Here is a 60,948-nt window from a genome sequence, read left to right as displayed (position 1 = left end):
GCACTGGGCTGCTGGTGCTGTACAGTCCACCCACATTCCCACCTACAGGTGCTCCCCAGGCAAAAGTACACCTGTACAGGAGCAGGGTGGAGGGATCTCTGAGGCCAGAGCAGAAAATTAGCACCTCTAACAGCTCAGTTGGGTTGCAAAGCTTTAGTATCAAATCCAGGCTGAAGATTGCTTGTTTGTTTGCCTCTGCATGTCACATGCATAACTCTTCTTTGGAATTGTGTTTACAGTAATAGATGGCCCTGGAGAGATGTAATTCATGTGATAATGCCGACATCAGAAATCTCCAGGTGCAGCTCGGATGATTTATAACTGGCCTCTTTATAGAACCAAGCCCCATGAATTATTTACAATTTTCGGAGAAAAATAGATTTAGCGTGTTTGGGGCTGGCAGTTTTCCATCCACCTGTGCAGGAGGGGAGCAGCAGCAGTGGGGGATGCAGCACCCCTGCCTGGAGGAGCAGCAGCTGCCCCCGCTCAGCAGCAGGGGCTGGATGGGCATGGGGACATGGGGACAGTGTGGAGCGATGGCTCCACATCTCCAGGGACTGCTTCATTGCTTCCCTAGAAACTCCAGGCACTCCTGAGACAAAAGTGCTACCTGAACACTGCTGTGTGTTTCACGAGGAGCCTTCAGGAGCTGCCAGCGGAACCCCTGGTGAAACCCTGAAAGCTCAGCCATGCCCTCTCCTCGCAGCCACTCTGCGCTGCCAAAGCTCAGCCATTTCCAGCAACCGTGGCTGCTCTTTGTTTCCCTGCTGGACTTAACTGTACCAGCTGTTACCCAAATATTGGGAGATGCTACTTAGAAGGTCACTGTAACAGGCCAGTAGAGAGACTTTACACTCTAAATCCCTCGTACTTTTAATCATCTCCTGACAGCAGACACAAAGAGAATCCAAATAAACCACGATCTTCCCAAATACAGATGGTTTGGATTGTAGAGAATTGGCTTGAACAGATTAATAGAGCCCCGACCTAAGCAGAAAATGCTCTTTAGGAAATGAGCTGGATGCTTCCAGCTCACCAAACAGCATTAAGAGAGCAAACTGCTGCCAGAGGCTGCCCAGAATGACTTGCTTTTTGCTGTTCAATTTATTATTTATTTATTCTCAACAGCTCTGGTGAAATGCAAAATGGGAGTGCAGAGGTGAAAATCACCCAGACAGTGCTCCCTTTGGTTTGATGTGGCACCAGCTGCACATGGAGTTTGGTGATTCCTGTATCTTTTAAATTATTACTGTACTTCAGTGACTGCCAAGGGGTATTTAAAATGTTCTATTCACACTGTATTACTCATTCCAGTGAACTTAACAAATCATAAAAGTATAGTGGAAAGGTACAAATCTTATCTGATTGGCTCTTCCATCATGGTTTAAAACAGGATTTCATGATTTCTGCAGAGGAGGAAATAAAATCTGCATCACACTGGGCTGAAATGAGGCTGTGTACAGACACACCTCAGCATCGTTCAATATTTAATGGTGTTACTTAACAATTTTTTGCTGAAAAAAGGCTTTTCCCACTGCAAAGCTTCTCGCTAGTGATGATTTTTTTCCTTCCTTCTGGAAAAATTTCATAAGAAATGTTAATATTTTATCAGGTTGCTGTTGGACTAACATAATTGCCTCTGTGTTCTCAGTATATACCTTCCTTGAAGCATTATTGAAATGGCTGGGGGCTGAGCATGGTTCAGAACACAGAAAACTAGTAAAAGATTAACTATTTAAAAATATATCAGTATTTTATAATGTATTGTTGAGAATGTCATGGAAAAAAAGCTATAAGCCAAGTTGAATCAAGCTCCCACAAAACATAAATTGTTAATTGTTGCTCAGTTCCCAGTGACAATATAACACTGCAGGCATGAGCAAGGAAAGAAAGATTAACCCTGGAGAAGTCGAGAGAAGCCCAGTGTTTCTGTCAGTAATTGGCAGTTTACAGGAAAGGAAAAACCAACATTTTGGGGCTATTTAAAGAGTAATAATAGATTGCACGAGGTGTGGTGCCACAAGGCTTTGGACAGGGGCTGCCAATTGTTCTGGAAGGCCTTTGATATAGGCAGGGGCCTGTTTTCCAGACAATTCCTTCCAGCTCAGTGTCCCACAGCATGGAAGTGTTCTGGATAGTGTGGGAGTGGAGGGCCAGGTCCCCAGGGAGCAGTGCCACGGCAGAGGCCAGCTGGGCAGTGCTGTCACAGGGCAGGGGCTTTTCTTCCAGCTCAGTACTTAACCTGAGGATGTCTTACCTTGTTTAGCCCATGAGCAATCCAAATACCGTGAGATTTGTTCTGTGGACTCTTCCTTTCACTTGGATTTCACATTCTGTCTGTGTTAATACACCTTGGGTTGGTGGGGGTGTGTGTGGTACTGAGGATCACAGGCAGGCATCCCTGGGGAGGACAGCAAAAGAGAGAAAGAGGAAACACAAAATGAAACCTGAAGCGCGTATGGAAGTAAAGTTGCTGAGATTCACGCTGTGTCGGGGTCTCTGAGCAGTGTGTGAGTCCCAGCTGCGTGTGACACTCACTGTCTGGGTGGGTGGCAGGGAGGGAGAGCATCCTGCAGAGCCAGGGTTGATTGCTGGCGCTAGAGTCGGCCTCAGGAGCTCTCCACAGCTTCCATGGCAATCTGGGTGTTCAGGTGAGTCACGGGGGCCTGAGTCAGGCCAGAGCCTCTAATCTTTGGGGCATCTCTCAAGCAATGCTGTCCCTCCTGTTCCACCACACCACAAACCACGGCGGAGCTCTCCCTAGTGCTGCTCTCGGGGCTGCTCACCCCCGAGGGAGGAAAAACCCCAGACCTAAAAGACTGGTGCAATTAACAGTCAGGCTCACCATGCCTGCTCTCTTGTCTCTGGAACTGGCCAGAGTGGAAAATTACCTCCTTCTGTTGACCTCTCTAGAATTCTGTCATTTGGTTTCTCCTGGTTCTTATGGTACATAAGGAGTAAGTATCAGCTGTCCATGTTTTCCAGGGATTTGTGCTTTTACAGGCCCAAAACCCTCTCCCTCAGTCCCTTTCCTGCTGCAAATCTGTAGCACATCCAGTCCCTCCGAGATCCCCAGCTTTCCTTAACCTGTGAGAGCTTTCAAGCAATCCCTTTCAGTTCCAAGCAGTGCCTTTGGAATGCTCATCCTCTTTTCCTCCCCTCCCAGCCCGTTACAGGGTGGCTCTTTGGGAGTAAGAGCCATGACAAACACCACCTGGAGACAACAGACCTGCACCTTCCTGTAGAGCACTTTTTGGCTGTGGATTTGGTACTTGCAGCACTGGGCTACCCCCCCAAACATGGCATTTCTTAGCTCACATCCTGCTGAAGCTGCTGTGCCACCTGAAGAGCTGTCACCACCCCAGCACAGGTCACGGTTGCCTGTATTGCTCATTCTATGCAGGATTATCAATGGGAATTGGCACTGAAACCCCTCTCTGCAGACAAACTGGAGAGCTCTGGGAAGGAGCCCAGCTTTTGTAAATCCTCTATCATTCCTGCCCCAAACTGTAATCAGCACAGCCACCCCACCCATCCCACTGGAATTCCAAATCAGCATGCATATCTCCTTTCAGGGTGGAGATTTCTCCTGCACTTTGGGTTTCGTAACCCCAGTGTTTGGGTTGCAGCTGACAATCATTTCTCCTGTGTCTGCAGGGCACGGAATGGCTTCTCCCATTCCAAATGCCAGGTGCATCACAGTACCTTGGTGGAGGTTTACCCAAGTTAGGACAAGTCCTCCTCCTCGGGGAGGTTTTGGAAGCATGAGGATAGGAGGATGGATTTTCTTTCAATGGGCTATTCCTACTTTTAATGTCATCTTTTTAAAGGAGAATTTGCTCCCTTACCTCAAATCCAGACAGCCTCAAGATTTTTGCTTCTTGTAGAATTGAAGGCAGATCAAACTCACAGTCCCACCTGACCATGCCTGAAGGAGAAATAGGATTATCCCCAAGATATGACCTTTAGACCCTTTAAAGTGTGACAGGCATACAATTAGCTAACAGCCAAACTGCTTCAGTGGGGTTTGGCAAGAGATCTCAGCCCCCATCTTTGTTCCTGTCCAAAAGAGAGAGGTTTGATATCCCTCTCTCAAAAGCAGCCACGAGCTTTACCATTTCTGTGCCTTCATCTCAGTTATGTGAATTCAGACAAAACTGACACCTGGAAACTGGTGTAAAAAGCTTTCAACCATTTCCATACAGGGCTATAACGATTTGGGAGAAAAGTGTCTTTTTGTGGTTTCCTTCACGTGATGTCCTCAAATCCAATAAAATCTTTTAGGAAATACCTGCTCTTTAATTAAACATGCTCATCAGAAGAAGGATAATAATAGCCTGGAGACCCTGGAAGATCTTAGGGCACAGAAAGCAACAGCATCCCTGTTAATAGGGTGGAAGATTTGGCTCCAAGCCCACAAAGTGCTTGCCAGGCTGTGGCACCCATCCCATCAACTCACACTGAGGCATTTGGATATTCCTGTTCAATGAGCTGCTTGGTTCCATTTGGGTTTGTGTTGGCCTTTAAACAGAGCAGGGAAGAAGAGGAGGGAACAAACAAAACCGAGCAGAGGGAAACAAGAGGGATTAGTTAGAGGAGAACTGGGAGGAGAGTAGTGAGCAAAAGGGTGAGTAGGAGGAAAATCAATCTGAGCTGTAGGCGGGCAAGAGGTACATAAAGCCATGAAGATGACACCAGATTAGAGTCGTGAGTCAAGCACTAAAGCATGAAACAAGTCTACAAAGGGTATCCCAGGCTCTTCTAATTCACACAAAAACTCGGGGAAATAACCCCTCTGCCAGAGGCCTGTTACACAAACCCATTATTCATCATGTGCAGTAAGTAATGCTCAAAGGTGAGTCATGGAGCTGATGCACACATGTGGGGTCAGGTGGTGGCACAGGTTCCAAATAGGCTCAAAATACAAGGAAAGAATAGAATGGGATTAAGAACTGTGCAAAAATGTAAAAACTGAGATTACTTTGAAAGTAATTACTCACCCTGAAAAAGGAGGAATAGGTATGGTTTATACTTACAGAGCCAGCTTAGGCTCTGAAGAGGAATCAGTTCAATCCACCCAGCCTCTGACTTACACTCCTGGACATTTCTCCTCAATCAACCACACACACAGCAGAGACACCCTGGCAAACTAAAAATGGCCGGTGCCAGATGACACAAAACTGTGATGTTTCCTCTTGCTGTAAAACCTCATCTGCCTTACTATTTATTTCTGTAAGGTTACACTGCATAGCACCCTCTAAACTTCTGGCAGCCGTGGATGCAACTCAGTGCTGAACTGGCTGAACATCATGTGGAGACTGTTCTCCTGGTGCTGCCATGTTCATCTCCATCTGGTACGCTGGGAAGAGGAGCCAGAAGGATGCAGTAAGTGATGCCTCCTCTTGCCAGAAAAACCTCCAGGTAGCAGAACACGCTCTCCAGGGATGGGATCACATACTTCATGTACTCAAACCACCCTCAAAAGAGCAAACTCCTTCTCTGGCACAGAAAGATCCAGAGATGAATCTTCATCAGCAAGGAAGACATACAGATCTGTCAAAAACACCATCTGGGGCTACCTGAGGTTCAGAAGATTGGCATTTCTGTGCCAGACAAACATGTTTTGCATTTCTCTTCATAAATTCTGAGCACAGTCATTTCTGCTGATGCTCACGGGGATGGCAACACATGGCAGAGGGAAGCTGGGGACAGCACAGCTCCTTCCACCCGAGTGAGGCTCCTTGGAGCTTCTCTGGCAAGACAACAATTTGCAGGAGTTCTGAGAGCAAGAACTGGAAACAGTAATCAACCAGAACCTAAATGTGTTCTTTATCCGAGGGTAGAGGCTGAGCACTGCAGGGAACCCGATGCCCAGCCTCCTAAACAAGAGTCAGGAACAGTTCTCCAGGGATGTGTTAAATTATTCCAGAGTAAGGCTGATGGCTGGCATCTGTGTGAGCCTGTGCAGCTACTTTCCTTGCCGAGTGGGAGGAGGATTAGTGGAGAGAGAAGAAAGGCATCGGGGAAGGTAGTGTGTTGTCAGAAGCTGCAGCACGTGTGGCTGCGGGGGTGGCTGCACATCCTCGCGGAGTCCCCACGGACTGCGGCGCGCTCTGCCTGCCCTCAGCAGCCAGCGCTGCAGGCGCCTCCTGTGGGCACCTACAGCACAAACACACCGTGCATTTCCTTCGGTCAAACAGCAGCACTTCTGAAGAAGCTGCATCAGCTTAACACAGATGTGCCTGCATCAAGATTGCTGGCATTTTTATAGACCGACACACACAAAGCATATATCACATTTACCAGCAACCTAGTGCCGGGCATTTCCACTCTGCTTACTTTGGGACTTTAATCAAATGAGTGCTATCACCATCTAACATCATTAATCAGCCATTTAAAGCAGTAATGGGGGCTTAAAGTAGGATGAGTGAGTGAATTTCTAGTTAGTACATGCTTCTCTGCATATTAATTTTAAGTCTTGAATAGAATCATAAAATATCCTGAGTTGGAAGGGATCCACAGGGATCAGCAAAGTCCAACTCCCAAAGTCCAAGGAGAGGGCAACCTCTCCTTGCCCTCGTTCTGTTTCAAATCAATCTTTGCCACAGCTTCACGTGAGCTCTGCCCAGTGATTCCTTTTCTGGAATACTTTCCCCTTAATTTCAGACCTCAAGCCACGTCTCTAGGGAACAGCATTTCAACTTCCATAAGGCACCTTCCTTGGAGCGAAGACCAAAGGGATTTCTTTTTCCTGTGTATATGGAGCCTGCAAAAGAACCATGGGAGCTCTAAGCCAGGAAAAGAAGAAAAGGATAAAAGGATGCTGTGGCAAGCTAGAAATATGTACATATATATATATATATATACATATATGTGTGTGTACATACAGTGTGGCCACTTTATTGTAATGCCTCTATTATATATATACATATACACACATACATGTATATATAAATATATACATACATACACATCCATAGCTATTGGTACAGGCCCAGTCATGAACACATTCCATAAAATGACATTGTGAGGTGGCTAAAAGCAGCAACTTCCCTCAAAAACAAACAAACTGACTCACTTTCACATGTCCCTGGTAAAACAGAGGGATGCTGCTACATGATGGATAAACCCTGTGGGTGCTGGGGACAGCTGCCTTGCCAGCCCCAGCAGAGCTGTGGGGTCCCTGGCTGCTCTCAAGAGGCTCCTCACCTGTTCCTGTGTGCAGGGAGCCATTGCTGGAAATGTGTGCACAGAGCTGGGTGTCCTCCTTGCACACTGCTCCTGCCATGGAGTCAAAATAACAGTCCACATAACCTGGTGTTCCTTTTGTGTCTCAGGCCGCTGCTTCCCTGCCCAGACACGCTGCCCATGTGCTGAGAGAGCAATTGTAGGGCAGAATAATCCATTAGGAGCATCTGGATGCATACCCTGCAGCCACAATTTGTCTTTGGTGTTCTTATTTTCTTCTCCTTAATTGTATTCCTTGCCTGCTGCTGTGTGAGCAGCATTTCAGCGGAATCACTTCACTAGGACATATCATTGGAGTTGCTTCAGAGATGATTTAATCTTTGCACAATGCTTTGAATTCATAAGTAATATTATTGCCATGTACCTTGCTGTCTCCTGGAGGATTCCCCTACTGCTGGGAATGTTCATGGAATTACAGCTAGAATTGCCTGGCAGACTGGTTTCTCCCCTCTCTTTTTGCATGCCAGCCAGTCAGGAGAACAGCAATGTGCACTATCTGGGATAACATCCCAAAGTAAACGCCCTCACAAAGGGCTCTGAGTAATGTTGTAGTAATTCCTGATCACAGAAGTGCCTCCAGGGAAACATGAGATGGATTCCCTCTTCCAACCACATAAAATAATAGCAGGGTTTTGTTGCTGCTCTAGTCAAGCCAACACACATTCCCTTCCCTCAGAAAGTATGAAAGCAGCAAATTGCCCCAAATGGGTCTGGTTTTGTGCAGACAACAATGCAAGTCATAAAATCAATAATATCCCAAAACAATTGCCCAGAGCTGAACAATGGGATACACTGGGTGAAAGCTAAGCAGAAATAATGCTCCCTTAAGGAAAGACCTCTCACAAATCACAGAAGACAGGATGCAGCAAGGAAGAGTGACAGCCAGAAAAGCCAGAATTTTGATTTGTGGCAACACAGACTCATAGGAAGAGAAAAAAGAAAAAGAAAATAAACATTCTACTGTAAAAAACAAACAAACAAACCCCTAAAAACAAAACAAAACCAAAACCAAACTAAAACAAAAACAAGACCCACTACCACAACAAAAAAAAAAACCCAAACAAAAAAAGCCCCCAAACAAACAAAAAATCAACCAAGGAAGAAAAAGAGAACTTCCTAAGTGTACTCTGGTGGGAACATTTCCATGTTCAAAAGGGTCCAGAGACAAATCTGTGAGCAAAACTCACCTTCCCAGTGAAATTCCAAGTGAGAACCTGAGAAGGAATGAAGTGTTTGAGTGCTGCAAGGCTTCAGGACTAAATCAGTCCCTCAGCTCTTCTGGGGAAAGGAAATTCAGAAAGGAAATACAATGGAAAGAGGCCCAGAACTCGGGTCAGTTCCTCAGTCTTATCCTTCATTTCCAAATACCCTACAAGACCACGTGTATATTCTACTACTCTGATGATTCTACCATGCCGACAGCATTTGTCGTTTCCCAGATCCCAGGAACTGCATTCCCTGCTGTTTCCAGCCTAATCCTGAGTGACAGCATGTAGATCTAACGCTTTCCGAGCGTTGTTTCAGAGCCAAGCGTGCTCCGTCAGGAAGGCGGAGGCTGGAAGCAGCAGCTGGGTCCGTGCTGTCCCGCAGAGCTCACGGCCGCAATTCAGCGGTGTGGTTCCCCATCTGTTGGCAGAGGCAAGGAGTAACACTGCGGCTCCTCAGGAAAACAGATTTGGATCCAGATGGAGCCAAGGGCCCCGTCCTGTGTCAGCCCCTGATTTCACAGCTTGGGAAAAGAGCTATTCTGCACATGGGAAACATCCCTGCCGCGCTTGGAGCAGAGGTTTTACAGAAACATAGGCTTGTATAAAACCCATGGACTTGGCGGATCACAGCAGAAAGGGGAATGCACAGGAAACATTTTTTGAATAGCTGGAGTAGGAAAAATCTCCACACCTGCATGTCCTTGCCATGAAATTTGCGTTAGGATTTCTGTATGTCTGTAAGCACGAGAGGATCCCTCACCCAGGGAATAACGAGGCACCCTCCAAGTGCAGCCGCTGCTCTGTCTTTGTGGAATTCTCTGCTGGGCTGCACTAGCCCCAACTGCGGTAATTAACAATTCACTTGGAATGGAGCCTGATTTAAAGCTCAGCTCTCTCCAGCAAGTGCCAAACGTGAGGCAGGAAAGTACCTGGGCAGAGAAAAGCTCCCTGGAGAAAACTGCACCCAAACATGTGAGTGTCCTGCTAATGTTCCTGTCCTTAGAAAAGCTTTAAAGGTTCTGGCACAACATGCACCCCCTTTAACTGATCCAGGGACCATATTCCATCTGAAATATTCTCACACTGCTGTGTGAGGAGGCACTAGGGCACAGGGATCCCTCTGCCAAGGGTTATCTCTGGAGCTGTGGCTGCTATTGATCTGTTGGTTCTCTCTCTCTTAGATATTGATGTTAGGAAACTGAAACTTCCAAAAGATCTGGGCTCAGCCTTCTTGACACTGAAACAGGGTTTTAGCCTAGGAAGAGATCCCTAATCTATCAACTTTGTCTGAAAGTTTTTAATTTGAATGGGGAGGAAAAAAGGAAAAAGAAGAAACCCTCCACATTTTAATAAAGAAAGGCACAATTCTTTCAGCATGCAGAATTGCCACCATTTATTTTCTGCCTACAAACTATACAAGCTGGAGCATCTGCCCTTTCCTCAAATTAATACTTTTCAAAATTACCATCTAAATTACTTTTGATTCCAGATTAGCTGAAAGGTATAGAGATTTAAACTCTTTCCCCCCATTGGATTAATTGATAGAGAAAAAAATGGAAAGATGAACAGGGAGAGGATTGCTTAGAAAGACAATCTGCGTTATCCCCTGGTTTCTGCATATTAGGAAATTACTCAAATAAGAATGTGAATAAATAGGTGTGTTCAGAGCTGATTAAATACAGAATTACTGATATGTGTAACCCTTTCTACACAGTTGTGTCCCAAACCCTGACAAAACAAGACAAACAGGAACAGAGGCTGGGAAGGAGAGAAGCAGCAGTGGGACAGAAAGGAAGGTATTTTTTACTAGGGCATGTTGCTATTTTGGGGTGAAGGGGCACGAGTGAAAGATGAGAGTGAGGACTAAAGGAGAGGATGGAGGAGAAAAGTGCTGAGGCAGAACTGGAAATACCTGCTGGAAGTGACCAAGAGCAAGATCTGAGCAGGGTCTGAGCAATGGATGCTCCTCCTCATGGCCCCGGTGTGGGGAACAGCTGCTGTTTCCCTCAGACACGGATCTGTACTGAGTGTAAAACTAATATTTGGGCTGGGCCATTAGTCACTGTTAAGGGGCCCTTTTATCTGCAGTAATCTCCTTCCTGACAGTGTGTCCCACAGACCTGGCTTTGCATGCAGCAGCCTTGTGAATGCTGAAGTGGAAGCCAAATGTTCAGCCCTGGACAGGAATTAATGTCCTGCCCAGAGCAGGAACTGTCAAAAGCACAAGTAACCTCTGCTGCTTTGTTCAGCCAAAATGTTCCTGATTTTAACTTTGGTTTTGTTTGGTGTGAGGAATTTGAGGCAGGCAGAAAAACAGAAAAGTGTTGAAAGACACAGCTCTGGAACTCAGCATCACATTTTTGGTCTAGGAAAACCAAATCTGTTTGAACAAGACTTTTCTGGCACAGGAAAATTGAGTATTGTTGCTGCTGAAAAAGAAACCAAGTGATCTCTGCAATACCGGCCAGTCCAAAACAAAGATCACCTTTAGTACGGAGCAGCAGCCCATCATCACTTTAAGGGACAGAATTTTCCAGATTTTTATACTTAATCACATCTGTAACCATATCTGCATTCCACTTGCCCTAAATTGCATTATTTGTGAACAAATGTGCATATGGCAGAACAGCACTACTGCAATCCTTAAATATGACCGCTTTATCTGTAATTAATTTATCTACTTATTAATGAGCAAAACCATCGGTTAAGAATATCACTCCTGAGCATCGCCCAACTCCCCCAGTCCTTCCTCAGAAGGATTTGGGAACTAGGAGTCCATTCGGAGCTTTTAAAAGGCCAAAAGGTTAAAATCCTGTAGCCCTTCCAAAGCTCTCTAGTGCTGTACACCCGGTGAATAAGGAGGGATAAAGCAGCCCTGTCATTTAGAACGACGCCAGGAGGGAGGTCCCGGCTATCACCAGGGCAGGGCTGGAGCAGCACCTCGGCACCTCCGGCGGCTGCCAGCCCCGGCGGGAAGGCGGCGGTGGGAGTGGCCCCGCAGCGCCGGGCCGGGCAGGGGGCCGGGCCCGCGGCCCCTCCCTGCTCCCCTACACCCCGCCCGCAGAACCGGCCCAACCCGTCGGGCCGGTCTGGCGGCGGCTCCCGGGGAGCCGGGGCGGGCGCGGGGCTCGGGAGGCGCTCGGAGCGAGCGGGAACCCGCGGGGCAGGTGAGGCCGGGGCTCCTGCCCAGCTGCCGGAGCGGGGCCGCGGGGCTCGGGGCTGCGGGGCCGGTGCCCGGTGCCGGTCGCAGCCGCGGAGCGGTGGCCCCGTGCTGCGGTGCATCCATCACCCCAGGGCCGTCCAGCGCCACCTCCGCAGGTGCCGCGCTCGCTGCGGGCCGGGGGTCGGGGCGGGCTCTGTCCCGGCCCGCCCCGCCCCGCCGCACAGGTGGGGCCGGAGCTGAGCCCGGGCGCACCCGGAACGGCTTCCCTTCTTTTCTCTTTCCTTCCCAGAACATCCCCTGCTCGGAGCGAGGACCCCGACGCGTTGTTTTGGAGGGTTCAACCCCGCGGGAATCAGCGTCCCCCTCGCTCCCACCCGCGGGATGTGCGGCCGGTGATGGTCGAACTTAGCGCAGTCTCTCCGGTGTGAAGTGTAGAGAAAGCGCAGGAGTTTGCTGGAAGGTGAGCTAAGGCAGCTCGGCTGTCTCCGATCTCCCCGAGCCCCCCGGGCACTCACTCCAGCTCTTGGCGCTGGGCTGGTTGCCCTAGTCCCGGCTTTCCCCCCCATACCTGCAGACAATGAGAACAGCCTTCAGGGCTGCGGGGTGATTACTCATTAGTCAGTGTTTATACAGTCATCAGAGCAGCAATAGGTTTCTGCATTAAGGAGCAGTAGTTCTGCAATAGAAAATACCGGGCAAGTGACTTGTGAGGTCAGTGACTTGCTTGGAAAACAAAACAAAACAAATCCGGTGCCTTGATCCTGTTAGCTGGTGCTTGGTGCCTCTAGCTCAAAGAGCATCCCCTGCTCGGAGCCGGGATGGAGCAGGTTATGGAGCATTTCCCCGCTGGCTCGGGTGTCAGCAGGAGCGCTTTGAAACCCAAGAGGCCGAACAGCACGGGAGCTCTGGCAGGGAGCGTGCTGGTGATGAGTCGCAGCCGGGCTGGGTGTTTGGTCTCCGGGCTGAGGGGGTTTGGCTCTGGAGAGCGGCGCCGCTGGGGTTTGGGGTGGCAGTCCGGCCCTTGAGCAATCCCCACCTGGGTGCCTGCTGCTGGAGTGAGTGAGTCCCTGGATTAACTCCCTGTACGTGTCTGTACTGGATCAGGTTGCTCAGGTTTCTGTTTGGTCGTGGGTTTTGATTTGTCTTTGCCCTCAAAGCCTGGTTTAGAAGACAAGTAGTTTCTGGCCATTTTTGAAATTTTCCTTGTCAGCTTCTGCACTGGTGGTCGCCTTAGAGTCTGGTTGCTTTTGTACCTGTCCCAGGCCTCTGTTTGTCTCTGTGTCAACTTGTAGCTATCATAGAGATTATTTTCAGTAATTTCTAAACTATTCTCACTTAGTTCTGACATAAAGACAGCATGTGAATGTTCTGGACCTTTGCTTTGAAGTTTGGGATGGTGAATTCCAAAAGGCACTTGCACTGAAGTTATTTTAAAATGAGCTGGAATTTATTTCTCTGATCTCTTGTTGGTGTGGCTGTTGTTTGAGGGCCGAGAGCTTGAAGTGCTGCCTGCTCTCAAATGTGGAAAGGGGGCTGGTTGTTGTTGTTTCAGATCCGAGGGGTTTTGATGTTCTTCCTGGCCGTGTGCTTTGTCGGGCCTCTTTTAAATGAGCTGCTTTGTGCAGCTGTAATTGAATGCAGGACGCTGGCCAGGAGCTTCTGAAACCCAACCCTGGCTCTGCCAGTGACTTACCCAATGGCCTTGGGCAAATCACTTAACCTCTCTGTTTCTGTGCTTGTCGCGGTGAAGGTGAAGGGCACACTCTCATTCCGGATTCTCCGAGCCCTCCTCGGCAGGTGCCCAGCTCTGTAACAGCGCTGCTGCTTTTTGGCAAGCTTACACAATCCCCCTGCAACGTCTGCTGGGTTTTCCCCATGTGTTCCGATAGAAACTTGAAATGTGATTTTCATTTGACAATTTGACAATCGCTGGTGATAGGAAAGATGTACTAATGACTTTACAAACAGGGTGTTGGTGTTAATATCTTTGAACGGTCTCTACCAACCTCAAGCCTCAGGTTTATCACAGAGCCCAGACACCTTAGGGTCATAGGACAAACGGTTCCACACAAAGCCTAAGAAATTTTGCAAGGCAAATAAATGTCACGATTTTTCTACAGAATAGTTTTTTGTTATTGTGTGCACACAAGGTGGAATCGGCCAATAAACCATTTTCTATGTTGTTTCATTGCAGATGGAGCCTGATTTGAAGATGAACACAGGGGATCCTCTGTGAGTGGCCGGTGCCAGCATCTGTGATGCAGTCTGGGCTTCAGTCACACACTCCATTGGATAAAGGTCAGTTTAGGGAAATGGCTTCAGTGTCTATTGCAGATGCTGCCAGAAGAGGTGTGTTAATGGCATCTCCAATCTTGGTAGCAGGAAGTAACCTTTATTTAGTCCCGTTAGAAATACCTGCTGGTTTTGATGGTGACGGAATTTTTGATTGCTAGGAAAAATCTCTCTATGAAGTTCCAAAAATCTTTGACTCCAAACAGTGCAGTTTAGGTGTGCAGAACAATAATTATTTTTTCCTCTATTAACCTCAGTATGTGCTGTTGTATAACATGAACCTCGAGACCAAGGTAACACCCTCTAAAAGGCAGGCTGAAACCCCTTCAGAGAGGGCAGCTTGAGCAAAGGTTACCCAAGCCTCTTATCTTCTGCACAGATAGCTTGCCTTGCCTTGGACTTTAAATGACAGAACTCTGCAGATCTGTTAATGAGAAATCCTAGGGCAGATAATGGGGAAATGATTTGGTTTCTGCAATGGCCCATCTTCAGCCCTTTTTGTGTAACCTCAGGCAGCTGTGGGTCTCTTTCTTGGAGCGATTTTCTGTTAAATTCTTGGTGTCTAGTTAATCTCTTCCCTGTGTCCAATCCTGTTGGCTCATCAGGATAAATGAGTTATATTGGAAAGGTCTTCATACTTATTTTCATACAAGTTTTAATAAGTAGCTACACCAGGGAGTACACAATAGCCTCTGCTTTCTATTTTGATTTTTTCCCCAAGATGGGACTTGAACATTTGTCAGCAGCACAGAACTGAACCCTCTCTCCTCCCTCTAGGGGGTTTCAGGGTCTTGGTGTCTCAGCTTGCTTGAACAGGGCTGCAGTGTGTTCAGGAGAGGAACTGTCACCTCCCTGCATGCAGCCTGGTTGGCACCAGCAGCTTTTTGAAGTTAGATTTTCAGAGCTTGGTGGTGCCAGTGTTACAGTTTCACTGTGGTGTTTGCCTCCTGATGGTGCAGGTAATCAGGGTTATTAGGGCATTGCAGGAGGGACAGGCTTGGTTCCTTGCAAAGCGTTGCAAGGTTGGCTGCATACAATAGCAATTTAAAAGTCTCTTGGAACTGGAATTAGTCCTTAATCCTCAGAGTTTGTCCAGCCTCCAGAGCAGTAGCAGGTGCCTGTGTTAAGGTACTATTGTGAATCAAATAGGTACACTTTGTATTTAAAAATGGTGTGTGTAAAATGAGGGGCTGGGTGCACCGGTGCAGCCAGGCTGCCTCCTCTGGGGCCTGTCACTGGCAGAACAGGATCCCCAAGGACCTCTCACCTTGCAGGAAGAGCCGAGTCCTTGGTGCTTCTGTTGTGTGGGCTATGACACGTTGTGCTCTCCTGAGTTGTGAGCGTGCATCACTTCCCACGAGCACTTTCTCTGCAGCCATACTGGAATCCCTCAGGCTTTAACCTTTTGGGGTGATTCTGAGTCACCTTGTGTTGGCAGGTTCCAGTGGGAGCTGTTCCCAGGGTCACGGAGCAGGGGAGGTGTGTAGGGTCAGCGGTTGGGTTTCATTGCCTTACACTCTTCAGCCTCAGCTGGATCAAAGTACCTCCCTGAACTCCTGAGCTCACCTTTCTCTGGGGCATCCCAGCAGCTGGGCTTTCCTTTCTTAGGGTGCATAGGACAGCCAGTGTGTTTGAGAACAGATGACTAAGGGAAATCATTCCCTTCGAGATATAATTTTTGTGTGTTCAATTACTGTAAAGCAGTCATTCAAGGAAGTAACTGGAGCTGTTGTGTGTGAAATAGATCTATAAATTTATCAGCTTTAAGCATGTAATTTGCATGGCAATCTACCTGAAGCTTAGTACTGCTTGGAGTGAAGGTTATTTCCTTGGCCCATTTGTGCTGATTCATGCTATTCTAGCTGCTGTTTTCTTTTCCTCTCAAAATGTCATAAAGATTACCTGGAAGGTTTTAGCTGTTCAGAAGACCTGTCTATCAGCCCGTCCAAGCACTTGTTACCAGTCACATTTCACATCTGCTGTGAGTAATCAGTGATCCATCTCATCTATTGGAAGCAATTCCAGTTTATGATTTGCTGGTTTCCCTGTAGCAGCTCTGGTTCCAGGGAGATGAGTTGCTGAACACATTTTTAACGAAGGCCCATACTCTGCCAAAGCCTTAGGCTGGGATTCCTGAGGGGAGAGCAGAAATGCAATATCCTGCTGTTTGAAGCCTTGGCTTCTGGCCATGCTTTGGGGGTGTTAAAAATAACTCCAGGAGCATTAACGGTACCAGTTGGGCCGTTATTGGGCTGAGGGTGGATCATGGCCTGAGAGTGGATGCTGAGCTGTCTTTGCAATTCCAGATTTCAGGTCTCAAGTGCTGTTACAGCCATCCTTAGTCCTGTGCCCATGGATGAAAGATGAGTCTGAAACCTCTCAGGGTATGAGCTGGGGTATGGCCTCGAGCCCCTTGAGTACAGGTGTCTGCTCTGGTGGAGCCATGCAGGTACTCTGTGGGCTCTGATTTCTCCTTTGGTGCTCTCCAGGGTGGCCGCCCTGAGTGCCCTCTCAGGTGCTGTTCCCTACCAGGCTCTCTTTGTCCATGTTCCCATTTTGGCTCCAATTCTCTGTTACTGGCGAGCTGAGCAGTGTGGGACAGCTGAGGATGGCAGAGTAATTACTGCTGTCTCTTAGGGAAAATGTAATTGGAGTGATCATACACTGCCTGCAGATCCTCGTGGGAGCCCCACCCCAGAGGCTGATGTCAGACATGGCTTTCTGCTGCAGTCTGGGAGTTTGTGTTCAGCCCTCCAGTAAGCAGGTTTTGTTTTGCAATGCTGGATGCTCCAGTAACAGCTAGTAAAGAAATAAATCTTACCTGTCTGAGGATCAGGCTTTGCATTTAAATGCTTTTTTAAATGCCAAGTTAAATCAGTGAAACATCTTGCTGTAGCTTTGTCCTATTTAAACTCCAGAGAGCTGAAGCAGTTCATTTGAGTTACTTTTTGTACTATTTGAGTTTGCTTTATGATTCTTGCTCAAAATACTGCTCTTGTTGTGTTCTGGAGGAACAGTGCGTGGCCAGGTTTGAGCAGCTGTTGAGCTTGGCACTGCCCCAGTGTGTGAGGTAGTGCAGAATGTGGTGCCAAGGACAGGAACATGCAGGGTGTGGGCTGTGCACAGGCTGCGGTGGTCAGCAGGTGTGTCATGGTGGGCCTTGTAGGTCTTTATATCCATAATAAACACAAAATAACAGCTCTAGTGGCATTTTAATCCTTTTACTATCCATGTCCCTTGTCCTAGATGGATTCCTGAACTTTCAGGGCACTTTGAGTGATGACCCAATTTGCAAGAAGTCACCCCAGGTTCTTGCAGCAGTGTCATGTGCAGTGACTCTCCAGAGAAGAATTTAGAGTAAGATTGCTTTGGGTGGTTGTTTACTGCCTTGAAACAAATACAGTAAGTGGAGTTTTTACAAGGTTTAATTTATTCCCAATTATCTGGTTCCTGCCCTGAGGCAGAAGTAGACACAAAACCTGAGTTACTGAAGCACTGTGGAATTTACCCTTTTAGTAAATAAAGTGGATCAGGTATACTTAAAGCTGTGCTTAATACTGTTTTGATCTCCTTTATCTCCCCATGTATCTATCCATCCTGCTGTTGGATCAGCAGGATTTTCCAGGCTGGAAGGCAGAACTGGGAGCTGGGCGTTGCTCCCCACCCACCCAGGCAGCGTGAGCTGATGCTTCCTCTGGACTGAAGTGGTTAATGTAAGGTTTTCTGATCTGAAACCGGTCTGAAACAGTGTGAAAGCCCCTGCTGTCAAGTCAGGAACTAAAAAATGAGGGCTGTGCAGCCAAGAACCTGCTTTTTAAAGTGTTCTCTGAGTATTTGATCAAACTGTATTTAACAACCTTGTTGTTCCACCTCAGGCCCTCCATGAACTGTTTCCACAGTCCTCAGAATAGTGACCAGAAGCAGTAGTGGCCCCTCTCTTCTTGCCATGTTTGTTCCCCTTGAGTTTCTGCTGGGTGCTTCCTGCCTCCAGGCTCTGCTGGGTGTGTGCTCCCCTCTCTGACCTGCTCTCTCGGGGTTAGTTGGCATCTCTGCTGCTCCATGCTTCCTCCCATCTCCCCTTTCACATCGTGATCCCTCGCCACCTTCCTCTGAACTTCTGACACGGCTCTGCCCTCCCAGCCAGCCCTTTTCTTCCTGACCAGGTGTCGAGAAACTTAACTCTAAAGCAATTTGTTGGCCTGTCAGGGGAGAGCTGCTTTGCCCCGGGTCCCACAGCAGCTCTCATCTCTCCCCCAGCTGTGGGAGCTTTTCCGCAGGCTCCCGGCCAGCCCCGGGCACAATTCCATTGCCTCCTGCAGCATGCTAATGGTGTGCCCGCAGCACAGAGGCTTGTGCTGCCTGCAGGGTAACACTTAATGAGATCTCCTCTCCTAACGAGGTTTTCCAGGGCAGTTTAGTTCTCTGAGGAGGGAAAGTGACTACAATTAATTTAACCTTACCCCAGGTCACTTGGCGGGCTCTGTTCGGTGAGCATCGCAGGCTGCTGCTGGTGGCATTGAAGGAATTGCCATGCAGGCACACATCTGCAATGGAGAACAAAAGCAGCAGTTTTTGACATCTCATCTACCCCTTCGCATGACTAATTACTTCATTAATCATTAAGCAGTTAATCAGTAAAATTTAATAGACTAACAGCTGTGTGCCAGTGATATGAGCTTGTTTCAGTTGTTGTAGAGTGAGAGCCAGTCAAAGATCTGGTGGCATTTTGTGTTCTAGGGACTGTGTGTGGGAGGAACTTGTTCCCCCCAGCAGTTCCCACAAGAGGTGTTAGCAGGACGGAAAGAATTAAAGCACAGAAAAGAGGAGAATATCACAGTGAAGTATTCAGGGGCCTGAATTGGAGCTTGAAGTGTATTTCCTAACTCCAAGGCTATTTAGGAAAACGGGATCTGTCACAGGGGTCTCAGGTTCTACACCTGTGTTAGTGACCGGCTGGATAATTCCATCAGGGAGAAGCCTCCAGCAGCTTGAGTGGGTCTTGGGAGAAGTTGTGTGGGTTCCTGTGCACTCAGCCTGGTGGATTTGTTGTATTTTGTGGGCTGTCAGTCTGTGCTGGGGGGCCCTGCAGCGCTGTGGCTCGGGAGCATGGCCTGCCTTGGGCTCCCTGCCAGCAGCCTGCCACTCGAGTAGCACAGTCTGTGCTCATGGAATATTTATCTCACTCTTATAGCACATACTGGGGAGGGAGACGATTCAGCTGTGCAAAACCAGAAGCTGAAGGGATGTCAGCAGGTTCGGTGCCAGCCCTGCTGGTTGCTGAGTTTGTTAGCAAAGGCAGTGCCATGGTGGTGAGGCAGGTCAGGGGGCAAGCTGGGAACTGATGTGTGGCTCAGGATTAGGATCACAGCTAGCGATGGCTGGAGATGTCCACTCGAGGCACAGCTTAAGGGCACATGGGCACGGCCACAGCTCAGCTCATCCTCCTCTGATACAGCTCAGGGCTGAGCCAAAATGCCTCCCCTGGTGTCCTTGAGTGTCTGGACAGCGAGATGTGGGATCTTGCAGTGGCAAACTCTTATGTTCAGCCGTGGGAAGAGAGAGGAAGTGAGGCTGGCTTGGGTGAGGCTGGGCAGGCAGGCATGGAGGATCAGCTGTGTGACTGAACTCTGTGCCCTGTTCTGTGTCCCACTGTGGCCAAGCAGGGCTCCAGCTCCTGTGGCTCCTCAGGGAATGATGTAATGGCCCCTGGGAGATGTGTTTGTGTGCTCCCCAGTTCCTACACCCTCTGTTGGGAGCACACAGTGTTCCTGGGCTGCAGAGTGTAATTACACATAGCAGAACAGTAATCAAGGGCTGCCTGCGACAAGAGCTGCCCCCTCATCCTGCTCAGAGCTGGAAAACCCAGCCTGTGCCCTGCACTGTTCTGGGGTTTCACATGCGGGGTTTGGTGAGCAGCACCAGCAGAGTAAAACTGGAGATGTGTTTTCCAGCACTTGCTAGGTGAACTCTTGTCCCTAACTTGTCCCCCATGCTGGCAGGGTGCTAGCAGCATGATCTCAGAAAGGGATTCAGAGACCACCTTCGAGGAGGATTCCCAGCCCAACGATGAGGTGGTGCCGTACAGCGACGACGAAACGGAGGACGAGCTGGACAGTCGGCAGCCTGGGGCTGAACTGGGACCCAACCAAACCAGCAGGGACCCGGAGGAGAGCAGAGAGCCTGGCAAAAAAGGTAACAGCACCATGGCCTGAGAGTCTGGCACAAAAGGTAACAGCACCACGGCCCGAGAGCCTGGCAAAAAAGGTAACAGCACCACGGCCCGAGAGCCTGGCACAAAAGGTAACAGCACCACGGCCCGAGAGCCTGGCAAAAAAGGTAACAGCACCATGGCCTGAGAGCCTGGTAAAAAAGGTACCAGCACCATGGCCTGAGAGCCTGGCACAAAAGGTAACAGCACCATGGCCCTGCTTTGGACAGTGCTCGATGCTGGATGCAGAGGCTGAGCCTCAGGGGCCGATTGGACTTCTGTGTTTATGTGTCAGGCAAGGTTTCGAATGGCTTATCTGACTCTGGAGGAGTAAATTGGTGGCAGTTCAGTTTAACAAATGTCAGAATGAGACTCAGCTTCATTCCAAGCTGCAGCCCAGTTCTCTGCCACTGCTCCTTGCGCAAAGATAATGAGCTGCATGGTGACCTCCTGTCAATTAAGGCTGGATGTACATGGCCTGTGCTCTGGGACCCTTTCAGACAGACCTTCAGGTACTTGGTTTCCCAGCCCTCTGGAAATGGGCTCCAGCATAAACATTTAGCTGTGCTCAGTGTTTTCCCTGAATTTCTGCTTGTGCAGAGCAGATTTCCCCCTCACTGCTCATTTTATAGCCTCATGAGTTTCCTAAAAGGTAAAAGGTGAGTAGGAGGAGTTCCAAGGAACCGGCAGGTACAGCCTGTGGCTGCTGCCAGCATAAGAACCTCAGTGGGAGGAGCCTTTCTGGCATCCCTGCTCTGAACTTCTACCCAGGAAACATCTGTAGCTCCCCTAAATTCCCTTTTCTCATGCTGCAATGAGAGTATTTTCAATTAACCAAAGCCTCTGTAATTTATACAGATTTTCTCCTGTTTGTGTGGGAACAGTTGATCAGCTCTCATTTCATAACCACCTGTTGTGTACTGTCATTTTACAAGCATCCGTCACATGTTTAGTTTAAGATTTTTTTATGATGACATCCTTTAAAGTTGATGAATTACCAAAGCAGCTTGCCAAATATTAGGTGTTAGTATCACACTTCAAAGTAATTTTTAGGAGCTTCCTTCCTGCAGGTTTTACCTCTGACCTAATTTGTCAGTTTTCTATCAGTTTTATCAACACTGCAATGTTTTTGGAATGTGTTAAAGAAATGTTTGTGTAGACTTTGTTTTTCTTTATGCCCTGTCATTTTGACAAACTTAGTAACTTTCTAAATTAATGCATGTAATATTAACTCAAAACATGCTTCCTCGAGATAAATATTTCTCTATTATCTTCTGGGCTTGTAACCAGAAGGTGCTGGAAATGAAAGTTGTGTAGTCCCAGGAAAAGTCCAGATATGTCAGTGTGGAATTTGCTCTGTGGTGGGTGGGAAAAACAAAACCACCTTTGCAGTTGGATTGGGTTTGAAGTGTTAGTCACAGCCGTGCCCACGCCTCTGCCGCCGGCAGTTTCACCCGGTCCGTGGTGCAGAGGATCTCATGGAACCAGGAAGAGCAGCACTAGGGACCATCCCTGTGGGCTGCAGGAGAAGGGAGATGCTTGGCCCGTGAGTCAGGAGAGCTGCATTTCCAAACCCGGCCCGCGTCATCCTTCCCAGGCAGGCAGAGCTGCGGGAGCCGGCTTCCAAACCTGGGGAAGGAGCTCCCGGGATGGGCAGGGCCCGGCTGTCCGTGCTGCAAACGGGAGCTGAAGGGCCTGGGAAGGAAAGCCCGTGAAAGAGCGGGCACAGAAAATTGTGATGGATGCAATTCCCGTTCCTGAGTTTTCTCACAATCGAACGAAATCTGGTGGCTGAAGAAATAAAATGAGCGCTTCGGATGTGTATTTTCTAATGAGTGTGAATGAAGAGCATGGCACAGTGTGGTTAAATCAATGAATTGCCTTCAAAAGGTGAACTGAGCTCTTCATTTCCAGCAAGACACATACCTGGGTTGGAGTGCTTAGCGCTTCACGGGCCTCACAGAGGCAAACCAGAAGAGGGGAGAGAAGGGAATTTAGCATGAATAAAAGTTACTGTGCAGGTGTCCCACGGAACTCTCAAATGTTAAGCAAGCTTCTCCCTTCCTCTGAATGTACTGGAATTGCTAATAAAGACAAACAGCCTGGAAATGCCTTGAAAAGGTTTCTTTAAGGAGATGTATTATAAAGCAGGTGTTTGACTTTGCTTCAGTCGAAAGTACCTTTAAAACATGGATTTGAGAGAAAACCTGAAAGTGGCAGATTTGTTCCCTCGTGTTTGTAACACTTTTCAACTCTTTTTGTCCCTTCCAGACTGCAGCTGGCAAGTTAAAGCGAACGACCAGCGTTTCTATGATCAGCCGGGCTTCAAGAGAACAATCTTCCTGTGCTTCAAGAAAAGCAAATATGCGGTAAATTGTCTTATCCCAATGAGGTGCTAATTGTCGGATGAATTCTTCCTTAATCCCAGTAAGGTCTTTGGAATGGCTGGCGAGTGGGGTAAATGCCACCGTTCACAATTCCTCAGTGTTTCCAGCAGAGGGGGGGAAGAATAACTGGGTTGGGGTTTTAGAATGGAAAGTCAAGCGTCTATCAAGAGACGTATTTAAGGTGAGATAGAGAATTAGGAACTTAAACCTGTGCGCTGTACATTTGTGTTGGAAAGAGAAGCTCCGCTGTGTGACTGGTGATATTTGGGTTTCTCCCACAGGGAAATGCAATTAAGACGTACAAGTACAACCCCATCACTTTTCTACCTCTGAATCTGTTTGAGCAGTTCAAGAGAGCAGCCAACTTCTATTTTCTTGTTCTTCTCATATTGCAGGTAAGCAAGATGGAGAGTACTCACTGTGAAGGGAATCTGAGCTCAATAATATTTATGACACAGTTCACTGCTGTCCTGTCAGGGAATTGAGGGGCACTGCTGCAGAGACCAAACCCATCGTAACAGAAACCTGCAGCAAATCTGGATGAGCTATGGCGGGCTTCTGGGATGAGCTAGCTGCACAGGACTTGAATGAACTCATTGCAGAGCTCATGAATTTCATGAGAAAAGATGTTTTTTGAGTTCATCCCATAAATCAGAAGCACCACCAGACTATACGAGCCAGTACAATTATTAAAGGGAAGCTGATTCCCAAGTAATGTAACAGGCAAACTCTTCTTTTGTTCATTTTCACAACCTGACTTGAAATTCTCTCTGATGTGTGGTTTTTTTCTCTAGCCAGGTCACTGTGACATATCTCTGATTTCAATTTGATTGATGATCCCGTACTGACCTGATTTTATTGGTCTTTTGCAGTCGATTCCTCAAATAAGTACCCTGTCATGGTACACAACTCTGGTGCCCTTGCTCTTGGTGCTGGGAATAACTGCAGTCAAAGACCTGGTGGATGACATTGTAAGAACCATGTTCTGTAAATAGAAAAAGCAAAACCCTCTTGGTGCAGCTCATGTCTCCTGTTGTGACACAGGGCATTGTTTGCTCTGGTTTCAGGCTCGTCACAGGATGGACAACGAGGTCAATAACAGGACATGTGATGTCATCAAGGATGGAAGGTTTGTGCCCTCCGAGCTCTGTAAGAGATGATCGTGTCCCTGTTGCTAAGCTTTGCCACAGATCTGAAGCTGTAGATGATGAGAAAGGCTCAGCTCTGTTCTCTGTCTGAAAACCTAACTGAAACTGGAAAAGAATTGCTTAAAGGAGTCATTTAAAGTTAATTCTCCAGGACTAAATCTGTGCTAAGAGCAACTTCTTTGGAGAGCAGGACAGGAATTCATAACTAGGTGAAGTGGGAAGAGAAGAGGTAGGTTGGCTTCTGAGCTGTAAAATTGCAGTTTCTGAGAGGCAAACCCACAGCACACCAAAAGGTCATTTTTTTCCTAAGGAAAGTTTAGTACTGTAAGCTTTATAGAGTGCATCGTGTTCTAGATTAAAAGGAATAATTATTAAACTATCTTTGGTATTAGGTTCAAAGCCACTAAATGGAAAGATGTTAAAGTTGGTGATGTCGTTCGTCTGAAGAAAAATACTTTTGTTCCTGTAAGTTCCTTTTGTTCCTGCTTCAGATACGTTTGTTTGATGTTTCAAGAGAGCTCTGTAGGAATTTTTACCTGGCTTTGTTTGATGTGTATTTATTTGTTTCCTAGGCTGATATTTTGCTGCTGTCCAGCTCAGAACCAAACAGTCTGTGCTATGTGGAGACAGCTGAACTGGATGGGTAAGGTTCTACTTAAGGATGTCTTGGAGTTAATTTGGGCTGAGTAGGAAAAGAGCAAGGATTGTGTATGTTAGAGTCTACTTGTTTAGCCACACCTGGGGAACTGTATCCAGCTGCAGAATCATTAAAACTTGTCCACTGGAGTGCTACAGGCACATCAAAAGTGTTGAAGAATGTGACATAGGAAGAAAGGGGGAAGGACATGAATTTATTTTTTACTTTAGTAAAGGTTGCCCAGAGAAGTGGTGGTACCTTAATTTAATTGTGTTTAAACTTCTCTCCTCTATCCACGGTTTTAATACAATCACCTTTTTATTTTTTCTTCTTAGTGAGACTAACTTAAAATTCAAAATGGCCCTAGAGGTGACACACAGACACCTTCAGGAAGAAAGTGCCCTGGCAGACTTTGATGGTTGGTACAGTTCTACACCTAATGCTGTTAGAACCTAGCCCAAATCGTTTGCAAATTAATAAAAGTAAAGCAAAGCTACTTTGATATTGATGGTGGGTACAAGTCAATGCATTTGGATTTAACTTGTACATTAAACACATTCTCTCCACATTTCCTAGGTCTGGTTGAATGTGAAGAACCCAATAACCGACTGGATAAGTTTACAGGAACATTATCCTGGAGAAACTCAATTTATCCTCTGGATGCTGATAAGATTTTGTTGCGTGGCTGTAAGATCAGGAACACGGACTTCTGCCATGGAATGGTCATATTTGCAGGTGTGTAATATTTCCCCACTAAAAGCACACCTGCAGAGTGAAAAAGAATCTTCATCCTATAGATACCAACTGTATTTCATGTCCCAGTTTGGTAAAACTGTAATACTGACATGTGTTTGCTTCTCCTATCTTTCCCTTTTTTTAATTTTTCACTCTTTATTTTTAGGTGCTGACACAAAAATAATGAAAAATAGTGGAAAGACAAGATTTAAAAGGACAAAAATTGACTCCCTTATGAACTACATGGTTTATACTGTAAGCCTTTTTTTTTTTTAATTAGGATTTTAAGTGAATAGTGAATGTGAAGTTAGGCAGCTTCTTCCTGTGTGTATGTAATAAATATATTTTGACTTTTTTCTGGCCTGCTGAGCTGGGATGGACCAGGAGGAAATCTGAAATGTGCCTTTGTGGGAAATGTTTCCTCCATTTCTCCTCACAAAAAGCTGTCACATTTTGTTAGGAACATGGGGATTTGGGATTTAAGTGGAGCAGATGTTCCTGACGTGTGAGAGGCCTCTCTGTGCCCTGCAGATCATCGTGGTCCTTATCCTGCTGTCAGCTGGGCTGGCCATCGGTCACACCTACTGGGAGCAGCAGATTGGCAACTCCTCCTGGTACCTGTACGATGCTCAGGACTCCAGCCCTGCCTACCGGGGCTTCCTCACCTTCTGGGGATACATCATTGTCCTCAACACCATGGTGCCCATCTCCCTCTACGTGAGGTAGGGCGGTACCTGAGGAGCTGTCTTTGGGTGGAAACGGGAGCTGCAGCTGGGGGTGAGAACCTTCCTTCTCTTTGATTCAGTGTGGAAGTGATTCGCTTTGGCCAAAGCTATTTCATCAACTGGGACCTGCAGATGTACTACCCCGAGAAGGACACGCCTGCCAAGGCCAGGACCACCACGCTGAATGAGCAGCTGGGCCAGATCCAGTACATCTTCTCTGACAAGACTGGAACCCTCACTCAGAACATCATGACCTTTAAAAAGTGTTGCATAAATGGGCAAAGATACGGTAAGCTGTGCAAAGGAGGAGGAGGAATGTTAATACCTGCTAGAGGTCAGGTACATACAAGTTCTCTTAGTTCCAGCTGAAGTTCCACAATTTAGACCTGGCACTGGGTAAAGCATGGGGTGGAGCTGTTGGGGTTTTCCCACTTACAAAGTGGAAATTAAGTAACTTTAGTGGGAACATCTCAGCTTTCAGAAAAACTGAAAATCGGTAATTTGCACAATTTTTTGTACAAATTTGCTTTCACAAGAAATGCTCTGGGGACAAAGTCAAGAAACAGACAAGGAACGTGTAGTGTGAGCAGCAGTTTGTCCTTTTCCTTTCCCTCCGGTGGCAGTACATGTGGTGGATATGTTTTGCTTTGTGGTGGGCTGTAAAAGCTCTGCTGTGCCTGGTGCCCTGAGTGCGGGTGCTTGCCTTGCAGGGGACTGCCGGGACGCAGCAGGGCAGCTCCAGAGCCACGCAGAGGTAGGTCCAGCCGGGTCCATCCTGTTGGTCCCATCCACGGCATGGAGAGATGCGGGTGGGCACAAAGCAACAGCGCCTTGGTGACTCAGCCTCTCTTCCCCTCTTGTCTAAGCAGCAAGTTGATTTCAGCTGGAATGTGTACGCAGATGGAAAGTTCTTATTCTATGATCACTATCTGATAGAGCAAATAAAGGCTGGAAAGGAGCCAGAAATCCAGAAGTTCTTTTTTCTGCTTGCTATTTGTCACACAGTCATGGCTGACACTTCTGATGGTGAGTGTGGCTTTTGCTTAGTTTGTTTTCCTTGTGTAGCAGAAAACAATAATTCAAATTCAGTTCCATGAGGGAGACATCTGCAACTAATGCTGATACCATAAGGAACGAGTGTTAGGCTGCCCTTTTAAATTAAACAAAACTAAATGTAGAGGTGATCAGCTATTGAATTCATGAATTCATGGGTTGGAAGATTCAATTACAACATGGAATATGAATATTGCTTTACTCCCATCTTTGTAAAATCTCCATGAAACCAACAGTGTCCTGTCCTTTCTTGTTCTTAATGTTTTTGGGGTTGTTTCCACTCACTGTATTGGTGTCTCTGGCCAAGGGTTTGTGTTTTGGAGCTTCTTTTGAAAATGTTTAAATGACTGGACTGAGAAATTAGGATGTTGAGGTGTAAAACGTGGAGTTTTGCTTTAGTGAAGGGAAGCAGGCTGAGGACAGCTCCTGTTTGGGCAGTACTGTAACAGACTGGGGCACTGTGGTCGCTGCTCTCGGTGTGCCCTGCTGGTGGGTGCTGCAGCAGTGTCCAGCTGCACCCTCAGCTGTGTGCTGGCTGCAATCCTGCAGGTCAGCTCCACTACCAGGCAGCCTCCCCGGATGAGGGGGCGCTGGTGACGGCCGCGCGCAACTTCGGGTACGTGTTCCTGTCCCGAACGCAGAACACCATCACCATCAGTGAGATGGGCGTCCAGAGGACCTACGATGTCCTGGCCATCCTGGATTTCAACAGCGACAGGAAGAGGATGTCTGTCATTGGTAAGCTGGCTGCCACCAGCCTGCGTGGGGAAGGTCACTTGTTTAGGGGTGAAAAGGGATGTGCAGAGGAAGCTGGGGTCAAGAATTACCACTTCTGGGGCACGTTTGAGCTCACTGGAGAAGAAACACCATCTTGCACTTTGGTACTTGGCAGTAGGCTGAAAAATCCAATCTGAAATGATTCCTCCATGTAAGGGTGCCACCTCTGCTGTTTCCCTCCGCAGTAAGAGAGTCCGGTGGCAATATCAGGCTGTATTGCAAAGGGGCTGATACGGTGATCTACGAGCGGCTGCACCCCAGGAACGTCAAGAGAGAAGCCACAGAAGAGGCCCTTGATGTATGTTTGTATTTTGTATGCTCTTTTTAAAACAAAAATAGTTTCTTTCCGACAGTAGTGTTACTAATTTCCTTTTCCTAAGCTATTAAGACAAATGGAAACCTGCAATTGGTTCTGAAAGTTGGACTTGGTCTCTCAAACTTGTGAAATGCCCATGTTCTTGCCCTCGTGTTTGGATTGCAAATGAAGAGTTTTCTTTTGTGATATATGTGGTTTTAATTATTTTTCAGGTCTTTGCAAATGAAACTCTCAGGACGCTCTGCCTGTGCTACAGAGACATAAGCCAGGATGAATTTGAAGTGTGGAATAAAAAGTTTCTGGAGGCCAGTTTAGCTACAAGTCACCGGGATGAAGCTCTGGACAAAGTGTATGAGGAAATAGAAAAAAACTTGATTGTAAGGAGCTGTACATTTTTAGTACATTTCAATTCTTATATTAAGAGAAACATGTTTCAATGCTACTAACCACCTGTGTTTCAAATGCCTTCCAGCTGCTTGGTGCAACAGCTATTGAAGACAAACTACAGGATGGAGTTCCAGAAACTATCTCCAGGCTCTCCAAGGCAGACATTAAAATCTGGGTGCTTACTGGTGACAAAAAAGGTGGGGGTCACTTACAGCCAAACAGCTAAAAATAGGAGGATGTTTGCCTGTTCATCTACACTGTGGCATTGCAAGGGAATTCTCATACTGAAATGTAAATCAGAAATTACCTAAGATCACTTGAGGTGCTTCTGGCTGCTCCTAACAATTGCTTGTGGCAGAACTTTCAGTAAATACTTCCCTCTCTTAATTTTTTTTTGTAGAAACTGCTGAAAATATTGGATTTTCTTGTGAACTCCTAACAGAGGAAACAGCCATCTGCTATGGAGAAGATACCAGGCAAGTAAAAACACAGAGGAGTTAGTAAGTTTTCAGGATTTTCAGTCTGGGACTGACCTAGTTTAAAGTTTATCCTTGACTTTTCAGTACAGTTTCCCCCTCTCTTTCCAGTGCTCTCCTTCAAACGAGGCTGGAAAACCAGAGGAACAGGGCTGGATCCAGTCCACATTCCTCTCTCAGAATGAACGAGCCGTTCTTCCAGGGCAGCAGAGACCGGGCTCTGATCATCACTGGTTCCTGGCTGGTATGTACAAAGGCTGTTCTCCCAAGTGTTTGGGGTTTTGGGGCACCACCAGCCTGCAGTGTCTCTCACTGAGGACTCTGTTCCTTTGTCTGCACAAGCAGTTCATTAAAATGCCAGAAATGGATGCTGGGAGCATCATGACCTCAGGTGTGTTGTTAGGCAGTGCCTGGGGTAGGACTGGGAATGGTGCAGAAGAGAATACAGTATGTTTTATTTTTTTCACAGAATGAAATCCTGCTGGAGAAGAAGAAGAAGAAAAAGAAACTTAAACTGAAATTCCCCAGAACGGCAGAAGAGAAGAAAAAACAAGCTGAGAAAAGGAGAAGGGCAGAGGCCTACAAGGAGCAGCAGCAGAAGAACTTTGTTGATCTGGCCTGCGAGTGCCGGGCTGTGATCTGCTGCCGTGTGACACCCAAGCAGAAGGCCATGGTGGTGGAGCTGGTGAAGAAGTACAAGAAGGCCATCACCCTGGCCATCGGGGACGGGGCCAATGATGTGAACATGATCAAAAGTAAGGCAGCTGTCAAGCTCTCCCGCTAGGACAGATCTCCTCTGGCCTGCTCCTGCGGTCTCTCCACTGTCCCTCTCTGTCAGAAGACTCTTCCATCTGCTTTGCTGCCGTGGGCCTTTTAGCTTCTGTGCCTGTTTCCCTTTCTGAGGAAGCACTTTAGGAAATGGTTAGTGATTTTTCCTGATCTATTTTTTTTTCTGTAGACATTCCCTGAGCAGGAATCTGTTCTCATGCTGTGTGTTACAGAACTGTAACGTAAAGACCAAAGCAGTAGCTTGGTTACCCCCTGCCTGGTGGCATTAGCCATCCCAGATTGTACCTGCTCTGCTTCCCAAGAGATGCAAGTGAGGAAAAAATGTCTAGGATAGGGTTTCTGTCCCAAGGGTGTTTGTAAACTGCCTGCCCAGTTTGTTCAGCACTTTACTCACTGTCTCATCGCTTGGTTCTCCTTTGGTCAAATTTCCCAGGTGCATTCTGACAGAACAAGCACCGACAGACAGTCCAGGTGACAGTAGAAATGGCCCTGGTGGTGTTCCTGTCCCTCTGTCCAACCTAGTGTGTGGTGTTTGTGTCCCTCACCCAGCTGCCCACATTGGAGTTGGGATCAGTGGCCAGGAGGGCATGCAGGCTGTCATGTCGAGTGACTACTCCTTCGGACAGTTCCGCTACCTCCAGCGGCTGCTGCTGGTCCACGGGCGCTGGTCCTACATCAGGATGTGCAAGTTCCTGAGATACTTCTTCTACAAAAACTTCGCTTTCACGCTGGTCCACATCTGGTACTCGTTCTTCAATGGCTTCTCTGCCCAGGTAGGAAGGTGTGCTCATGTGGGATAACAACAGGTTAACAAGCAGGTGCTTCTGTCAGTGTGGAACAGCAAAGGCTTAACCTGGCAAGTGTCAGGAAGGTGAAGTTGTCACCAGTGATTTCTGCAAGAGGACATGATGAGTACTGAGCGAGTAAGTTACAAGCAGTTAGGTATGATTCCAGAGCACTGATGTCAGGATCATTGTTGTACAGGGAGGAACATTTGGAAGGAATGGGGCAGCTTAACACAGACTAAAGAGCTTCAGCAGAGCCTGAGCCAAGGTGCTGCTGCCTTTGGGTGAACACCAAGAAAGGGAACTTAGAGCTGTAGTAAAGCACATGTGAGTTTTCTCAGGAGCTGGAGGGGAAGGATGTAATCAAATGAAATCACCAAGACCTGCAATTGCCCCTGTGTTGCAGACAGCTTACGAGGACTGGTTCATCACACTGTACAACGTGCTGTATTCCAGCCTCCCGGTCCTGCTCGTCGGCTTGCTCGACCAGGTATCCCCATGTTGCTACAACAATGAATCCAAAGGCACCTGTCACCAGATCTAAATTCCACTGGTTGTCCATGAAACGAGGTTTGGTTTTGTGGCTTTTAAGAACGCCTTCCTTTTGCATTACTCTGTGCAAATCCCTGCTATTGGAAAGAGAAAGGATCTGCCATTCCCTTTGGGACACTGTATAGTTCAGCTTCTCACTCTCCAAACCTCAGGTTGAGAACAACCCCAATTCACAACATTCTTTTTTCTTTTTCCTCTTTATTAAGGATGTGAGCGACAAACTGAGCCTTCGGTTCCCCAGGCTTTATATTTTGGGTCAGAGAGATTTACTTTTCAACTACAAGAAGTTCTTTATAAGTTTGCTCCATGGAGCTGTAACTTCACTGATCATCTTCTTCATCCCGTACGGAGCCTACCTTATATCTATGGGACAAGACGGAGAAGCCCCTGCAGATTATCAGTCCTTTGCTGTCACAGCAGCATCCTCTCTGATATTTGTGGTCAATTTTCAGGCAAGTAAGCTTAGTTTTCCCTGAGTTCTGGTGTTCTGAGAACGCTTTCTACTCACTGTTCTAAATTTCTCTACTAGAAAGGTAACAACATGTAAGAAGTAATTGACATTATTTGGAATTAAGAAACTCATTTGGCACTTTTGTTTGCCTTTAGATTGGCCTGGATACATCATACTGGACTTTTGTTAATGCTTTTTCAGTATTTGGGAGTATTGCAATTTACTTTGGGATCACGTTTGACTTTCACAGTGCCGGAATCCATGTTCTCTTCCCTTCTGGCTTTCAGTTCACAGGTCAGTCCTGGTGCTTTGTGGTTCTCAGTCCTGTCTGATGTAGCGTTGTCATAAGTTAACTTTTGCTCCTTTTATTCCCAGGAACTGCTCCGAATGCTCTGCGGCAGCCATACCTTTGGCTTACCATGATTTTAACCATTGCCATTTGCTTACTGCCCGTAGTGGCACAGCGCTTTCTATCCATGACAATCTGGCCTTCGGAGAGCGATAAAGTGAGTGGAATCTGGTATTTGGGTGAATGTGGCAGGTGTTTATTTACGGGGGCTGGTGTCAGTGCTAAGGTGTGGGCTCGTGGAAGAGCCCATGGCAAGGGGTAGGACGAGATGGGCATTAAGGTCCCTTCCATCCCAAGCCATTTTGGGATTTTGTGATAATGTTAGAGACAAGTGAGTGATGGTGCCCTTCAGAGAGTGACACAAGCCTGGCTTGGGTCCTGTGAGCAGAGTGGCTGCAGGGCTGGCCAGAGGCAGCAGCTCAGTGGGGGCTGTTTCCTCGTGTGCCTGGCTGAGATCTGGTGGTGCCCCCGAGACCCCATGAGGCTGCTGAGTGCCCTAGTTTGGGTTTAATTTAGGCTGGGCTGAGTGCCAGGGTTACACGTCAAGAGTGTAGGGGATGGATTTGGCTAACTGCTCTGCCTTGAGCCAGCACACAGCTATGAGAACACATCAGCTGTGGTGATGCTGCCTAACGCACGCCCCGCGGTGTGTTTGCGTGCGCGCAGATCCAGAGGAACCGTCGGAAGTACCTGCTGGAGGAGCAGCAGTGGAAGCGGCGGCAGAGCGCGTTCCGCCGCGGCGTGTCCGCCCGCCGCTCCGCCTACGCCTTCTCGCACCAGCGCGGCTACGCCGACCTGATCGCCTCGGGGCGCAGCATCCGCAAGCGGCGCGCCCCGCTGGACGCCGTGCTGGCCGGGCCGGGCTCCGGGGACACGCGCGACACCAGCTGAGGCGCTGCCCGCCTGCTGGCCGGGGCTGCTTGTCACAGCGACTGCACAGAACTGTTCCGGGCAAACTCAGCGTCTCGTTCAACCACCTGGCATAAGGATGTGAAGATTTTTATGTCTTATCGCAGAAGTTTCTGGGTTTGGACTCCTGGGAGCACAGAGAGGCCAAGAGTTCTCCGTGGAACTACCGATCCTTGTGTGAGTGCTCTGTATGACAGTGAAGGATACACGTGCTGGGAATGGAAACCCAGCAGTGTCTGTTTTTAGTGATGCCTGGAATTGCAGACTTTTCACTTTTGAATACTCTGCTGGTATAAAACTGTATCTACATTTCATCCTTGTCATTGGAAGCGATTTCGTTGTGTGCTCCATTTCATTAACTGCTCAGACATGATGGCACGTGGGGTGCTCGGCCCTGGAGAGGGCCCTGGATGCTCCCATCGGAACTGTCACAGCTGAGCTGGGATGTCTTTGGTGATAAACTCCTGCCCGCGTCACATTGGATTAGGAATCAGGATAGGTCTCAGCTCTGGAAGCTGCCCCTGGAGCTGGCACAAGCGATTCATTTCAGTTCTGGACAGTCAGTGATGGATAACTAGAAATCAGTCACTTTCATTGGAACGTATTTCAGTTGCTGGTGCCTCAGTTCTTACAGTGTAAAAAGCGGTTTTATCAGTCTCTTTACATTTGCACATTCTTTACTGGAGTTGAGGTGTTTGAATGTTTCACTTTTATCTACTTCCCCCTCCCGAACTAAAAGCTAATTATTGAAATGGTTTTATAGTAACAATTATGACCTACAGCTCTCATTCAATGGAATGTACATTTCAAAAGTGTAATGCAAATAAATACGCGATAGTGCACTTCCTTGCAATGGCTCCGGGGGTTAGACCGGACCGTGCCGACGTGTCAGCACCTGGCGGGGAGGAGGCGCAGCGGCTTTGCCCGCCCGTGTGCGGAAGGAAGGAGCGGAAGGGCAGGGCCGGCTGACGCAAGGCGGCGGCGCGTTGGCTCAGCCCGCCCGTGATGCAGTTCCTGCGCCGCGGCCATGGCGGGGGACGTGCTGGGCAGGACGGCGGCGCTGGCCCTCGGTGAGAGCCCGGGGCCCGGCCCCGCACCCGGCCCCCATCCCCATCCCTCGCAGCCCCGCCCGGGCCGTGTCCCGGCGGGCCGGGCCCGCGGCGCTGCGCTGGGAGGGCACCGGGAGCGGCCGCGGCGCCGCGCTGGGCCGGGCCGTCCCCGGGCACGGGAGGGGTCGCTGCGCTTCTCGTTCGGGTCCCGGCTGGTCCCCAGGCCCCGTCTCCTGCTTACCTGCTCAAAGCTGTGCCCGGGAAGGAAGGGCTGCTCCTTCCGGGTCCCCATGTGCAGCTGGTGGCTCCCGAGGGTTCGGTACCTCGGGAACCCTTGAGATTTTAGCGAACGCACTGCATGGATTGGTTTTTTTAATGAAATATAGGATATAATTCTTATCTTGACTGACCAGGTGGTGCATTTGAAGGTTTATCACTGCTGATAACCAGCAAGATTTGGTATAATAGAAAGGGTTGGGTTGGAAGAGGCCTTTAACGATCACTTCTTCCAGCCCCATGCAGTGAGTAGGGACACATCTGTGTGTGTCCATTTTCTTTCTCATAATCTTTTGAGTAATTGCCCGTATTTGTCACGTATCTCAGAAGAGCTGTATGTGTCTGAACGAGAGGGCAACGACTCCACTGGTGATGGAACGCAAAAGAAACCATTCAAGACCGTGTTGAAGGTGAGTCTGGAGAACACAGGCTTTGTGTGGAGTGTGTTCTGGGGCAAGTGATGGCCCTTGTGTTTTTAAATCTGAGTTTCATACCTGGTTTTGCAACCTGAGCAGGAGCAAGGTGCCTGCTCAGGCTCTGTGAGGATGATTTTGGTTCATTTTGGTTATTTTTTCCCCTTTTTTAGGCATTGATGACAGCAGGAAAAGAGCCATTTCCTACAATTTATGTGGATTCCCAAAAAGAAAATGAGGTGCTGTGGCATTGAAGGGTTTCCTAGTGGGAATTATTTTCTGCATCTTGGTGTGAAGGGACACATTATAATCTGCTGTCTTTTGCTCTCTCCTTGAATTCTTTAGAGATGGGCCATCATTTCCAAATCACAGATGAAGAATGTCAAAAAGCTATGGCACAGGGAGCAGATGAAAAATGAAGCTAAGGAGAAGAAGGAGGTAGGTTTCAAAAAGAGCAGAGCACCATTGCTTTCCAAAAACATTACAGTGTCATCATCATTCCTGCCCCTCTGAAAAAGCTGCAGGTGGTTCCTCACTGGTGTCAGTGTTGCACGTGTTATTTACAACTGGCCTGGTTACAGCTATTTAATAAGTAATTTTATTCCAACCAGGCAGAAGATCTCTTGAGAAGAGAGAAGAACCTGGAGGAAGCCAAGAAGGTTGTTATCAAGAATGATCCCAGTCTTCCAGAGCCCAAGTGTGTGAGTATGGTCCCGTGCCTTGGCATCTGGTCAGCACAGAGATTGTGCTGCTCTGGGCTGGGGTCTGGATGAACCATTCCCCTATTTAATGGCTTTTATTCTCTGCCTCACAGGTGAAGATCAATGCTCTGGAGGCTTACAGAGGGCAGAGAGTGAAGATTTTTGGCTGGATCCACAGGTTACGGAGGCAAGGTAAAGCACAAGCATGGTTGAGCTCGTGCAGGGAGATAGAACAAGGATGGTCGCCTTCAAAATTTGGAAACAGAATGAGTGTGACAGCACCTGGTCTCAAATTTTAAACCAGTCAGGTGCCTTCTTTGGTTGATCTCAATGATCACTGCAACACTGACAGTTCCCCCTAATGTGTGGACATACACACATTTCTTAGTTCAAATCCTATGGGATTTTCAGTTTGGAGGCTAGTCCTGCAGAATTTCCTTAACTTCTGTGTTTTAAACTAGTCCTGCCAAATGAGGAACTAACCAGCAACTGCTCATAGTGAAACCAAATTCCTTCTCTTTTTAACTAGGAAAAAATCTGATGTTTATTGTCTTGAGAGATGGCACAGGGTTTCTTCAGTGTGTCCTTTCTGATGAACTGGTAAGTTGTGATGATTGTGTTCTGTTGTGAATTTAAGAGTTCATACCTCATCTGGTATTCTCTTATGTAATGTTGTTAATTTCTCCTCAACCTACTGACTCACTTGTGTTACTGCTAAATTGTATGTCCTGCCACTGCAGTTTGTCAGTGTGAGAGCTGTTTGGAAGCGACTGTGTGCTAATGTGTGACTCCAGTGGACGCTGTAGGAAAGTGAGGAATAAAAGCTTGCTCACCTGTGCCTCTGTCTGTCTCGCTGCAGTGCCAGTGCTACAATGGGCTGGTGCTGTCCACGGAGAGCAGCGTGGTGGTGTACGGCATGCTGAACCTCCTGCCCCAGGGCAAGCAGGTACACGAGCTCCTCGGCCTTCTCCTCCTCCCTCACGGGTCCCTGGTGTCCTGAGGGAGGCACAGGCAGAGGTGGGAGGACTCATTGCGTTATTTCAGAGGGAATTAGGGCTAGAGAAAGAACAAAGCTCCCAAAGCTGTGCTGTCTAGTGTGAGACAGATGAACTGTGGGACTGTTCTGCTTCTGCCTGAAATGATCTTCCACTGATAGACAACTCCTAGACTATAACATGGAGAGCTATGTTAAATAAGTGGCATGATTTCACTTTCCTTAACAGGTTTATTCAGTTTTTATTTTGTGAGGCTAGGAATTTTTTCACATCTCTTTTACTGGGGTGTGTTTGTAGGCTCAACCCAAGGTTAGGTAATGTGAGCCCCCACTATCACATTTTGGTAAAAATCTGTGGGTTAGCCTTTGAAAATCTGCATTTCTACCCTGAAAATTGCAGTGAATAAACTGGTTTCAGTTGAACTTGGAGGTGGAACTGCAAATGCCGCTTGTCGGGGTGGAAGGCGGCTGTGAGCACACGGGGGCGCCACTGAGAGCAGAGCTCAGTCTTACTGTTTGGGTGCCGGGACCTTATGGCCCGTGCAGTGCCACCCCTGCCATGGCAGGGACACCTCCCACCATCCCAGGTTGTTCCAAGCCACATCCAGCCTGGCCTTGGACACTGCTGGGGGCCAGGCAGCCACAGCTGCTCGGGGCACCCTGTGCCAGGACCTCACCACCCTCACAGAGAAGAATTCCTGATACCCCATCTACCCTGCCCTCAGTCCATCGGAAACCATTCCCCCTTGTCCCATCGCTCCAAGCCCTTGTGAGAAGACGTCCAAGGGGTGAGCAGAGGACTTTTTCCCCAGTGTTGGTTTCTGTCCCATTCGCAGGCTCCAGGAGGCCACGAGCTGAGCTGTGATTACTGGGAGCTCATCGGCCTGGCCCCGGCAGGAGGGGCTGACAACCTGCTCAACGAGGACTCAGAGGTGGACGTGCAGCTCAACAACAGGCACATGATGATTCGAGGTGAGAACATGTCCAAAATCTTCAAGGTGCGCTCCATTGTCGTGCAGGCCTTCAGGGATCACTTCTTTGCCAACGGATACTATGAAGTAAGTGTGTGTTCCCTGGTCAGCAAGTGACTGCTCTGGTGCCCTGACTCACCATGTGCTCAGTTCTTCACTCAAGCAGTGACAGCCCTGTTCTCCTGCAGGTCACACCGCCTACCTTAGTGCAGACGCAGGTGGAGGGAGGCTCCACCCTGTTCAAGCTGGATTACTTTGGTGAAGAGGCATACCTGACCCAGTCATCCCAGCTCTACCTGGAGACCTGCCTGCCAGCTCTGGGAGATGTCTTCTGTATTGCTCAGTCCTACAGAGCTGAGCAGTCCAGGACCCGCAGGCACTTGGCAGAGTATGGACAGTTGTCCTTGGTTCTTTTTAAACAGCTTGATTTCCTTTATGGTGTGGGAGTAAAAGAGGTTTGGGTTGTGGGTTTTTTAGATGAGTTTGTTTCATAGCCGAAGATGTGTTGTTTGTACGTGACTTTGCAGTGGTGTGGCTTTGTTCCAGGTACACTCACATCGAAGCTGAATGTCCTTTTATAAGTTTTGAGGATTTGTTGGACCGTCTGGAGAACTTGGTGTGTGATGTCGTAGACAGAGTCTTGAAATCACCTGCAGCGAGCTTACTGTACGACCTCAACCCGGTAGGCAGCAGCAATGGGATCAGCCAAGAAAATAGGATTTTAAGCCTTTCCTACTCAGCACATTCCTTTGGGAGATGCAGGGCATGGCAGTGAGCTTACTTACTATTTGTAATGGCAAGAAGAATATTAAACATAATAAGAATGAAAAAACTGCAAGGCTGGTAAAGACCCAAGCAGGGAACTATGGGGGAAGATGTTCCTTGCTAGCACGCTCCAGAAGCCAGCAGTGTGCCAGGATTTGTGGAAAGCGTGTGCTGTGCCAGTGGAATAAAACCCTCCATCCCAGAGACTGGATATCAACCAGCTGGTGCTTGCTGATGGAGCATGAGGGAGTGATGAAACAAGTAGCATTTCAGTTCCTCCCCAGGAATATGAGCCTAAAGCTCTGGAAATACTTCCTTATCTTTTCTCCCAGGTGATCTATGAGATTTACTGGGCTTGAGATGGTTGTGTTTGGTTCTAGCTTTGTAGTACTGAGCTTAATTTGTTAATTTAAGTGGTAATTTAATGGCATGTGAGCTGGGAAAGGTTATGGACGTGCTGATCAGCTAGAAAAGTATCCCTTTTAAAATGGTGCTCCTGCAGCTGTGTTTGCTCTTATCCCCAGGGTTTCCAGCCCCCCAAGCGTCCCTTCCGACGCATGAACTATGCTGAAGCCATTGAGTGGCTGAAGGAGCACGATGTGAAGAAGGAAGATGGCACTTACTATGAGTTTGGGGAGGTATGTCCTGCTGGGAGCTGGAGTAATGTCCTGTAGGAATGCAGCTGTGGGTTGGGATTTGATCTGATGTCCTTCAACATTAGGATAGAAACCTGTGTTGTCACCTGTCATCAATTCCCTGGCCACACTTCTCCAGCATGTGAGACAGTTGTTTGAAGGAGCTCAGGAGAACTTGACAGCATAGCCAGGATTTTCTTTCCCCTTGGTTTTCTGTCCCATATATTGGAGAGACTTAGATTTTAATGGAACAGATTTTTTTTCCCAGACATGTGGGTTTTTATTTCTTCTAAAATAAGTTTTAAGAGTTTAGGTATATTAGGATGAAAGCGTGGACATGTGCAGTGTGAAACTGTCTCGTTTCATGCCTGCTTCATGTGGGACTTGTGTGTGGGCATAGTTTTGGTGCTGAATAAGGACAAAGCCTGCTCTGACCCTAGGACATTCCCGAAGCTCCCGAGAGGCTGATGACAGACACCATTAACGAGCCCATCCTGCTGTGCCGCTTCCCTGCAGAGATCAAGTCCTTCTACATGCAGCGCTGCAGCGACGACTCGCGCCTCACCGAGTCTGTGAGTGCTTTTACCTGCTGGGGTAGTTGGAGCATGCTTGCTGTGAGGACACGAGCGCTGCAGGAATCCCTGCCGCGTTTCGATGCGGGTGCCTTGGCACGGCTGCCTGGGCCCAGTGCCCTCTGCGGTGGCTCAGCTCTAAGTGGGCTGTGCTGTGGTGCCCTGCAGGTGGATGTGCTGATGCCCAACGTGGGCGAGATCGTGGGCGGCTCCATGCGCATCTGGGACAGCGAGGAGCTGCTCGAGGGCTACAAGAGAGAGGGCATCGATCCCACACCCTACTACTGGTACACGGATCAGGTCAGTACAGCACCCCTGTGCTGGGCTCACACGGCACCTGGGGCTTCTCCCCTCCGACAGGGCTTGGCTGCTTTGTTTCTGGTGGTGTTACTGCAACTGCAAATTACTAGAAAATGTGTAATATCCCTCCCTGGATTTCACAGAGGAAATACGGTACGTGCCCTCATGGAGGATACGGTCTGGGATTGGAGCGGTTCCTGACCTGGATTCTGAACAGACACCACATCCGAGATGTCTGTCTCTATCCACGCTTTGTCCAGCGCTGCAAACCTTAGCCATCCTTGGGAAAAACTCCTGGAAAACTGAGCAGCCGATGCTTGGGAAAGAATGATACACGCTGCTGTACTACAGCCTGTCTGACAACAAGACTTCCTGCAACCTGTTGCTAATTCAAATACCAGTTTAGGATGTGAAAAGGAAAAAAAAAACAAAACCTCTTTTTTAAAACAAAATACTAGTAATTAACTGGAAAAAGCCGTAGAAAAATTGTTTAGGTGCATTTATGCTCTTGAGTCATCACAAAACAAAGATCCTGATAAGTTGTCATTTAGAAAACAAGATACAGTTCTGCTTTTAATTTCTGTGACTTAAAATATGCTGGGCATTTGATCATTTTATTTTTAAATTTGCTTTCATTTTAATCTCCTTCCTCTTGGGGTTTCTTGTTGGGGAAGTCAGGAGTTCAAGCTCCTGAAATTCCCTAAGAGTGCCCTGCGAGAATGGTATGGAGAGGCACAAACAAATGATAAAAATAGGAATAAGTACCTTGAGCACTGCACGTTTATAGTTCCTGCTGATTTTAATGGGGTTCTCTGAGCTGATTCAGTAGCAGGGTGTGTAGTACAGCGCACAGGACTCCGCTGTGAGAGGGGCGGGTTGGGGCTGGGGCTTTGGGGTTTTTCCAGATTATTTATTGTGGCTCAGCGGTGCTGAGGCTGGCGAGGCAGGCTTTGCTCCCTTTCCCCAGGCTGTGGGTGCAGCTGCCGTGGGTCCATGCATGCCCAGCTGCACGTGTCTGTTGGCTCCTGGGCACGGGGGCTTGTGGTGCCTTTTGCTCCCTGTGTGCAGCCAGAAGTGACTGAGACCCGGAGGAATAGCAACTGAAACACGCTGGGTTTCCAGACTGTAGTCCCAGCAGGGCTTTCCCATGTCATGCTGAGGTGTGTTCATAGAGCAGCTCCCTGTTCCCTTGTGCTACTGCAGCTGAGCAGCTCCCCTGGCTGTAATGAACTTATCAAATAGGGATAATGAAATACTTCATGTGTTCAGTCATTGGTATCGTTTCTAGTCATAAAGCAATTCCTTTACCAGAGAGAAGAAAAAGGTAGGTGCATCGCTTGCCACCTGCACTGAGACTTGGGCTGCGTTTGCCATTCACTCCTGGAATTGTTGAGCTGTGGATACCCACATTTTTGTAATAAGTGATTGGTTTTCTTCATCTTGCATGTTATATAAACTGGTCTAAATCAGCAACCAATAAATTATGGCAACAGAAGCTGGTGTGCAAGACAGTACTTGAATGCTTATTCCTTTTACTGAGTCTGTGGAGCTTGCTGCTTGATACAGTGTGGACAAAAACCCACTTACCCAAGAGCAGTAAATGTATCCCAAGAACTGGCATGAGCTTTTTTCCCTTTGTAAACAAAATCCCCACTAATCAACTTAAAAGCATGAATTTTTCTAGTTTGGAGGGACCACCTCAGCTGCCCAGTGAAATGTGCTGGAGAAAATCAATGTGGTGCTGACTAAGGCAGCAGTGCTGGGGGGAGCAGCCTGGACTTCTGGCACCAGGTAAAGACTTTATAAAATACTCTCCTTTTAGTGCCTGAAGTGATGGGAAGGCAGGAGTGTCAGGAAAAGATGCTTCTAGAAAAACATCCCTTGTTTGGGATGAGTTCTCAGTCCTTGAACCTGACAGGGCTGAGCTGCTTTGTAAAGGTTAAAGGCCTCCTTATCAGGGGAGCTGCTAGAGGAAGGGCTGAGGACTTAAGAAGTGCTCATGGAAGAGGCAGATCAGATAAGGAGCTTATAAGGTGACCAGATGAAAGATGCTGTGGAACTTACCAGAGACTGCTGTGCAATTCCCTCGGCAACTGCTGGAGAGAGGTGGGCTGGGATCTGGGACAGATGCTGCAGCTGCTTGGAACACAAGAACCTGCATTTATTTTTATTAGACAGGGAAAACAAGCCTGTAGAAGAGAAAAAAATGCATAGTCAGAACTTGGATCTCATCCTCACTTTCATTTTCCTTCACAGTATCTCCAGAAAATGAGATTGGTAATTGGGTTAGGAACTGGTAAACAGGACTGGCAGCACTGGTTTCAGGACCTTTCAGCTATGACCCTGGCAACTTTGGGATGACTATCCTTTAGCTTTGATTAGATTACCACTCCTGACATGCACTATTTTATATTTATCTGTGTTAAAGTTTACCTGGCCCCGCTTTGTAGGGCACTTTTGAGGAGAACATGGTGCTGCCAGCCTTTGGCACCGAGAGCTGGCTCTGCCCTCGGACTGCTGAGACGTGGGATGCAAGCCACCCACATGTGCAGGATAAGTGCTGTGGTGTTTGTTCCTTTGTGTTTAAATTGCAGTATCCTTATCATAGAATCATCAAGTCCAACCACCAACTTAGCACTACCTCTGGAATTCCTAAGCCACTAAACCGCATCACCCAGTGCCAGATCCAGATGCTTTTTAAGCACCTCCAGGGATGGTGACTCCTCTAGCTCCCTGGGCAGCTTTTTCCAGTGCCTGAATTCCAGTGCCTCGGTTTCTACTGGGAATGGAGGTTACCAGCTGAGCTCCGTGCTCCTGTGCCCTTGTGTCTGACGGGGCGCAGAGCTGAACCCTCATCTCTCATGAGGCGCCCGCTGAGAAAGCCCCCAGCATTTTCTACAATAACATTTTAAATCTCTTTTTAGATTTGGCAGTTTTGCAGTTTAGAGCGTCACTTCAAGCCGGGGATCACTCGCCTTTGTTCCGTAGGACTCCACAGGGGCTACTGAGGGGAGCCGGGGCAGCGCCCCCTGCGGGACACCCACCCCGGGCCCGCCGCCTGCTGTCCCCGGCCCGCCCCCTGGGCCGTGCGGGTGCCGAGGCGGTGCCGGGGCGGCACCGGGGCGGTGCCGGGGGCGGTGTGAGGCGAGGGGCGGCGGCGGGGCTGTCTGAGGGAATGCGGGCGGCCAAGATGGCTGCCGCTGCCGCCGCTGCCGGGCGTCACCGTGAGTGTGAGGGCGCCGCCGCAAAGGCGGGAACGGGGGCCGGGGGCGGCGGGCGGCCTGAGGGCCGGCCGGACACCGCGGGCGCTGCGCGGGCGGGAGCTCCGCGGCACCGGCGGCACCGCGTTACACAACGCCCGAGAGGCGCCTTTCATAACGCTGACCGCGCTGGGGCCGGCGGGGCCGCGTGGCCGGGGGGCTTACCGGGGCTGCGGGAGGGCTTCGCGGGGCTGCGCGCGGTGATGGCGGCTTCCTCCCACTGCGCTGAGGGGGCCGCGGCCGCGGGGTCTCCGCGGGCACCCCGCAGGGCTCTGTCCGGCCGAGGCCAGCGCGCCCCGGCCCCGGCCCCGCCGCTCTCCTGTGCGGCTTTTCTGTGCGCTTTTCTGTGCGGTTCATTCTGCTGCCCGCCGCGGAACTGCGCTCTGAGCCAGCCGCTTTTCTGTGCTGTTGATTCTGCTGCCCGCCGCGGAACTGCGCTCTGAACCAGCCGCTTTTCTGTGCGGTTGATTCTGCTGCCCGCCGCAGAACTGCGCTCTGAGCCAGCCGCTTTTCTGTGCGCTTTTCTGTGCGGTTCATTCTGCTGCCCGCCGCGGAACCGCGCTCTGAGCCAGCCGCTTTTCTGTACGCTTTTCTGTGCGGTTCATTCTGCTGCCCGCCGCGGAACCGCGCTCTGAGCCCGCCGCTCTCCCGTCTGTCTGAAGGGGCTCGTGCGGAGATGCTGCCGGTGCCGGTCGCTGCCGGCCGGTGCGCGCTGTGAGCCCGGGCTCAGCGCTGCCCTCCCGCCGCTCAGCCCCGGCCGCGCAGCGCTCGCTGTGTCCCTGCCCGGAGGCACTTTGGGCTTACCCACCCCGCTACTCGCTTTAGACTTTGATACCGTAGTGCCGTTTCTAAAACATGTGAAAGAACGCTTTTATCAATGCTCCATCAAGCTGGGATCGTACTCGTTGCACGTCTCGCTCTGCGCTGTGTCCTTCATGATGCAGGTGGAAACGTGCCTAAACCTCAGCCTAAGTCAGACACTTGTAGGATGTCCTGAGTTGGAAGGGGCTCCTGGTCATTGATTCAGCTCCTGGCCCTGAGCAGGACACCCCAGCAATGCCACCCTGTGCCTGAGAGCGTTATCCGAGTGCTCCTGGAGCTCTGGCAGCCGCGGGGCTGTGACCATTCCCTGGGGAGCCTGGTCCGTGCCCAGCCACCCTCTGGGCCAAGAACAAAAGTTCTTACAGTGCAGAAGTATCAATGCAGCCATTCAAACTTCCCTTTTTATTGTTCTCTATAATTGGCATATAGTGCCAGCACCTCAGAAAGTAATAACCCCAGAACTGGAAGTAAAAAAAATGATTATTTGCAAAGGACCTTTCAGGCATCAGCAATGCTTGAAGTTCTTTAGTTTGCAGCCTTTTGTATCAGTGCAGACGCAGGCATCCACAGCTAGGCACTTGTAATCCCGGGTAAGAGGCTGGATTTGCAGGATGCGTTTTGTTGCCATTGATTTCAGCAGGTTTTGAGGCTGTTCAGCATCTGTTCAGGAGGTTATTAGAGAGCTGTGAGCTGTAAGATGCTCTTCCCAGCGGGTGGGTCGGCTGCTGAGGAGCTCTGTGCTGTTGGGGCTCAATTGCTGCTGAGCTCCTGTGGTCTGACAGGGGAAATGTCGCACTGAACAATTGCCAGAGGGACGGGGATGCAGAACTTAACCTTATTTTTCTTTTCACTGTGAGCAATTCACACTATTTCTGCACTAAAAGAATACCGTGTAATGACGATGAACTCCCGAGGAGAATGAAGTGTGCCCTTGAAAAGGCAGGCTGTAACCAGCATGGAATTGTATGGAACTGTATGGAATGGGTTGGAAGGAGCTTTAAGGATAATCTAGTTGTGTTCAGCTGCAGGGCTGAATAAGGAGATGCTGGAGTGAGTCCAGAGAAGGCCATGGAGATGCTCCAGGGCTGGAGCCCCTCTGCTCTGGAGCCAGCCTGGGAGAGCTGGGGTGTTTAGGCTGGACACAAGAAGGATCCAGGGAGACCTCAGAGCCCTTTCCAGTGGCTAAAGGGGCTCCAGGGGAGCTGGAGAGGGAGGGGGATGTGCGCAGACTTGTGCATGGATTCTGGAGTTGCTGCTCGGCGTTCAAACAGGAGCAGATGTCTAACCTACATTGCAGACACGGTGTGGAAATCCCATCCTGTCTGGGATTAGCCCAGGTGTGTCTCACCCACGAGGAGTGACACAGTCTGACGCTTATTCCTCAGGGTCAGCCCCGTGTTTCTACCGGTTATTTTGGAGTTATGATTGGAACTCACAGATTAGCAAGGCTTTGCTTTGGGTTTTGGTGTGCCTGGGGGAGCTGCCCGTGCTGGGGGTTTGTGTGCTGTGCCTGGGGGATCAGCACTGCCTGTCCCCGGGTGAGCAGGGCTGTGTCTCTCTGCAGTGCTGAGGAGCTGCAGCCAGCTGCGGGTGCCGCTGCGATGGAGAGGCCAGGCCACGGCGGCGGCGGTGACGGAGAGCGCCCGGCCGCGGGAGCAGCCCCAGGAGCGGTGGGTGTGTGTGTGTGTGCCCTGTGTGTGTGTGTGTGTGTTTGTGTGCACCCTGTGTGTGTGTGTGTGCACCCTCTGTGTGTGTGCATGGGCCCTGCCCATCCCGATAGCCGCGGGGCAGCCCGGGCCGGGCTGCTGTGAGTGTGTGATTGTGTATCTGCCTGCCTGCACTCACCCTGCTGGGCAGGGACAGCCCTGTGTCCTGCACAGCCCCTGAGCCAGGCCCTTGTCAGGCCTGAGGTGCTGCAGGGACATTCATTATCATCACAGTTCATTGTCATCCTGCTTCCTGGGTTTCATTCAGCAGCCTGCTGATACACACTCCAGCAGAAAGGGAATGGAAGCTGAGGTCCTGAAACATTGGGGCAGGCCTGGGCTCCTCTCAGTGGCCTGTTGTGAGACTTTGGCCTTAACAAAAGGGCAAAGCTCCCTGTGCAACCTGAACCATCTGCTGGGGAAGTGAGGGACTGGTCTGTGGGCTCCCTTGGGCAGGGGAAACAATTCCATGGGGAAATTGGCTGCTGATCACAACTCTCACCCATTCTGTACGTGCTGATACCACCATCTGTGCTGCTGTGCCCTGTGGGACGTTATCCTTACAGCAGTGTGCCAGACCTGCACCCAGATAGAAAATCTATTCTGAAAAACCCAACCCAAACACAACTGGCCCTGCAATGAATTTGTGTGTAGAAAGGCCTCATGCTGCTGTCACTGCTGCAGGAAATGAGACGTGTCCCCACAGTAATGAAGACAAAGACTTGTGTGAGTGGCTCATCTGCTTTCCGGGGAAGCTGCTGCTTGGTTTGGTTGGAATGCACAGCTGAGACCCTGTTTTATAACCTCCCTTAGAGCCAGCAGCTGTGAGACAGCTTTCTTAGTGTGTTTCCAGCTAAAGTTTGTGTTACAAAGCGGCTTCCTTTTAAAAAAGCAAAGATCATGTAGATACTTGTGTCTGGCCATTCCTGTTCGTAGTGCAAGTGTTTACATAAGCAGGAGGAGCCTTGGGATAGGAGCTGCCTTTGCAAAAGGCAAATGTGGGAGGGTGAGCTGGTTGTTTTGTCACTGTAATAAAAATACAAGCAGTAGGTCACTAGGATTTGAAATGTCTCTTGCTTCTCTAGGAAACCTAAAACAGGAATCTTGATGTTGAACATGGGAGGCCCGGAGCGGCTGGACGACGTCCACGATTTCCTGCTGCGTCTCTTCCTGGACAGGGATCTGATGACCCTTCCTGTTCAAAAGTGAGGAGCACTGGGATCTCCTGCGGTACCGGCGGTGTTGGGTGTTGCTGTAAATATTTACTTCTGTGGAGGGCAGCACTCCCCGAGAGTGCTTCCTCGTGGGAGCAGCCAGTGCAGGGGACAGTGCTGGAGCCCTCTGGATTGGGTGTGCCGTGGCTGTTCTCTTTGAACGGCAGGCCGAGGGGTGGGAAGGGTGGTGGAATAGGGCCTCAGACAAGCCATGCTGCTGGGCTGCAGCTGGCAGAGGCTGCAGAGCAGGGCTCGGGGAGGGAGGGAGTGTGGCTGTGCTGGTAACATGCCCCTCTGCCCCGCTGCAGCAAGCTGGCCCCGCTGATCGCCCGGCGCCGCACGCCCAAGATCCAGGAGCAGTACAGCAGGATCGGCGGCGGCTCCCCCATCAAGAAGTGGACGGCGCTGCAGGGAGAGGGCATGGTGAAGCTGCTGGACAGCATGTCTCCTCGCACTGGTACTGCTCTGCTCAGCCCCCACGGCTGCTTCTGCTCTCTGCCCTGGGGCTGTTTGCTGCAAAGCAGCTTTGGCTGCCTGGTTTCCCTTGTGGGGGGTGTGCATTCCCTCCCTGCTGGGAAATCTCATGGCAAAGGCAGTGCAGAAGGGATTCCGTTCATTGTAAGGTTGCTATGGAAGGCTGGGCTCAGGGAGCCACCTCTGTCTCTCCTGTGATCATGGGAAGATGGCTGTGGCAGACTAAGTGTGTTATTTTCAGGTGCCAGGAGTGTCCCTTGGTGTGTGGCACTGCCAGGCATCGTGCCTTGCCCCGTGAGCCCTGCTTGGGCCTGAGGGAGCCTGCACTGTGGACAAGTGGCTGAGGCCTAGAGGGGAGGAAAGGGGAATGTTTTCCATGTGAGCACTAAGGTGGGTGTGGGAGGGGGCTCTCAGCAGCTGCTGCAGGGCTGAGAGGAGCACAGCTGGAGAAAAGACAAGGCTTTGTAGATGAGCAGTGCAGGGCAGGCTGAGCGATAGCAGCGAGCCCCACCCGGGGACACAGCAGGAGATAAGGCTGGGCAGCTTGGCTGGCAGGGAAGGAGATGCTCTCTTTGCCAGTGCTTTGTGATGGAAAGCCTTCAAACGTGAGCACAGCCTCCTGCCCCTGTGTCTGTGTCACAGAATCCCTCCCAGCAGGGAGTGCTGGCTGGTATGGGATAGCCTGTGCCACTCTGCCTGGTACCATCAGTTTGCTGTGGGCCCTGCAGGTACAGTCAGAGGCCTGCTGTGTCACCCAAGGCAGGAGTGCTCGTGGAGCAGGAGCCCTGAAGGGTCAGCCTTGCAGCAGGTTCTGCAGATAAGGCTTGGAAGGTTTATCTGCTTTTCCCAGTGTCCCGCTCCCACTTGCTTTTGTTTGGTGACCACTCTCTGTGCAGTCACACCCTTCTCTGGGCACCTCTCCCACCTGATAAGTCCTCTGGAGGCTGCTTTTTGACTTGAAAGCAGCTGCAGTTTAACAGTAGAATGTGCTGAGCACTATTATTTAAACAGCCTGTGTCCAGACACCAACACCTCTCTTCGCTGCCCATGGCCCTGGACAAAACCTGGCACTGGGAGGATGTTGCTTCCAGGCTGGCTGTGTTCTTCCCAAAACGTCCTTTCCCAGGTTAAACGCCTCCAGTCCCTGCTGAGGTCAGTCAGACTTCTGTCTTTGGTGCCATTCAGAGATGTTAATGAGGTTACTGGCTCAAGGGCTGCTGAAGTTGGGTCTTTATTTGCTGCTGCTCCCAGCTGGGAGCTCCCCTGCCTCCTGCAGAGAACTGGGGCTGACTAAACCTGTTTTCTGAATCCTGCACAAATGTACAGAGTGGAGCCCAAGCACGGGACATCTGCTTCCTTCAGAAACCTGCTAAATGTTAGTTCAGAGCCACTGACCTGGAAACCCTGACAAAGAAACTTTGCTTTTGTTCTCCTAAGAACCTCTGTCCTCCACTTAAAAAACAAAACAGCAAACCTTCCCTGCCTGCTTCCCACCCCCTAACCAAGCCATGCTCCCAAAGCTGGCACCCAAAAGATTGGAGATAAAAAAGGAGGAACCTGGGATGTCCTCAGGGAGAATCACATTGCTGCCAGAATTAGGTGTTAAAGCCATGAAGCTTTTTATAAAAGCCCTCCAAAATCAGGATGGGAGAGCACGTGTCCCTGATTCACTGCTCTGCTGCCCCAGACAGCAGTGCTGGCCCTGGGGCTTGGGTGCCATCAGAGCAGGCGTGCAGGGCAGGGAGGGCAGCTGGAGCTGTGAGGGCATCCGGGTGTTCATTTAGCTTCTGCTAGTGACACTTTTTTACCTTTATGTCCTTAAAATCAGGACTTGCTCAGTGAGACACTGGGGCTCTGTCCAGGCTGGGAGCTGTGCCTCTGCTAAGTGCAGGAGAAGCAGGCAAGTGATGTTCCTGCAGAAGCAAGCCATAATATAAATCACTTTTAAATTCTAATCACAGCCCAGTGAGGTACCAGGAACGTGTTTCCATGACAGAGCTTTACCAAAGCAGCCAGAAAATACCAGCAAGTTAAGTTATTTTCAGCAGTTCAGCCTGGCTGTTCTGTGTGTTTGACACGCATGGTGTGTTGCTGTGTTTCTCCCTGTGCCTGCCCTGCTGCGTGTGGCAGCCCCTCACAAGTACTACATTGGGTTCCGCTACGTGCACCCGCTGACTGAGGAGGCCGTGGAGCAGATGGAGAGGGACGGCATCCAGAGGGCCATCGCCTTCACCCAGTACCCCCAGTACAGCTGCTCCACCACAGGTGAGCCCTGGGAGCATGGCTGAGCCAGGGCACCTCTGACCAGCCCGCAGTGCCGTGTGAGCTGCGATCCAATTGTTCCCACTGGAGACTCTCAGCTCTGATTTACAGCTGTGCTTTAATTATGTAGCATTTTAAAATATGATTATAGCTTGCTGCTGAGCTGTTCCAGTCAGACAGCTTGCTGGTGGCCTGGCTGAACTTGTGTTGTGAATTCTCTGTTTCAGGAAGCAGTTTAAATGCCATTTATCGCTACTATAGCCAGAGGGGGGAGAAGCCAAAGATGAAGTGGAGCATAATTGACCGATGGCCCACACATCCCCTTCTCATTCAGGTGTGGATCTGAGGGCTTTGGGGTTTATACTTTTTCTTTTAAAATATTGAAATAATACTGAGGAAGGATAACAGGAAGGCTTCAATCTGAGGGTGCATTTTAGTTGTGTGATGAAATGGGTCTTGTCTACCATGTCTGAAATTGCAGGAGAAGGAGAATTATTTCATGCCCCATGCTTTGGCAGGATAATGTGTGAAAGCAACCACTGTGCACCTCCTGTTTTAAAAGCTGGGGGATGTTACCCTAATGGTGGTGGCTAGAAGGAACCTCTACAGGCCATTAGTCCAAATTCCTGCTCAGAGCAGGTCTGTGACCAGCACACACACAGATTTTGTTGGTTTGTCAGATTACCCTCTGGCAGCACAGGGTAATTCCTGGCTGTGGCAGGAGCAGTGAAGGGAAGCTTTGTGCTGCTCTCTTTCCAGAGAAAGTGGCTCTTTGGTCTTCATGAGGGAGCTTTTGTGTGGGTTTGCAGTTTCTGTGGTGTGCTGAGCAGGTGAGAAAGCACCAAGGGCAGGCAGGGAGGAGCTGCCTGTGCTGGTGACTCTCCTGGCACACTGCCCGAGTGTGGTGCACACTGAGGGAATTGGGGAGTGCCTAAGGCAGCAGGGACATGGGAGCTGCCTGTGTGCATCTCTGAGAGCGGGGATGCCTGCAGCGTTCCCCACTCAGGGCTTTGTTTGTGTTTCCCTGAGCAGTGCTTTGCTGACCACATCCAGAAGGAACTGAACCTGTTCCCACCAGACAAAAGGAAAGAGGTGGTCATCCTCTTCTCAGCCCACTCGCTGCCCATGTCTGTGAGTTACCTGGGGCAGGGTGTGGGCACACAGCTGTGGAAGTGCCAGGCAAACCTGGTCCTGCCCAGGGTGTTCCCCATGCCAAGGGTGTGCTGTGCTTGGGTGCAGGTGGTGAACCGTGGTGATCCCTACCCTCAGGAGGTGGGAGCTACTGTCCAGAGGGTCATGGAGAAGCTCAACTACTCCAACCCTTACAGGCTGGTGTGGCAGTCCAAGGTAAGTGCTCAGTGGGGGCTGAGCAGGTAAAGCCTGTGCAGGGTCTCACTGGACTGGAAAAAAGACACCTTTACTTACATTTTTGGTTATTTTCTTCAGTCTTGTTCAGGCCAGCCCAGGTTCTGTTCCTTTGAGATGTAATGGTGGGAAGTGTGTCTTCATTAAACATTCAATGGATAAAGTGAGAAGTACAACCAGAAGCAGGAAAATAAAAATAACTGTTTGTATCCCATCCATAACCTGCTCTGTCATGCTGCCTAAGGAAATGTGGGTGCTCTTTGTAAGAAGGATTTAATGAGTGTTTTCCCTTTTTTTCCTCTTTTTTGTTCCAGGTTGGGCCAATGCCCTGGCTTGGTCCCCAGACAGACGAGACCATTAAGGGCCTGTGCCAGAGAGGGAAGAAGAACATGCTGCTGGTCCCAATAGCATTTACCAGTGACCACATTGAGACTCTGTATGAGCTGGACATCGAGTATGCCCAGGTTTTGGCCAACGAGGTCAGTGCTCTGTGCGTTTGGTCCCTGCTCTGAGATTATTTCTCCTGGGTTCCAATTTGCTTTGTAGTTGCTTCTTGCAATATTATTTGGGGTTAGCTTCATTTTCCTGTAAATCAAAAATTAATCTGAACTGGCTTAACTACAAAACAGGTGGGAGTTTGTCTTTCTAGATTTAGGTAATTAAACCATTACAAATATTGCTCAAAACAACGAGTCATTTTCATTCATTCAGTGAATGAATGGCAACAAAATGTAATGTTGCCCCATAGTAATTTTTGCTGTGATACTGCATTTAATCCTGTCATTTTGGGGTGAATGAAGTGGGAAGATTTTGGAGGCTACTCAGTGAAGGATCAGATGAACAGGTTTAACTTTTGTCTCCTTATTTTTGATTCAGTGTGGAGTTGAAAACATCAGAAGAGCGGAGTCTCTCAATGGAAATCCACTGTTCTCCAAGGTATTTCCTATGTTGCAGTGGCTGTACAGGTTTGCAGTTGTGTGTCCTGCAGAGCGTGGATGTTTTCAGGTGGTTTTAAGGCATTTTGAGTTTCAGAGCAGAAATGGAACCCTTTGTACCTGATCTGCCCAGCACTGAGGGGTCCATCGTGCTGCAGTTTGTGCGGCTTTGTCAGAAGGGGACGCGGGTTGGGCTGGGGGGATTGCCCAGCTGGATTTGCTCCCTCTGACCTTTCCCGCCCTCCCCGCAGGCCCTGGCAGACCTGGTGTGCTCCCACCTGCAGTCCAACGAGGTGTGCTCCCGGCAGCTGACGCTGTGCTGCCCGCTGTGCGTCAACCCCGTGTGCCGGGAGACCAAGGCGTTCTTCAGCAGCCAGCCCCTGTGAGCAGCCCAGCGCTGCTGAGTCCCCTCGGCACGCACGGCCTGGCTCGGGGGATCCTTCTGGTGTTCTCTTTGCTTGAGAAGAGTCCTAGGAAGTGGGGAGATAAGGGCATTTATCCTGTCAAGTGTGAGGAGATCTCCTGTCATCCGACCCCCATGGGACTTGGTGTGAGCCCAGCAGGATGCACTGAAAATCCTACACAGCTTTTTTACAGTTAGCTTCTATTTCTATGCAGGGATTTACTTGTGTGCAGGGTGGTCAGGAGTTCATTCACTTGGCCAGGTTGAAGGTACACTTATTTTTGTTTTGCCTGAGGTGCAGTGTGACCAGCACAGTCTGTTGTCTGTTCTGAGAGGGACTTTGCAGCTGGCTTTGGAGACTTTGGAGATCAGGTTACTTCTAATGCTTTTTAATAAGGTGTGTATGTACATTTTTTTTTAATTTTTTTTTTTTTAGAGCATAAAGATAAGGCTTTGGTTTGGTTTAGTTTTCTCCTGCTGGAAACTTCCTGTGAAAGCTTAGCTGGAATAGTAGAATGCACAAAACTTGTTTACATTTTCTAGGAAAAACATTTTCATTATCTGCAGGAAAGTATTTGTTGAGCATAATATGAAAGGAATTAGCCTGCTTGGGTAATACTGGAGAATTTGCTCCATTGAAACTGTGTGTTTCCAGTCTAGCAGGAGCATGTGTGGAAACATGTTGGCTTATCTGTTAAGCAGAATGGCTTTTTAAATTCTTCTTATTTTTATTTAAAAAGGGCTTTTTCTGTTTGGTGAAGTAAATTTAGGAAGTCAGGCTTGTTCTGCAGGAGGGTTATAGATCCACTCTGTGCTTTCTACTGTGCCACAGTACTGTGGTTTTGCGGGGTACCTATGGAGTGCCATAGGTAGGACTGGTCTGGCTCCATGGCTGTTGTTTAAACGGAGATGATCGGTCAGGGTGATTGCGATTTCACGCTGCAGATGCCTGAGCACAGGCAGCCCTGTGCTGGGGCGCTCCTGGGAGGCTGCCAGCGCTCAGCAGGGCCGTGCTGGGCAGGGCCCTGGCACCGGCTGTGCCCCCGAGGCACAGGGTCCCCTCCTGCCTGCCGGGGCAGGAGCAAAGCTGTGACAGTGGCACTGAGCCCTCGTGTGGCGGCCCCGCTGGCACCCCCTTGGGCACACGTTTACTTGATGTCCTTAGCACTGAAATGCCAGGACCTGGGCACTGCAGGCTGCTTCCTGGGAGCTGCTGGTGGCTGGGAAGCAGGTGCCCTGCTGCTCAGCCAGGCTGATCTGCTCAGCAGTTTGGACCTCAGGTCCTTTGGGAACAGGGTGTTTAAAGAGAGGAGAGGCCTCCTGTGGTGTGTCAGGGGTTTGTCCCGTTCTGTTTGGTTGTTGGAATTAAGGATGGATGGGGTACTAAAGGAACGGATGGATCCCGTGTTGAGCACCCATGGAGTGCTGTAAATCCCAAATACCTCTGGAGAGCTGCTTGCTCCACTGCCATGCCTGCTTCCCAGGCTGAGACACACTGAGATTCCTCCAGTGCCAGAACCTCCTGCAGCACCCTGTTCCCCACAGAAAGTCTTCCTTGACCCTTCATGCCTGTGCCTGTTTCAGTGGCAGGGAGCCAGGAGCTTCTCTTCTCCCTCCTCTCCCTCCCCCTGGGCTCTGCTCGCTGCCTGGGCAGGGAAAAGGAGCACAAATGTCCAGGATATCTGGGAACACTGGCCTTACACCTCTCCTTGGACAAAGAACTTCCTCTGCGAGACACTTTGGGATCAGTGCAAAGCAGTCTGGTCTGTCACATCTTCCTGCCCACTCCTGTTTCCTCACAGCTGGAGGGAACGTGGACCTTCAGGTGGTCCAGGCTGTGACCACCACATTTACAAGTGTGGAAAGCAAAGGTTAACGTCATATGAACCTTGTGGTATTATAAATGCAGATGGCTTTTCATTTTCATACTGGAGAGAGTCCTGAAAATACTAGCTGGCACTGATTCTGAGGCATTACATTTGTCCCCAGTAATAAAAGGTACTTAAAATTCACTTTTGAGTGTTCTAACCACAAGCAGGATAATTACTCTGTTGCTGCTATTACACCATCATGTGGAAATCACTTAATTTTCCAGCTTTTAGCAGATGGAGCCTGTCTCACAGAGCTGGTGGTGCTGTTTGCTGTCAGAGGGTAGTTTTCTCAAGGTTTCTGAGGAGTTCCTCATCTCCCAGGCCAATGCCCAGCGGTTGGGTGAGTGTGTGCCCTGAGGAGAGATGGATCCATGGTGCAGGTGCCTTCCCGAGCCCTCTCAGTGCCGTGTCCCCCGCGTTGGCAGCTCAGCCTGCCCCACAGGTGTTCTGAGCTGGGCTGGAGCCGTGGGGGCCTGTGGGGCTGGCAGGGGTCACTGTGCTCCTGCCCCAGCAGTGAGCTGGGCACGGGCTCTGCCCCCAGAGCTCCCAGCACTCTGGAGCTCTGGCCTCAGGGTATCGACTGGAAATTGAGGCGTTACGAACAGCCCTTGGTGTCCTGAGGGAAGAAATGGGAAGGAAAGGGTGAGCTTCTTTTCCTGCTTTAACACTCTGCAGTTTGGCTTATTTTTTCATTATTGAGTGAACTTTTCTTTTTGAGTTTCTTTTTAACCTGTCCCTCGGTCCTCGCTGCATTTCAGAGAAGGTGGAAGCTTCCAGAAGGTGCTGTGACACCAAAGGGGTGTGGGTGGTGTCAGAGCTGGCCTCCTGCTGTCCCCTGGAGAGGAGGACGGCACAGCTGAGTTCAGTGGGGCCAGGGTTTCCCTAGGAGTACCTGAAAGCTCCCTGAATTCTCCCTTCCCACCACGATCACCTTGGAGTGCAAGCTGCAAGCCAGAGCAGCTCCTTTGGTTTTGTTAATGCCAGATGTGTACAGATCCTTGCTTTTGGCCCAACATATGCATTTCAGATCAACCAAGGACTTCCATTTGATGTAACACAGCAAGTTTGGATACTCCTTCTGTGTGTCATTTGCCATAAGGATGGAATTCCAATTAAAGTTCTTTTGAGGAAATACCTGAGCTGTGTGTCTTTGTAAGAGCCCTTCGTGCTGGTGTCTGCAGCTCTCTGCACCTCTGGTGTCAGGCTGGGGTGAGTGACACCCCTGAAAGGACTGGAGAAGAAGATGAATCAGGGACTTGCCCTGGTGTGGGATCCCACCTGTTGGATAATTTATTCTGTTCCCTGTTAGCGGTCTCTGGGCAGCTCCTTGCTGATGTTGCTAATTAAGTGCTGGATTGATTATTTTCTAGAGCAGGGATTGGAGATGCTGGATACTTAAGCTGATCCATTAGTGAGCTCTTGTGACTGGGTTGTGATGGGAGAGAGCGGGATGCAAACCCAGCACAGTGGAAGGTGGGAACTGTGGAGGAGAGCAGTGGTGGTGCTTCTGTTCTTCTGGAATCTCAGTCCAGGCTTTGCTGGGTTACCTTTGAGTGGGGATTGGCTGTGTGAGCCTGGCAGAACTTTGGCAATGTCATATTTGAATCCAGAGCAATCTCTGACATTGTGGAAGCACTTTTCCTTCCCTCCCTCTTTCTGAAGGGCTCATTCTCCACTGCTTTCCTGCTTGGCTGTGGTGTTTTTGTGTTTCCAGGAGCAAATTCCCGAGGATGTATGGGCTGTGCTGCGTCTCTCGTGCTCTGTGGAAGTACTTGTGTCCACAGCACATCCTGGGTGAGGGGTTTAGTTGTCAATCAGCATTTCAAGCCTTCAGGAGCAGGTTCTACTTCTGCCTGCAGAGGACAGGGATTTGCAAATTTGGGCCAGGTCTAAAACCTGCCTTTTGTCTTCCTGCTAAATTTGTGCTCAGCAGTAAGTGCCAGGAAGAGGTTATTTAATTTGAGTCCATTGGCCTGGCTGACGAGCATCCTTCCCATGACTCTGGAGATGGATTGTCTGTCCAGAGAGGGATCATCTCCACACACACAGCCTTTGATCCCTGGGCTCAGAGGCTGCTCTGGTGACACCTGAGCCCCAAAGGCCAGCAGAGCACCAGGCCACAAGGTGGGGAGGGAAGGAGGAATTGCTGCTTCCCACCAGAGCTGTGCAGAGCAGGCTTGGAGCACTGCCCTGGTGGGAGCTGTCCCTGCCCCTGGGATGTCTTCAAGCTCTATTCCCGCCAGCCTGGGGTTCTGTGAGTCACTGGAGGTGCTGCGGTGTGCCATGGCTCACAGGGCAGGGAAAGGGATGTAGATCTGGAGCCTGGCAGTTCCTGGAATGACGCAGAGGGAATTCAGAGGCTGCAGTCTCCTGTCATCTTGAAGGATGATCCATAGCGTGTGAACATCACCCACAGTTGAGGCCTAATTGCGTTTCTCCAGCGAGCAGGGGCATTTCCAAGGAAGCTTAAACGAGCACTTAAGGGATAATGCTGGGAGCACTCGGGGGGGCTCTGTGCCCAGGCTGGGCTCCTCACAGCCAGCTCCCCAGTGCTTCTATCCTGCAGTTATTGGGCTCCTCACAGCCAGCTCCCCAGTGCTTCTATCCTGCAGTTATTGGGCTCCTCACAGCCAGCTCCCCAGTGCTTCTATCCCAGAGTTATTTGGCTCCTCACAGCCAGCTCCCCAGCACTTCTGTCCTGCAGTTATTGGGCTCCTCACAGCCAGCTCCCCACTGCTTCTATCCTGCAGTTATTGGGCTCCTCACAGCCAGCTCCCCAGCGCTTCTATCCTGCAGTTATTGGGCTCCTCACAGCCAGCTCCCCACTGCTTCTATCCTGCAGTTATTGGGCTCCTCACAGCCAGCTCCCCAGCACTTCTGTCCTGCAGTTATTGGGCTCCTCACAGCCAGCTCCCCAGCGCTTCTATCCTGCAGTTATTGGGCTCCTCACAGCCAGCTCCCCAGCGCTTCTATCCTGCAGTTATTGGGCTCCTCACAGCCAGCTCCCCAGCGCTTCTATCCTGCAGTTATTGGGCTCCTCACAGCCAGCTCCCCACTGCTTCTATCCCAGAGTTATTGGGCTCCTCACAGCCAGCTCCCCAGCGCTTCTATCCTGCAGTTATTGGGCTCCTCACAGCCAGCTCCCCAGTGCTTCTATCCCAGAGTTATTTGGCTCCTCACAGCCAGCTCCCCAGCACTTCTGTCCTGCAGTTATTGGGCTCCTCACAGCCAGCTCCCCACTGCTTCTATCCCAGAGTTATTGGGCTCCTCACAGCCAGCTCCCCAGTGCTTCTATCCTGCAGTTATTGGGCTCCTCACAGCCAGCTCCCCAGCGCTTCTGTCCCACAGTTATTGGGCTCCTCACAGCCAGCTCCCCACTGCTTCTATCCTGCAGTTATTGGGCTCCTCACAGCCAGCTCCCCAGCACTTCTGTCCTGCAGTTATTGGGCTCCTCACAGCCAGCTCCCCAGCGCTTCTATCCTGCAGTTATTGGGCTCCTCACAGCCAGTTCCCCAGCGCTTCTATCCTGCAGTTATTGGGCTCCTCACAGCCAGCTCCCCACTGCTTCTATCCTGCAGTTATTGGGCTCCTCACAGCCAGCTCCCCAGCGCTTCTGTCCCAGAGTTATTGGGCTCCTCACAGCCAGCTCCCCAGCGCTTCTATCCTGCAGTTATTGGGCCATTACGGTTCTCTTTTACTGCCCTGGAGTTCTTGTGCTGTCAGGCAGGAGGGGAGGGAGGTGTAACATGACCCAAAGTGGTCTTGTATGTTTTAATCTGCTGGTTTAATATCTTCTGGCTTCCTGCCGTGATCCCTTTCTGAGCTCCTGGAGGTTTGCTGTGTGCAGAGGCTGAAGGCAGGTTCCAGTGGTGCAGCTTGTGGCAGGCAGAGCTGGCCTTGGCTTGTTCTCTCTGTGCGTGGGCATTGGTGACAGATGTTCCCGCCTGATGATCCCACTGTGGTATCCTGCCACGCTGCCTATTCCAAGGTGGTATTTTTGTCCCGGTTGTTTTCCTTCGGCACCTCCATCCCACGAGTGCTGAAAATCAGTGGCATTGCAAAAGCTCCTGCTGTTTTCCTCCAAAAGAAACCGACTTGCCTCACCCTGACTTGCTGTTGGAGTGCAGTTTTCCCTGCAGGCTGCATGCCGGGCTGTTTCCCGAGGGAATTCCCGCAGGGTTTCAAGTGCTGCGGAGTGTTGGGATCAGAAGAGCTGCCAGCACTTCATCTGCAGCCGGGAGGGAGCCGTGCTGTGCTCAGGGCGGGTCCCACATGGCAGCTCATTACTGCCGAGTTCATCCTGACAGATGCCCTGCCCGAGGAGCAGGAGGACGGAGCGGTGTCTGCTCCCGAGGGGGATTTACAGCCCTTTATCCTGGGGTAGCTGTGATTCCTGGCAGAGTTAGGAAACAGTGAGCTGAGGAATGAGCTCCATGGGTCCAGAGCTGGCCCTGGAGCCGAGCTCAGGGGCACAGCCTGGCACTGGGAAAAGCTGATGCTGATGCAGCATCCCAGCCCGGCTGCAATCTTCCCACACACCCAGCTCATCCTTCAGCTTAATGAAATGGTCCCATTTCCCTCTTCCAGCTGTGCCCACTGCTAAGTGCCTGGAAAATGCATCCCCGGGGGAACAATCCTGCCGTGGCTGCATTAGTCTCGGTGTCACCACTCTCGCCTCTTTGCTGTTAAAGGGTTTTTACCCTTCCTGTGCCTGGTGGCACTGCCTCTGCAGCCCGCCCCAGCAGAGGGAGAAGGAAAGGAGGCTGCAAGAGCCACGTCCTGGGCTCTGTCACACAAAGTGCTGAGGAGGCAGCTCTGCCTTTATCTGCGCCCGTGGCCACTCAGCAAAGTGAAATGAAGCAGTGTAAATTTAATTAATGGCAGAATCGGGCTCGGTGTCGAGAGAGGGACACAAAGAGAATGAGCATGAAAACAAATTTTTCAGTGAGTTTATTAACCCCAAGGTTAGACGTTGGTGCCAAGGTTAGATGCCAGCCAATAAACCCCAAGGCAGGGCCTTGTCACTGCTCTGGGGCTGGGACACGGTGCTAGGGGGGCTCTGGGGCCCCCCATGCCTTCCCCAGGCTGACCCTGCTCCAGGTGGTCAGAGGAGTGAGTTAGGGCAAGAAAGGGCTGGTTTTGCTTGGTTTTTAAAGACACAAATACAACAAAGTGCTTTTCTTGTGCACTTTGTTTTGCTTTTTTCTGAGGAAATAAAACAAACAAGATTTGTCCACAGCTAGGGTAAGTGACTGACTGACTGACTGACTGAATGAATGAAGGAAAACCTGCTACATCCTCCTTGCCATGGAATGAATTTCAGCTCCAGGAACCTCCTGCCTCCTCCCGTAGAGCTGCTTCAGGGAAAGAAAGTGCAAAAAGTAACATAATTTTACAGTAATTACATTGCATCACATAATTCCATGACTTACACAAACACCAAGTGGTTTCTCCTGCAGTATCACAGCCACACAGGCTGTGCTGGTGGGAGAAGGTGCCAGATCCTTTTCCAAGTGCTGTTGCTCGCGCTTGGCCAGGCCCCTGGTCCCAGGTGGCATTTTTGGGATGTGGTCCGACCCTGGGGCCTGTGGTCAGCTCTCCTCAGCCCCGAGAGCTGTAGCAGCCCCCCTTGGCTCCACTGCACCCCTTGCTGTGGGATGGGCTTGTGGTGGAAAAAACCCTGGGGAAAAATCAGGAACTTTTGATTGCACAAGGAAGCAAAAGCATTGTTTTCCTCCTTTATTGAACTTTGGCAAATAATATGTGTGTGTGGGTTTTACATCAATAGCTATAAATAAAACTTTGAAAGCAATGTAATACTTGTCATTGAGATAAAGGACATCTATTGGCACAAATCAGTGAGTAAAAACCCTTTAATGATAAAATAACATTCACTCTTTAGCTACTTTATTTGTCTGAAAAACTCAGCTTACACTCAGTTCAACATACCACCTTCCACAAAGTTAAAAAATGACATAAAATGACATAATAAAATAGACCTTAAATTTCATAATACAAGTACCTTGGCAAATTCCAGCCAGCTGGAGCAGCTCGTGGCAGCCCCGCCGTGGCCTTGCCATGGCCTCCCATACCCCTGGTGGCCTCTGGGCTGAGGAGTGCAGGTGTACTCGGCCTGGGTCACAACAACTGCGTGTCGGTGAGGAGTGGTGGCATCTGCCAGCAGGGCTCTGCCCAACATCCCGCTCTGCTTATGGCGGAACAACGTGGAAAGTTCTGGAAGATGAACCACTGTTACAATCATCAACTGTCTTACAAAAACCCCTGTTTAAAGTTCTTGTGTCTGTTACTGTCTTTGGCAGAGAAATCAGGAAAGAAAATAACCCGGCTATATTACACAGCTTCCATTATTATCACAACCTACCGAGTAAGGCCAAATGAAAAGGTCTCCTTGCACTAATGAGAGCACATCTCTAAAATACCCTTAATGACAGACCATATCAGCACTCAGAGGCTTCCTCAGCAGACTGCCACTGCCCCTGCCCAGGCCTGCTTTTCCACACAGAATGCAGGGCATGGAGCAGTTGGTTTGGCTTTATGTCCAGCAAGGCCTGGGAGCAGGGCACGTCAGGCTCCGAAGCTGGGCCCGGAGAGAAAACACAACCCATCCTTAAACAGGGGGCTCAAGTGTGAATCTGGACAAATCAAAGGGGGATAAAGCACCTCCACCAGCCTGGCCCAGGGCAGGGCGTGGGCAAGGGGCTGCTGGAGTCAGGGCTGCCCGCGGGGCAGCAGCAGCAGCACAGGACACAGCTGGAGTGCTCGGATGGGCTCGGGCCAGGTGGCACGGCTGGGACAGCACTGCCGAGCCCGGGCTCTGTGCCCTGCCCCTGCTGGCACAACAGCTGCGATGGCTGGGCCGGGCAGCAGCAGGTGAGGGGCAGGGTGGTCCCTGCTGTGCCCAGGGCCTGCCATAAAGCCAAAGGAACTGCCGACCCTGGGAAAAACGCGCGGCAGCCTCCGAGAGGAGCAGGGCATGTATTGCCAGGGGACTGAGGGAATCGAATCGCTGGGGAGAAGCTGCCAGCTGGCCAGACTTCTCCCCAGATGGCAATTTCATTGGAATTGAATTTGGGTCTGTTTAGCACAGGGACAGACCAGAGCTGATCTGGACCCCGAGCAGTGCTGAGCTGCGCGGGGCGAACCCGGGCGTGATTTCAGAGCGTAAATGCAAACACAACTGCGCCACGACTGCGAACAGCTAACAGGCTCCATGCATAAATAAACACCACCAAGCCAAAGAGCTCGTCCCAAACCCAAAGGAAGAAGTTGCCATTAAGAACCACGATGCATCACACTGCTAAGGGTTTGCCTCATGCATAAACATGGGAGCGCTGATTGGCAGTT

At 49.8% G+C, this 60,948-nt stretch overlaps 4 protein-coding genes across 5 annotated transcripts in view; 3 read left to right on the top strand and 1 right to left on the bottom strand.

The window, feature by feature from the left end:
• Window positions 1–11,451: 11,451 nt before the first annotated feature.
• On the top strand, window positions 11,452–33,426 carry LOC143692280 (phospholipid-transporting ATPase IC-like). Its single transcript, XM_077172234.1, has 30 exons — window positions 11,452–11,623; window positions 11,909–12,079; window positions 13,814–13,917; window positions 19,911–20,103; window positions 22,391–22,488; window positions 22,788–22,901; window positions 23,379–23,477; window positions 23,574–23,635; window positions 24,047–24,119; window positions 24,227–24,297; window positions 24,627–24,709; window positions 24,868–25,026; window positions 25,193–25,281; window positions 25,558–25,748; window positions 25,832–26,040; window positions 26,462–26,505; window positions 26,621–26,777; window positions 27,354–27,542; window positions 27,767–27,879; window positions 28,110–28,274; window positions 28,370–28,481; window positions 28,685–28,760; window positions 28,872–29,004; window positions 29,230–29,515; window positions 30,099–30,322; window positions 30,741–30,824; window positions 31,093–31,338; window positions 31,493–31,631; window positions 31,713–31,843; window positions 32,353–33,426. Exons 4-30 carry the CDS (start codon window positions 19,923–19,925, stop codon window positions 32,575–32,577), a joined length of 3,753 nt encoding a protein of 1,250 aa, XP_077028349.1. The 5' UTR covers window positions 11,452–11,623; window positions 11,909–12,079; window positions 13,814–13,917; window positions 19,911–19,922; the 3' UTR covers window positions 32,578–33,426.
• A 91-nt stretch (window positions 33,427–33,517) lies between these two features.
• Window positions 33,518–40,766, top strand: LOC129132809 (asparagine--tRNA ligase, cytoplasmic). The gene is made up of 15 exons (XM_054652248.2): window positions 33,518–33,665; window positions 34,248–34,330; window positions 34,507–34,572; window positions 34,679–34,771; window positions 34,945–35,034; window positions 35,148–35,226; window positions 35,564–35,634; window positions 35,894–35,980; window positions 36,865–37,086; window positions 37,188–37,387; window positions 37,546–37,681; window positions 38,289–38,402; window positions 38,840–38,971; window positions 39,140–39,271; window positions 39,415–40,766. The coding sequence occupies exons 1-15, from the start codon at window positions 33,623–33,625 to the stop codon at window positions 39,544–39,546; spliced, it is 1,680 nt and encodes a 559-aa protein (XP_054508223.1). The 5' UTR covers window positions 33,518–33,622; the 3' UTR covers window positions 39,547–40,766.
• Window positions 40,767–42,351: 1,585 nt separating this feature from the next.
• LOC143691857 (ferrochelatase, mitochondrial-like) lies at window positions 42,352–52,442 on the top strand. Of its 2 annotated transcripts, none has more exons than XM_077172236.1 (11): window positions 42,352–42,495; window positions 44,918–45,023; window positions 46,145–46,264; window positions 46,582–46,730; window positions 48,878–49,012; window positions 49,237–49,343; window positions 50,042–50,140; window positions 50,249–50,356; window positions 50,689–50,853; window positions 51,251–51,310; window positions 51,561–52,442. In XM_077172236.1, exons 1-11 carry the CDS (start codon window positions 42,447–42,449, stop codon window positions 51,693–51,695), a joined length of 1,233 nt encoding a protein of 410 aa, XP_077028351.1. In that variant the 5' UTR covers window positions 42,352–42,446; the 3' UTR covers window positions 51,696–52,442. The 2 variants fall into 2 exon arrangements, with proteins under 2 accessions (XP_077028351.1, XP_077028350.1); XM_077172235.1 differs by having other exon boundaries at window positions 42,397–42,501.
• A 6,865-nt stretch (window positions 52,443–59,307) lies between these two features.
• The window catches only part of LOC143691991 (one cut domain family member 2-like), a 17,702-nt gene continuing 16,061 nt past the window's right edge, over window positions 59,308–60,948 (bottom strand). The window contains exon 2 of the mRNA XM_077171399.1: window positions 59,308–60,948. This exon is cut by the window's right edge and continues 6,828 nt beyond it. The gene's annotated coding sequence lies outside the window, so the exon portion shown is untranslated.

This window comes from Agelaius phoeniceus, chromosome Z (assembly GCF_051311805.1).
Source record: "Agelaius phoeniceus isolate bAgePho1 chromosome Z, bAgePho1.hap1, whole genome shotgun sequence".
Taxonomy (NCBI): Eukaryota; Metazoa; Chordata; class Aves; order Passeriformes; family Icteridae; genus Agelaius; species Agelaius phoeniceus.
The sequence above is the reverse complement of the archived record's forward strand: the minus strand, read 5'-3'. Positions and strand labels throughout refer to the sequence as shown.

Coding starts and splice junctions, on each gene's coding strand:
- LOC143692280 (XM_077172234.1), top strand. CDS start 19,923: ATGATCTCAGAAAGGGATTCAGAGACCACCTTCGAGGAGGATTCCCAG. Junction 22,489..22,787: donor TCAAGAAAAGCAAATATGCG/GTAAATTGTCTT, acceptor TTTCTCCCACAG/GGAAATGCAATTAAGACGTA. Junction 23,478..23,573: donor AAGACCTGGTGGATGACATT/GTAAGAACCATG, acceptor CTCTGGTTTCAG/GCTCGTCACAGGATGGACAA.
- LOC143691857 (XM_077172235.1), top strand. CDS start 42,447: ATGCGGGCGGCCAAGATGGCTGCCGCTGCCGCCGCTGCCGGGCGTCAC. Junction 46,265..46,581: donor ATGACCCTTCCTGTTCAAAA/GTGAGGAGCACT, acceptor GCCCCGCTGCAG/CAAGCTGGCCCCGCTGATCG. Junction 49,013..49,236: donor GTACAGCTGCTCCACCACAG/GTGAGCCCTGGG, acceptor TCTCTGTTTCAG/GAAGCAGTTTAAATGCCATT.
- LOC129132809 (XM_054652248.2), top strand. CDS start 33,623: ATGGCGGGGGACGTGCTGGGCAGGACGGCGGCGCTGGCCCTCG. Junction 37,682..38,288: donor TACTGTACGACCTCAACCCG/GTAGGCAGCAGC, acceptor TCTTATCCCCAG/GGTTTCCAGCCCCCCAAGCG. Junction 38,972..39,139: donor ACTCGCGCCTCACCGAGTCT/GTGAGTGCTTTT, acceptor GGTGCCCTGCAG/GTGGATGTGCTGATGCCCAA.